This window comes from Wyeomyia smithii, chromosome 1 (assembly GCF_029784165.1).
Source record: "Wyeomyia smithii strain HCP4-BCI-WySm-NY-G18 chromosome 1, ASM2978416v1, whole genome shotgun sequence".
In the NCBI taxonomy this organism is placed as follows: Eukaryota; Metazoa; Arthropoda; class Insecta; order Diptera; family Culicidae; genus Wyeomyia; species Wyeomyia smithii.
The window spans coordinates 117,524,172-117,596,260 of NC_073694.1; the positions used below are offsets into that span (position 1 = coordinate 117,524,172).

The 72,089-nt window shown below is 40.1% G+C and overlaps 2 protein-coding genes across 2 annotated transcripts; both read left to right on the plus strand.

Annotated features, from left to right (window-relative positions):
* The first annotated feature begins 15,577 nt into the window (after positions 1–15,577).
* Positions 15,578–17,815, plus strand: LOC129717127 (uncharacterized). Its single transcript, XM_055666972.1, has one exon. It carries the CDS (start codon positions 15,578–15,580, stop codon positions 17,813–17,815), a length of 2,238 nt encoding a protein of 745 aa, XP_055522947.1.
* A 176-nt stretch (positions 17,816–17,991) lies between these two features.
* Positions 17,992–19,380, plus strand: LOC129717128 (uncharacterized). Its single transcript, XM_055666973.1, has one exon. It carries the CDS (start codon positions 17,992–17,994, stop codon positions 19,378–19,380), a length of 1,389 nt encoding a protein of 462 aa, XP_055522948.1.
* Positions 19,381–72,089: the final 52,709 nt, after the last annotated feature.

The following is a 72,089-nucleotide window of genomic DNA, read 5'->3' on the forward strand; positions in this document are numbered from 1 at the left end:
TCAGGAGATTGTGTCGACCTCCAGAGAGGGGTACGTTATTGCCAAAGTGGATGGAGTATTCTACTGCAGTTGCTATGCTCCGCCAAGTTGGTCTACCGAAACGTTCGCGCAGATGGTCGATCAAGCAACCGTGGAACTGACGGGCCTACGGCCGTTGGTGGTTGCGGGTGACTTCAACGCTTGGGCTGTCGAGTGGGGGAGTCGCTGTACAAACCAGAGGGGCCAGGTCTTGTTGGAAGCTTTGGCAAAGCTCAACTTAGACTTGGCTAACGTTGGTACAAAGTGCACCTACAGCAGAAACGGTGCCGAATCGATTATCGATGTGACGTTCTGCAGCCCGGGACTGATCACGAACTGGAGGGTAGACGACAGCTACACGAATAGCGATCACCAATCGATCCGCTATGAGGTAGGCGTGCGGAAGCAAGCAACGAGTAGGGCCAATATTCCATCCTTCTACGGCTGGAAAACACTGCATTTCGATGCAGATGTTTTTGGGCAGGCAATTAGATGGAAGCACGAAGGGGGTGAACTGCTCCCGGATGTGGACCATCTAAATTCGATGCTGTCATGGGCGTGCGACGCCACGATGCCTAGGTCTCGTCCGCCTAGAGAGGGTAGGCCACCGACATACTGGTGGAGCGATACGATAGCAGGCCTGCGCAATGCATGCCTACGTGCAAGACGGAGGATGCAGCGCGCACGTTCCGACGAGCAAAGAGCGGAACGCGGTGTCGCATTCAGATCCGCTAAGGCAACGCTTAAGAGCGCAATCAGAGCCAGCAAACGAGCCTGTTTCGAACGACTCTGCGCCAGTGCCAATTCGAACCCGTGGGGTGACGCCTACAGGATCGTTATGACCAAGACTAGAGGTGCGCTAGCCCCGGCCGAACAATCACCAGCGATGCTAGAAACGATCATTCAGGGCCTCTTCCCAAGACACGAACCAAGTCCCTGGCCTCCGGCTGACGAGTCACCACCTACCGTGAGTGACGGCAGCCGTGCAGAGGCTGACGATGCGGTAAGGGTGACGGAAGATGAATTGATCGAGATCGCAAACTCCCTGAAGGTAGGCAAGGCTCCGGGACCAGACGGAATCCCGAACTTGGCCATCAAGACGGCCATCAAAGAAGCCCCCGGGTTGTTCAGGGCGGTCATGCAGAAATGCCTTGACGACTGCCTCTTCCCGGACGTGTGGAAGCGCCAGAGGCTGGTGCTGTTGCCGAAGGTTGGGAAACCACCAGGTGACCCATCGGCATACAGACCAATCTGCCTGCTGGACACGGCGGGCAAGGTGCTTGAGAGGGTAATCCTCAATAGACTGGTGAAATATACAGAAAGTGAAAACGGTCTATCAAGCAACCAGTTCGGTTTTCGAAAAGGTAGGTCCACGGTGGATGCGATTCTCTCCGTCACTAGAACGGCTGAGATAGCAATCCAACGCAAGAGGAGGGGCATTCGTTACTGCGCGATCGTCACGCTTGACGTGAAGAACGCGTTTAACAGTGCCAGCTGGGACTCCATAGCCTTAGCGCTACAGAGTCTCAGAGTGCCGACGTCGCTGTACGAAATTCTAGGCAACTACTTTCAGAATCGAGTGCTAGTGTATAACACAAACGAGGGTCAGAAAAGCGTTCCAGTTACCGCAGGTGTACCGCAAGGTTCCATCCTGGGTCCGGTACTGTGGAACGCTATGTATGACGGCGTGTTAAAACTAACACTCCCTCCAGGGGTGGTGATCGTGGGCTTCGCCGATGACATAACTCTTGAGGTCTATGGCGAGTCTATTAGAGAGGTAGAGTTAAAGGCCGCGCTATCAATACGCGTAGTGGAAGACTGGATGCACTCCAGGAAACTGGAGCTAGCGCACCATAAGACTGAAGTTATTGTTGTTAATAACAGAAAGTCTGAGCAGGAGGCATCGATTAGTGCCGGTACATGCACTATCGCCTCAAAACGCTCGTTGAAGCTTCTGGGGGTTATGATCGACGACAAGCTCACGTTCGGGAGCCACGTCGATTACACCTGCAAGAAAGCTTCCATGGCTGTGGCAGCGCTGTCTCGCATGATGGCAAACAGCTCAGCGGTTCGTAGCAGCAGGCGCAAAGTCCTTGCTAGCGTGACCACGTCCATACTCAGGTATGGAGGACCAGTGTGGTCAAAGGTATTGAGTACCTCGTGCCATCGCGGCAAACTCGAGAGTACGTACAGGCTAATGTGCCTAAGGGTCGCGTGCGCATACCGAACAGTGTCGTACGAGGCGGTTTGCGTCCTGGCTGGCATGATGCCCATCAGCATCATCGTCAAAGAGGATGTAGAATGCTTCGACCAACGCGACACGAGGGGTATTCGCAACACCATACGGTCATCCTCAATGGCCAGGTGGCAGCGGGAGTGGTCCAACACTACAAAAGGTAGATGGACACACCGACTCATTCCAGAGTTAGCAGGCTGGATTAATAGGCGCCATGGGGAAGTAACCTTCCATCTGACACAGATCCTGTCAGGCCATGGCTGCTTTAGGCAGTACCTGCATAGGTTCGGGTACGCCGAGTCCCCTATGTGCCCCGCTTGTACGGGTGCGGAAGAAAGTGCAGAGCATGTGTTCTTCACATGTCCGCGCTTCGAGCGGGTACGGTACGAAATGCTGGCAATAAGTGGGATGGACACCACGCCAGAGAATATAGTGCGTAGGATGTGCGAAAATAGGGAAATCTGGGATGCGGTCATCACGGCAGCATCACAGATCGTTAGTATTTTGCAGGGCACCAATCGACGGGAAACCATCGACGTGCCCCAGTTAGTTAACGGTTAACTAACTGGCCTGTATAGGCTGCTCTGCTACCCATGGAGGTAAGTGCGAAAAGCACGACGGGCCCTCTCCCTGAAGTAATGCCTAACGGCGGTCCCGGGGAGACAAAGGGCTTTAGCTGTTCAGCTTAGGTTGCTCAGCATGGGTAAAAGCAGACTACCCTTGCTTGGAGGTTGCGGTGGTTGATTTCCGACGTGCGTGTTTATGCGTGTTCAGCGTGTATATGCGCACGTCGTTGAATCGTGTGCGCTTGCGTGCGTAGATAGCTACATCCATGTACTTGAAACACGTTACAGCACGACGGAGTGTGAAGGCATTATGTGCCGTTACATGAGTGTGGTGTGGTCGGCAAAAGACGCCTGCTGTGCAGCATCGGAAGTTAGGTGTCATACAAATGTATGGAATCGATGAATGCGAATGAACTTAGAGAAGCGGAAAGGCAGAACTTGTAACTGGATAGCGCCCTGTTGTGTGAGTACGCTACCCGAGGCATATACTATCATCCAACCTCTTCCTACAAGGTTTGGTAGGCTGGTGTGATTACCACGTTGGCATCTTATTGCTGCTCTCGTCAGTGTGCGAGCCAGCAGCCGGTCTGTGGTGTATGTCTCGGGTGCGGTGGATGATAATGTCACGTAGCCGGCACGTAGTGTATCATCCCGTATACAGTGCTTGGCATGATCGATCGTCATCATCGCGTGTAGCTGAGAATCCAAACACCCGGACTGTGGTGTATGTCTCGGGTGCGGTGAATGATTATGTCACGTAGCCGGCACGTAGTGTATCATCCCGTATACGGTGCTTGGCATGATCGATCGTCATCATCGCGTGTAGCTGAGAATCCAAACACCCGGACTGTGGTGTGGGTGTGGGGTTACAGCACGACGGAGTGTGAAGGCATTATGTGCCGTTACATGAGTGTGGTGTGGTCGGCAAAAGACGCCTGCTGTGCAGCATCAGAAGTTAGGTGTCATACAAATGTATGGAATCGATGAATGCGAATGAACTTAGAGAAGCGGAAAGGCAGAACTTGTAACTGGATAGCGCCCTGTTGTGTGAGTACGCTACCCGAGGCATATACTATCATCCAACCTCTTCCCACATGGTTTGGTAGGTTAGCTTGGCATGCATAGCTAGAAGATTTTCTGGGGGTCCGAATTAGGATACTCTCCCCGTTATTATATTATATTATTTTATATTATATTATATTATATTATATTATATTATATTATATTATATTATATTATATTATATTATATTATATTATATTATATTATATTATATTATATTATATTATATTATATTATATTATATTATATTATATTATATTATATTATATTATATTATATTATATTATATTATATTATATTATATTATATTATATTATATTATATTATATTATATTATATTATATTATATTATATTATATTATATTATATTATATTATATTATATTATATTATATTATATTATATTATATTATATTATATTATATTATATTATATTATATTATATTATATTATATTATATTATATTATATTATATTATATTATATTATATTATATTATATTATATTATATTATATTATATACGATTCGTTGGTTTGCTTTCGTCTCGATTAGACGCAAATTGTTCATCTCCGTTTGAGTTTGCAAAATAACAATACACGAGTTATCGTACGGGTGTTTTTTTTGTCGATTAGTTCTTGTGCTGCGCGATAACAATAGCCGGTAGTTTATCGGCAGAACCTCTTCTGCACACTGGTAGGGGCAGGCTACCCCGCCAGTGATCCGATACGCAGCTGATATATCAGCAAGAATAATTCTCCCGCACCGCTGTTACCCCGCTAGCAGCACGGACCACCATACGATCGAGCGAGTGGAAGTCAACTACAAGTGGCATCTACAAGGTCGCGTGTAGGATACGGCCACTGTTTCACAACACGAAGCTGGATCGTCATTGTTTGTTCTGCGGAGACGCTCGATTAATCCTACTATCAGCCGTGAGGTCGTGACTTAGACGTTCGGTGAAGTATTCACTTTAGAATTTTTATCATTATTATTAATAGTATTATTATTATTGTTATTATTATAATTATTATTACTATTATTATTATTATTATTATTATTATTATTATTATTATTATTATTATTATTACTATTGTTATTAGTATTAGTATTACTGCCTTTTTTTTATTTTGATCCATTGTAGTTTGAAAAATTGTTTTTAAAATTTAATAGCAACTACTTGACCCCCCCCCCCCCCCCCCCACATTCGAATATTTATCGTTTGTGTGCGGTAGAGCGTAACGCTCCCGCAAAATGGACGACATGCAGGTGCAACTATTCCTGGATGTGGAAACAACTGGGGAAGAGATTGAGATCTCCCCCATCAATTCCCCTCTACCTTCCCCGCTACCTAGCCCCGTACCAAGGGTACCGGCAACACGGGTGAAAGCTTACCCAGATGCTTCGGAAGGTCCGTTCGTAGTTTACTTCAGGCCCATAAAGAAGCCTCTAAATATAATTCAAATCGGCAAGGACCTGGCAAAACAGTTTTCGGACGTAACCGAAATTACAAAGGTTAGACCGAACAAACTGCGAGTTGTTGTGAGTAGCTTGAAGCAAGCAAACGCAATTGCTAGCTACGAGCTCTTCACGAGAGAGTACCGCGTGTACATCCCTGCCAAGGACGTGGAGATCGACGGTGTGGTTACCGAAGGAAGCCTCACGGTCGATGACATTTTGCGTCACGGGGTTGGCTGCTTCAAGAACCCCCTGATTCAAGATGTAAAGATACTGGATGTCAAGCAATTGCATTCAGTATCCATCGAAGAAGGGAAGAAGAAATTCTTCCCTTCGGATTCCTTCCGTGTAACATTCGCCGGATCCGCACTGCCGAACTACATCTCTTTGGACAGGGTTCGTCTGCCTGTACGCCTGTTCGTACCGCGGGTCATGCATTGCCAAAACTGCAAGCAGTTAGGTCATACAGCCACCTACTGCTGCAACAAGGCACGCTGCGGCAAGTGCGGAGGCAATCATGCTGAGACCGCTTGCAGTGAGGATACTGAAAAGTGTCTTTACTGCGAGGGAACTCGGCATGACCTTTCGGCGTGTCCCGCGTACAAACAGCGCGAGGAAAAAATAAAGCGTTCCCTCAAGGAACGATCAAAGCGCTCTTTCGCAGAAATGCCGAAGAGCCACCCTCGACAGGAAACATCTTTTCCTTTTTGCCAACCGATGAGGGTACATCTGACGATCCCGTCGAAGGGTGTTCTTATGCCATGCCAGAAGGATCTAGGAAGAGGAGAATGATCAACTCTCCTAATCTTTCTCGCAAAGGTCGCAAGATAACACCTAGCGGAATGACCAATAAGCCAACACAAAAAGGAAGCGGTGAAGAAAAACCGAAGCAAGTACCTCCCGGTTTTAATTTTAAATCAAACCAGGAGTACCCACCGCTTCCTGGGGCACCAAAAACCCCTCGTGCACCCATTTCTCGATCAGAAGATAAAAATGAAAAAGGGTTCATAAAATTTTCTGATATTGTGGACTGGACATTTAAAACATTCAACATACCAGATCCCCTACAAAATATTCTTCTTGCCCTTCTTCCTACAGTGAAAACCTTTTTGATGCAACTAGCAGCAACTTGGCCCCTCATTTCAGCTATCATATCTTTCGATGACTAATACGGCGAAAGAGGTTAGGAATTTTATCACTGTATTACAGTGGAATTGCAGAAGTATCATCCCCAAATTCGATCTATTTTCTCATTCAATAAATACATACAATTGTGACGCATTTGCGCTCTGTGAAACCTTTCTCAATTCAAACGATCAACTCAATTTCCACGATTTTAACATTATTCGTCGAGATCGAGACTCACACGGTGGAGGGGTACTTTTAGGGATTAAAAAGTGCTATTCCTTCTTCCGAATCGACCTCCCCTCGATCTCGAATATTGAAGTCGTTGCCATTCAAACGAATATGAATGGAAAAGACCTATGCCTTGTTTCGTTATATATGCCTCCATCCGCGCGGATTGAACAGAAGCATCTCACTGATATAGCAGAGTTGCTCCCCGCGCCTTTTTTGATATTGAGAGATTTTAATTCTCACTGTTCGCTATGGGGGTCGCTGTACGACGACAACCGATCTTCTTTAATCTGTAACTTGATCGACGACTTCAATATGACAGTTTTGAATACTGGGGAAGCGACACGTGTACCTAATCCTCCAGCACGTGAAAGCGTGCTTGACCTATCCCTTTGCTCGACATCACTAGCGTTAGATTGCCGGTGGAAAGTAATCAACGATCCCCACGGTAGTGATCATCTTCCAATCGTTATATCAATTGCTAATGGTTCAACTCCCCCGAACCCAATCAATATTTCCTACGACCTTACACGTAATATTGATTGGAAGTGTTATGAGTCTATTATAGCGCAATTTATCGAGACTCACGAGGAACTTCCTCCGGAGGAAGAATACGCGTTCTTAGCTGGCTTGATAATCGACGCCGCGACTCAAGCTCAGACGAAACCGATACCCGGGGTAACGATTAGACAGCGCCCTCCCAACAAATGGTGGGACAAAGAGTGCTCTGAGCTGTACGCGCGAAGGTCCGCGGCGTATAAGGACTACCGGGAGTACGGCACTGTCAACCTGCTTCGAAAGTACGAGGCACTGGGCAGGCAGATGAAGAGCTTAGTAAAGGCGAAAAAACGCGGGTACTGGCGGCGGTTCGTAAACGCGTTGTCCAGGGAAACAGCGATGAGCACTCTTTGGGATACCGCCAGGCGCATGCGGAACCGTGACGTTTCGAATGAGAGTGAGGAGTATTCAGATCGCTGGATACTCGATTTTGCCAAAAAGGTCTGTCCAGACTCTGTACCGGAACAGAAAACCTTTCGCGACGCGTTATTAGTAACTACGGAAGAGCCTCCATTTTCGATGTTGGAATTTTCAATGGCTCTCCTGTCGTGCAACAATAAGGCTCCAGGGTTAGATAGAATAAAATTCAACCTGTTGAAGAATCTACCCGACTCTGCAAAAAGACGCTTGTTGAATTTGTTCAACAAGTTTCTTGAGCTAAATATTGTTCCGCATGACTGGAGGGAGGTAAAAGTCATTGCTATTCGGAAACCCGGGAAACCTGCCTCTGATCACAATTCATATAGGCCGATTGCGATGCTCTCTTGCCTCCGGAAATTAATGGAGAAAATGATCCTCTTACGGTTAGACAAATGGGTCGAAACAAACGGGTTACTTTCAGATACTCAATTTGGCTTTCGCCGGGGCAAAGGGACGAACGATTGCCTAGCGTTGCTTTCTACTGAAATTCAACTAGCCTTTGCTCGAAAAGAGCAAATGGTTTCTGCGTTCATGGATATTAAGGGGGCTTTTGACTCTGTCTCTGTAGAAGTTTTAAGCGCGAAACTTCATTCGCAGGGACTTTCACCAAATTTGAATAACTTTTTGCTCAATTTGTTGTCAGAAAAGCATATGTATTTCTCACATGGCGATTCGACAACTTCCCGAATTAATTACATGGGCCTCCCCCAGGGCTCATGTTTAAGTCCTCTCTTATATAATTTTTACGTCAATGACATCGATGAATGTCTTGCAAATTCATGCACGCTAAGGCAACTTGCAGACGATAGCGTTGTATCCATTACTGGTGGCAAGGCTAGCGATCTGCAAGGACCATTGCAAGATACCTTAGACAATTTGTCTGAATGGGCTCTTAAGCTGGGTATCGAATTCTCTCCGGAGAAAACTGAGCTGGTCGTTTTTTCTAGGAAACATAACCCAGCTCAGCTGCAGCTCCTACTAACGGGTAAAACGATCTCTCAGGTTTTAGTCGCTAAATATCTCGGGGTCTGGTTCGACTCCAAATGCACCTGGGCTTGTCATATTAGGTATCTGACACAAAAATGCCAACAGAGGATTAATTTTCTTCGTACGATTACCGGAACTTGGTGGGGTGCTCACCCAGGAGACCTTCTAAGGTTATACCAAACAACGATATTGTCAGTTCTTGAGTACGGCTGTTTCTGCTTTCGCTCCGCCGCGAACACGCACATTATAAAATTAGAGAGAATACAATATCGTTGTTTGCGTATTGCCTTGGGTTGCATGCAGTCGACCCATACGATGAGTCTTGAAGTGTTAGCGGGTATTCTTCCGTTGAAACATCGTTTTTGGAATCTCTCTTACCGGTTGCTAATTCGATGCACAGTTATGAACCCATTAGTAATTGAAAATTTCGAGAGGTTGGTCGACCTTCAATCTCAATCCAGATTTATGACTTTATATTTTGACTATATGGCTCAAGATATTAATCCTTCTTCATACGATTCCTCCAATGTCGCACTTTTAGCTACTTCTAATAATGCTATATTCTTTGACACCACCATGAAACAAGACATTTCTGGTATCCCGGATCAATTGCGACCCCAAGAGATCCCTAAGATTTTTTCCAATAAGTTAAAACATGTTAGTTATGATAAAAGGTTTTTCACTGACGGATCTAATCTAGATGAGTCCACTGGCTTCGGTGTTTTCCACGAAAATTTTACCGCCTCCTACAAACTCGATGCTCCTGCTTCCGTGTACGTCGCAGAACTTGCTGCTATTCAGTACTCTCTTGGAATCATCGAAACCCTACCCATAGACCACTACTTCATCTTCACAGATAGTCTCAGTGCCATTGAGGCTCTGCGATCAATGAAGCCTGTGAAGCACACCCCATTATATTATATTATATTATATTATATTATATTATATTATATTATATTATATAATATTATATTATATAATATTATATTATATTATATTATATTATATTATATTATATTATATTATATTATATTATATTATATTATATTATATTATATTATATTATATTATATTATATTATATTATATTATATTATATTATATTATATTATATTATATTATATTATATTATATTATATTATATTATATTATATTATATTATATTATATTATATTATATTATATTATATTATATTATATTATATTATTACAATAATTCAATTAAATCATGGTCATATCACTCATCAAAGTGAATCCTGATCGAAAACCCAACCCACTAACAAAAACTCTCTTCCGTAGTCTTTGTAGGGATGCAGAGGTATACTCGGTCTCTAACAAAGCAAAGACTGCATTCTAACATTCCTTCCTTATTGAAGGTTTCGTGCGACACTGACACAACTCGAAATTCGTAGTTTCAAGAGAAACGGGATTGAAAAATAAGCGGGGAAAATTACTTTTATCACATCCACAATAACTATGAACAAGTTAAAATCTCTTTTTTACCTTTTTTGATGCATGTTTTTGATCTTAATTCCAATAACACATCAGCTTATAACTCAGGTTTTTTGTGAATTTTGAAACAAGTCTTTGTGAAATAAAACTCAATCGTATTTGGCATTGTTTGACATCAAAATTTCAGAATGGAAAATTCTTGAGTTGTGCTGGTGTTGCTCGAAACCGACGAAATCCCCACCTGACTGTAAGGACGTGGCCGGCGCCGTTATTGGTCTATAAAAATCGGGTTATTGAATGATGCACAGTGAGAAGGAATTACCACTCCCAGTCGTTCTTTCAGTTGATTCATTGTGCATCTTGAGTGGCTCGGACCCATCACGGAGTAGCAACCATTGATATGTACAGTCAGAACTAAGCTAAGCTAAGAAAATTATTCATTTTTGAATTTAAAACTAACCATTTCCAGAATTCAAAAGTGCTCAGTTCTAGAATTGAAAACCACTCCGTTTTAAATGCGATGTTAGCGTAGAGAGGGAGGTTTGTGCCGGTAACAGTCAAAACAAAACAAAACTTAGGTTACATTCAGATAGACTGAACGGTGTCAAATTATATTTATTTTTTAAATATATTTAGCTTTCTTTTTGACGTAGAATAAGTCTTACGGCAACAATTACAGGGACCCAATTTCAATACAGGGATCCAATTTCAAAACCGAAAACATCGAGAGCGTCACAAAAATTGTCCAATTTCAAACGTTTTGAACCCAGTCAGTTTCCAACCGATTTCTATCATTTTTGCAGCAATCGATTGGAAAATCATTTAAGCATCCGTCCAAATGCAGAAAATTGTAATCCGATTGTTCAAACTATTGTAATATTGAAAATTGTTGAACAATGTCGAAACGCAAATGTCGATTTTTGATTGGTCGCTTGCTGCCTTTTCCTAAATAGGACGACAGAATGGAGTACCTAGTAAGCCGGGAATGTACTCTTTGGGCTATATAAGAGACTGTTTCTCCTCAAGCAAATCAGTTTACTAGCAGCAGGCAGCAGCATCGGACATCAACACCGATGGCAGTAGGCGAAGGCAGCGTGGATCAGCAGCGGGCAACAGCGGCGGTGGTAGTGGTTAGCTGCAGTCCTACCTCTTTCAGTTCGGCTCCCCTTCGATCTGAGTTGGACCCCACCAGCGGTAATCCGATTCAGATATCGTTGGGCAAAAAACAACCCGAAACTGAAAGAGACTCGTACCGACAGGTGGATTGAGAAGCCACCATCATCCAGCGTATGTATATACAGGGTGTATGCACATAACGTGTGTGAATATTTGAAGCGTGTGTCCCTAATATATAAGGTGTGTGGCTAGCGTGTGTGGCTTGCTTTAAAGCGTGTGTTTATGTGTTTGGCGTGTATGCATGCCTGTAGCGCGTGTGTGCATGTTTATAGCGCGTGTGGCTTGCTATATAGCGTGCGTGGTTTGCTATATAACGTGTGAATGTCTAGCGTGTCTGTGCATGTCTATAGAGCGTGTGGCTAGAGTGCGTGGCTTGCTATATAGCGTGCGTAGCTAGCAGTATAGCGGTTGAAATTTTCATATATACACTACCCGTCATAAGTTTGGAATCGCTTTACTGAGTATTGCGACACCCAGTTTGAATATTGCAACACCCCGAAAAGTTTAGCATCACTCAAAATGGGCAAATTTCTGTAACTGTAACTGTAATATGCTTGACCAGAACTTGTGGCACAAGCCGAACACCGCAACTTTGTGGGTAGTAATGATCACGCAATAAGTTGAAGTCTAAATATAAAAAACTGCATGCACCCGAGGCCGTATAGCGGGGTAATTCAGTATTAAATTGTCTACCATGTAGAAGCCTTTAGCCTTCTGAACAAGTTTGCTGAAAACCGCAACTTTCTGGCAGGTCGGAATCGTGAGATTAGTTAAGTTCAAAATACGACTCATTATGTGCCCACTAGCACCACATAGCGGAAAAATTTCACACTGAATTGGCCACCATACAGTAGCCTTTGACCTTCGGAACAAGTTTGCTGAAAACCGCAACTTTCTAGGTTGTCAAAAACACGAGATATCCGCCTATTCCAGGTGATGTTAAACTTTTCGGGAGGCGTTGCAATATTCAAACTGGGTGTTGCAATACTCAGTAAAGCGATTCCAAACTTATGACGGGTAGTGTAATTGCTAACAAATCACCTCATGTAGAATTTGATTATCACTGTGAATAATTCAAAACTAAATAAAAAATTTGCCATGTTGAAAAAATATTCACTTGTCAATAAATGGCATTGACAAAAACAATTAACCTCAAAGTTTATCTGAAGAATTAACCCCAATTCAGTGTATTCCCAAACCTATTCCAAGAAATACATTGGCATTAGAGATGGTCGGGTACGGGTATTTACCCGAAACCCGTACCCGACCCGTACCCGACGGGTTCGGGTCGGGTTTCGGGTAACGCCAAAAAATATTTTACGGGTTCGGGTCGGGTACGGGTAATTTAAAAACCAAGGCTTCGGGTTCGGGTCGGGTACGGGTTTGAAAAATTCTCAATTGGTCGGGTACGGGTCGGGTACAGGTAATTCGATTTTCGTGCATTATAAGAATTTAATTTTTAACATTTCAAACCTAGGTGTTTTCTTAGTGTCGATAATCGGAAAAATCGGAGAAGAAATTGCCCATTCTCACTCAACTAGAGATCGGCCAATACCTATTCTGACAGTTGTCGGCAGTCTTTGCACCAAGGGAATGACATCGTGTTAACTTTTTCTAATGTGAAAGTGAATAGTTCTTCCTGCATCCGTTTTGAGTTATTTGGAATTTTTGCCGGGCTTTTTTCATATCTGTCAGCGAAACCGCGGAGCATTGTACAGTAAGGCAAATTAATACAAAGGCTGGCTAAGCAAAAAAAGTGTGGATAAATGCGACAAAAATATGGTATTTACTTAATTTTGGAGTGCTGAACACCAATCTCCATTCCATTTTTTATTTGAGGCTGACGTTACCTAATTTTTATTGATTTTGGCACTTTTCCCCTTACTTTTTTATTAAATAGAATTTATTCTTCAACCACAAGCAACGCCACAGGGCGTCCTTCTTACAGAAACAAATTACATAGCTTTCGCACAACCCCTCAAATCAACCAAATTTTGCGAAAAAAAAAGGTTTTTTTTAAATTAAAACAAAATAGGTAATACACACTAACTACAAATCAACTTTTTCTTTGACGCCAAAAAAATCCAAGCTGTCATTGAAGCTGCGGAGCGTTTTAAAGTAATGATTTTTTTTTAAACATATGTCAAAAAACGTCAGTATGCCAAACTTCGAAAGTCATATAAAAATCAGATCTCATGGTATTGCACCCAAATTTTGGATTAAAGTCCTTAAATGTTATAGCAACAATGGAAAAATATTATGAAACACCTGACGTAAAAAAAAATTCAGGCGGGTGGCCACCGATTCCCCACTGTGCATTGTGATGTTTGGTACGAAGCAAATATGTATATGAGATATGACAGCGATAGCATAGTCTTGGTTTGCACTGTGAACAGGGATGCCGCATGTACAGAAATATTTGTGTTATACCGATTTTAAGATTGAATCGATGACATCGAATCTGTACTCAAAAATTAAAGGTTTTCGGCAAATGCAAATGCAAATTTCTCAAGTTATAAACAATATTAACTTTGACCTTATTATAATATTTAGATTTCAGTTTGCTGAGATGTTCACATAAAACTCGTCGTTTTTTTTTTAACTCTACCAGACATGCACTTTTAATAGTGGACCCCTTCCGTATAGTGGACCATCCGCCTGGAACTCTGGGTTCATTAACATTCGTTCACATTCACACTCGGTTCTTGTCTAACTTCGGCCATCACCTCGAGAAACCACATATGATAATCAGTGCGTATAACGTGCGAGGTACTCAGGTATTTTTCCAGGACGGGTCGGGTTCAAGCAATTTCGGCGTTTTTTTCATTCGGGTACGGGTCGGGTACGGGTTGTTGTAATAGATATTTTTCGGGTTCGGGTCGGGTACGGGTATTTTAAGCAAACCAGACATCGGGTTCGGGTCGGGTACGGGTTTGAAAATTTTCGATTAGACGGGTACGGGTCGGGTACGGGTAACAAATTTCCCATACCCGACCATCTCTAATTGGCATAAGACAGGCTGTCGTATTCTACGTTACCTCTGCGGTCGTGTCTTATAAACAACCTCTTCAACTTTTTTTATGGTGCATAATCACTTGATATTTTACTCTCCCATAATTTTCCTGATGACACGAACGACCTGAAAACTTTTGGTTTTTTAGAATGCATAATGAAAATGTTTATATGTATACCTTAAAGATTTTTAAAATATCCGTGACCACTTTCCTCCCGCCGGCCACGTCCTTACAGTCAGGTGGGGATTTCGTCGGTTCCGAGCAACACCAGCACAATTCAAGAATTTTCCATTTTGGTATTTTGATGTCAAACAATGCCAAATACGATTGAGTTTTATTTCACAAAGACTTGTTTCAAAATTCACAAAAAACCTGAGTTATAAGCTGATGTGTCTTTGAAATTCAGATCAAAAACATGCATCAAAAAAGGTTAAAAAGAGATTTTAACTTGTTCATAGTTATTGTGGATGTGATAAAAGTAATTTTTCCCGCTAATTTTTCAATCCCGTTTCTCTTGAAACTACGAATTTCGAGTTGTGCCAGTGTCGCACGAAACCTACAATAAGGAAGGAATGTTAGAATGCAGTCTTTGCTTTGTTAGAGACAGAGTATACCTCTGCTTCCGTACAAAGACTACGGAAAGGAGTTTTTGTTAGTGGGTTGGTTTTTCGATCAGGATTCACTTTAATAAGTGATATGACCATGATTTAATTGAATTATTGTAATAATACAATATAATATAATATAACATATTTTAATATAATTGATCGCATACCCGCGATAAGAGTGTATTCTCCAACCGGTTTTCGAATACGACAAATTAGACCACTTGATCTCAGAACAACCTGTCCACTGAACTTGAATCGATCGAGGAGATCGATAAATCAGTATCGATCAATAGGAGATATAAAAGGCCCTTCGAAACGTCATCGCTCTCTCTTTGTGTTTGCTCGCACCATCGCAGTGAAGAACCACAGTCAGCAATTTATATTGGATAAGGAATTTGTAAAATTAAGTTATAAAAAATTAAGTTGATAAGCTCCTGAGTTATCGCTATTGGTCCTTCGAACCGGATAGGACGTCGAACTCCGTTTATTCGCCATCATCGGAATCCTGCCAGTCGGATAGCTGCCGATTTGTTAGCCGTTGGACTTCGCCATTTTGCTGGGATTCATTATTCAAGGCATTAAATTGCCTCAAGAAGGTAATTAGCTTTCCAACCTCCTTATCCTGTCTCGTTTGAGCTACGCGGTCTTTTGTTTGCAGTTCCGGATTTAACAATGTCGACGGAACGGCGAAAAAAAACTCTAAAGCTGCGCCAACGCAGCATACTCACATCTTTCAACCTTATTAAAACCTTCGTGGACAGCTACGATGAAACCAGGGATGTTGCAGAAGTGCCGGTGCGCCTTGAAAATCTTGTTTCATTGTGGACAGATTTCAGCAAAATCCAGTGCGAATTGGAATCGCTGGATGAAGCTAACCTCGACGATCAACTCAAACAACGTGCCGATATAGAATCCCAATATTATAAAGTTAAAGGCTTTCTGCTTGCCGTTAATAAATCGCCATCTACACCGAGCGTAACGCCTTCAAATATTTCAACCGCTCAATACCCTCCATCGAATTCGCACATTCGCCTACCAGATGTAAAGCTACCTATATTTAGCGGCAGTCTCGATAGCTGGCTAAACTTTCACGATTTATACATCTCGCTGGTTCATTCGTCACAGGATTTGTCCAACATTCAAAAGTTTTATCATCTTCGCTCGTCTCTTGCCGGTGATGCCTTGAAGCTAATCCAAACCATTCCGCTCAGTGCAAACAACTATCCGGTCGCATGGAATCTGTTAGTTGAGCACTTTCAGAACACAGCCAGATTGAAACAATCATATGTCGATGCACTTTTCGAATTTTCTCCGCTTAAGCGTGAATCGGCGACTGAGCTCGATTCGTTAGTTGAGAAGTTTGAGGCGAACGTTAAGATACTTCAACAGCTAGGTGAAAAAACAGAATTTTGGGACGTTTTGCTGATACGCATGCTTAGCACACGGCTTGACCCAACGACTAGACGGGATTGGGAAGAGCACTCTTCCACTCGTGACACGGTTTCGTTTCCCGATCTCACAACGTTCATTCAAAGAAGGGTTACAGTCCTGCAAACCATTATCGGAAATACAACCGAGGCTTCTTCAAATGCTTTTCTCAAAAGGCAACCAGCTTCCCGTCCATTTGCGAGCCATGGGGCTACCCAATTCCAGTCTCGAAAGTGTAGCGTTTGTTCGGAACAACATCCCTTATACATGTGCGCTAAATTTGCGAAAATGGATATTCAAGAGAAGGAAAAGGAAGTGCGTCGGCTACAACTTTGTCGAAACTGTCTGCGCACGAGTCATGTCGGAAAGGATTGTTCCTCATTTAGTTCATGTAAAAGATGTCAAGGTAGACATCACACGCAATTATGCCAAAATCAAGCTCGAGTCTTGCCAAGTAAGTCGTCGAATGTGTCTGCTCAAATTCCGTCGTCTTCAAGTCAGCAAGGTGAGCTGCCACCTATATCGTTTTCTGCCATCCAGCCGCAACCGACTACTCATGCTTCGGCTACACGAAAGCGAACGAGTGTTTTGCTTGCCACTGCCGTGGTGATTGTGATCGACGATAATGGAACGCGGCACGCTGCACGTGCACTTTTGGATTCCGGAAGTGAATGCTGTTTCGCAACTGAATCATTTTCGCAACTGATCAAGGTTCAGCGTAAGAAAATTACCATCCCGATTGCTGGTATTGGCCAATCTGCAACTCAGACTAAAGGAAAATTTTCGTCACTAGTCTGCTCTTGTATTACCGATTATTCTGCTACTGTCGAATTTCTCGTACTCCCAAAGGTTACTGTCGATCTTCCAGCAACTTCTGTTAACATGTCAGCATGTAAAATCCCAGCTGATGTGCAACTAGCGGATCCCGCATTCTTCAAATCAAACCCGATCGATCTGATTCTCGGTGCTGAAATATTCTTTGAACTCTTTAGAGTGCCTGGTAGAATTGCCCTCGGCGACGACCTACCAACATTAGTAAATTCCGTTTTCGGTTGGGTAGTCACAGGAAAAAATCTTCATTGCTCCTCCCAATCTCCAATAATCGCAAATGTCGCCTCTGTCACCGATGTGCATCAGCTAATGGAAAGATTTTGGAAGATTGAGGAAGATAGCACGGAACCGTGTTATTCTCTTGAAGAAGCTGCATGCGAGGAGTACTTTCGACGGACAGTAACTCGTACTACCGAAGGGCGATATAAGGTTCGTTTGCCACTGAAGAAAACCGTACTGGAAACTCTTGGTGATAATCGCAAAACTGCTATCCGCCGATTCCATTTACTTGAAAACCGACTCCAGCGAAACCCAACGCTCTGCAAACAGTATAGTGATTTCATGCGCGAATATGAAGATTTAGACCATATGCAACGTGTTACACACGACGATTCAAGACACTCGACCATCTACCTCATCATGCGGTTATAAAGGAAGAAAGCACCACAACTAAAGTACGGGTAGTATTCGATGCTTCGTGCAAAACGCCCAAAGGCCCATCACTGAACGATGCATTGTTAGTGGGGCCAATCGTACAAGATGATCTTCGTTCCATCATTATGCGCTCTAGAATCCATCCCGTTATGCTAATTGCAGACATTAAACAGATGTATCGACAAATTTTAGTTGATGAGCGTGACACTCCTCTGCAGCGCATAATTTGGAGAAATTCACCGGAAGACCCTCTCGATACTTACGAGTTGAAAACCGTGACTTACGGGACGGCTAGCGCACCATTTTTAGCCACACGAGTTTTGCAGAAACTAGCTGACGATGAACAGAATAACTTTCCCGAAGCAGCAAGCGTGTTACGTAAGGATTTTTACGTGGACGATTTATTTTCCGGCAGCAGCACTGAAACCGACGCGATCACTCTCAGAAATGAGCTTGAGACGATTTTGGCAAGAGGAGGCTTTCAACTCCGCAAATGGGCATCAAACAAGCCTGCAGTGTTGGCGGACATTCCAATTGAAGATAGAGCGATTCAGCAATCAGTTGACTTGGACCGTGACCAATGCATCAAGACACTTGGGATTCACTGGGAACCCACTACTGACATTCTTAAATATAATGTTAAATTACCTAAGCCGGACTCGACGGTTGCACTCACAAAACGCATTGCTCTATCTTATATTGCACAACTTTTCGATCCACTTGGTTTGGTGGGTCCGGTTGTGACAACGGCAAAACTATTTATGCAAGCGCTATGGACGCTAAAGGATGAACACGGAAGTATATGGAGCTGGGACAGGGAACTACCCTCAACGCTACAAAATCGCTGGACTGTTTACCACACACAGCTGCCCCTCCTAAACCAACTCAACATCAATCGGTTTGCCTTATGTCTCAATTGGGCCTCAGTGCAATTGCATTTGTTTTCGGATGCATCTGAGTTAGCATACGGAGCTTGCGCGTATCTTCGATCAGAAAACTCTGCTGGTCACGTAAATGTTGCATTATTGACTGCAAAATCTAGAGTCGCTCCTCTTGAAAAGCGATCAATCCCACGACTGGAACTGTGTGGGGCACTTCTCGCCGCTGAATTATACGAGAAGGTACTAGCATCTCTGCGCCTGAACGCAGAAACCTTTTTCTGGGTTGACTCGACAACTGTGTTAAGCTGGCTCCAGGCTTCTCCGTCCAAATGGAACACCTTCGTAGCGAACCGTGTCTCGAAGATACAGTTGACTACCCAAAAATGCACGTGGAGACACGTAGCAGGTTTGCAAAATCCAGCTGATTATATTTCAAGAGGAACCACAGCTGAAATTATTCTTAGCAGCGAACTCTGGTGCAATGGTCCACAATGGTTGCACCTTGAACAAGACGCATGGCCAATGAATCAGCAAGAAGACGACCTACCACCAGAATGTACGAATGAAATGCGGAAAACGATAACCACTTTCACAGCAGCAACTGCACTTTCGTTTGTCGATTTATATGTTAGCAGATTCTCCAACTGTCAAAGGTTGCTTGAAGCAACGGCATATTTCTAAAGAATGTTAAAGAACTACAAACTCAACCCAAAACTCCGCTCAACTGCGCATATTCTCACCGCCGATGAAATCCGCCAAGCAGAGCACACCCTAATCCCAGCACACCCCACCCCAGAAGTATCAGCTTTACAGCAGCAGAAACCAGTAGCAAACAAGTCTCGACTCAAGTGGTTCTCTCCTTTCTTGAGCCCCGAACAGTTGCTTCGAATAGGAGGACGACTGTCTCACTCGCAACAATCTTACGACAGCAAGCACCAAATTATTCTTCCCTCGTCAAACCCTCTATCGGCACTGCTAGTAGCTACCATGTGAGAAACTTACATGCCGCCCCTCAGTTGCTAATTAGTTTACTTCGCCTGCGCTATTGGATCACAGGGGCCAGGAGGCTGGTCAAGAAAATTGTTCAGAATTGCGATGTTTGTTTCCGCGCTCGTCCTAAACGCGTTGAACAGTTCATGGCTGATCTTCCAGCAGCAAGAATCACTGCGGCTAGACCTTTTTCAACAACCGGTATTGACTATTGGAGACCGATATACGTTCAACCACCGCATAGGAGAGCGAGCCCGAGAAAAACCTATGTCGCGGTGTTTGTATGTTTTTGCACTGAAGCAGTACATCTCGAACTAGTAGCGGACTTAACGACTGCAAAATTTCTACAATCGCCACGCCGTTTTGTGGCCCGCAGGGGTTTGTGTTCGTATATTTACAGCGACAACGGTCGTAACTTTATTGGAGCTGCCAACGAACTGCGTAAATTGATACAGAGCGAACAACATAGAATGGCACTACAGCAAGAATGTGCATCACAAGGCATTAGATGGCACTTCAATCCTCCTTTGGCATCGCATTTCGGTGGCTTGTGGGAGTCGGCAATTAACTCGGCGCAGAAACACTTTCTGCGTGTATTGGGTAATCAAACTCTATCATACGACGACACAGAAACACTTCTTTCTCAAATTGAGTGTTGCCTTAATTCGCGACCTCTTGTACCGCTTAGCGATGACCCAACAGATTTCGAACCTTTAACGCCCGGCCACTTTCTTATTGGTTCTGCACTAAAAGCTGTACCAGATACCGATTTCACCGCAATACCGTTCAGCATATTTGGAACCGATGGCACAGAGAATACCTGTCAACACTTCAACCACGAGCGAGATGGTGCAATCCACCCGTGCAACTTGCTAAGAATCAACTTGTTATTTTGATGAACGACAATCTTCCTCCGATGCAGTGGCCGATGGCTAGAATTGAAGAGCTACATCCGGGAGCTGATGGCATAGTTCGAGTAGTTACGGTCAGGACACCCCGAGGCACCTACACACGTCCAGTGACGAAAATCTGTCTGTTGCCCTCATCGGCATCAGATGAACAACATGGAGAAAACTAAGCAGCAGATCAACACGGTCTTTCGCAGCAGCTGAATTCAACTTTAAGATAAAATACAAGGCCCTTTGTAATAAGGGACAAGGTAAGCACCGGTCCAATAAATTTACCTATCCAAAAACCCGCTACCGGGTCTTCTCTTGCTGCTAGGTCGTTAAACTAACCATGATGCTGGCCACTGGAGTAGAATGATAACATCCACTAGTGTCAACACCAACGTCGAGATCATCAGCATGTCATCACATCGGAGTGTCGGAGTTATCAGAAATGGGATTTCTGAAGGGGCCAGGATGATCGCATACCCGCGATAAGAGTGTATTCTCCAACCGGTTTTCGAATACGACAAATTAGACCACTTGATCTCAGAACAACCTGTCCACTGAACTGGAATCGATCGAGGAGATCGATAAATCAGTATCGATCAATAGGAGATATAAAAGGCCTTTCGAAACGTCATCGCTCTCTCTTTGTGTTTGCTCGCACCATCGCAGTGAAGAACCACAGTCAGCAATTTATATTGGATAAGGAATTTGTAAAATTAAGTTATAAAAAATTAAGTTGATAAGTTAGCAGTCAGTTCGTGTGGTAGATTATCCGAAAGCTCCTGAGTTATCGCTAATAATATAATTAAATATAATATAATATAATACAATACAATACAATACAATACAATACAATACAATACAATACAATATAATATAATATAATATAACATAATATAATATAATATAATATAATACAATACAATACAATACAACACAACACAATATAATATAATATAATATAATATAATATAATATAATATAATATAATATAATATACTATAATATAATATAATATAATATAATATAACATAATATAATATAATATAATATAATATAATATAATATAATATAATATAATACAATATAATATAATATAATATAATATAATATAATATAATATAATATAATATAATATAATATAATATAATATAATATAATATAATATAATATAATATAATATAATATAATATAATATAATATAATATAATATAATATAATATAATATAATATAACATAATATTATATAATATAATATAATAATATAATTGGATTAATGTGATAATAATATAGATATGATTCATATCTAGTGACATTATTAAAATTGAATTATAAAATTTAGAAGTATAGAAGAAGATCTCGGTTGGCTGCTTTCCATAGCTAAAATTTTTAGCGTATAAGAGACAAGAATAATAATAATAATATTTGAAAAACATATGGACATTGTCCGTTGTTGTGCTAAAATAAAATGTAAATTCATCATTCATTTGTTAGTCTGATTCACGACATATCAATAGCTGTTATTGTGCTGAAATAAGTTATTGCAGCAACATTGCAGCGTAACCATTCACCGTGTCAAGTCTCCAAACAATTTAGATATGATTATTATTAGATATGTAGTCTGAAAAAAAATGCAGAACAAAATGCAAGTCGCAACACTTCACTGAGCAACTCTACCGTTTGCTCCCCTATCCTAAGGTAGATGGCGCTCAAAACCTCTTCAATCAACCCAAGACACAATCCCAAAAACGATCTTTTTCGATCTTTTTGTCTTCAATCTTTCGGAAGTGCGACTTGAAAACAAACAAAACACAACGAATAAAAATGCTACTTATCTGTTTCACGAAGGTACGCTGCACATTTCTTCACTTTTCCGGGTAGTAGTAGAACCTAAACTTAACACTTCGACCAATTACACTATTTTTTATTGCGAAAAAACACATCATCCAGTTGGCCTTGTTGCCAGTCTCCTCTATCCGTGACCACCTTCCCAGCGATTTTCTATTTTGGAATCACTCAAACAGCTACAAGAACAGATAACACGACCGCTAAATAATGGCGCACAAATGTTGATGGCAAATCATGGTGCCGCTTTATCACTCGTGTCAAATAATGGTGTCGTTTTTTTAGTTGTTCTAGAATAATCCAAAATCAGTATAAAAATTACACAGAATCACGAAGTGCGGTATTCATTTTTTGACGTTTCCATGCAACTTATGAAATTGAATTAAAATCAATTCATTCGTAGTGTTAGCGTGTATTGCAAATTTCCGCTGAAATGCGAAAAACAGACAACTTGCAAGCAGAATGCAAACAACTTGTACGTCAGGTTTATCGTATACCAGCATACGAGAGTGAACGCGATAGACTGTATAGATATGATTAACGAAGGCTTTCTGTCAAGTTAACTGGTATACGATCAATCTGGCGTGCACGTTATCTGCGTTTTGCTTGCAAGTTGTCTGTAATTCGCGTGTCAGATGCAATCAGCAATATGTTATTCACGTCGATGCATTAGTATCACCACATACATAAGACATACGTAACACTGGCGTTTGTTTCTGGTACACGTTGCCCCATAGTACTCCGTACCTCGCCCTGTCAAACTGCTCGATAAATAATGAACAAATTGAATTTTCTTTTTCTCGGCCTTATCGAGCCCCAAAGAAAATCCCATAAGGAACTGTCAAACAGTTATTTACAAAATCAATGCAGCATTTTTCGAGTAGGAACGAGACAAATGCAGGGCTGCGCAGGTACACTGCCTTCAAAAACAACTCAAACAGAGGTTTTTTTTACAGAGGTTGGTACTTTCGAGTAGTTCATTTTGTACCAACTTTTTTGGAAGATTTCTTCCTGAGTGTTACGTATGTCTTATGTATGTGGTATCACTGTAAATAAAAATCACGTCGAAGTAAAGTGATTTGCTATTGAATTCGCGCTACTTGCCTAACATTTCAGAGTTGAATGAAAATCTTTCGATATATATTAAGGACCATCCATTAATGATGTCACGCGTTTAGGGGAGGGAGGGGGTTTCAATTATTGTGACATTTTGTGGCATACGGGGGAGGGGGGTTAGCTTGAGTGTGACATCATATTTATACTCAAAAAAAAAATAATAAATAAAAAAGTCACATACCTAACCACAGAGTTGAAAGGATGTCTGCAAGGAGGAGTTCTTTCGCCACTTATGTGGTCTTTAGTGGTGGACGATCTTCTCAAAAGCTTAGAAGCAAAAGGTTTCGAAGTTGTGGGCTTTGCAGATGACATAGTCATCTTGGTAAGAGAAAAGTTTGACAACATAGTTTCGGAAAGAATGCAGGAGGCTCTGGAGTATACCCAGTGTTGGTGTATAATGGAGGGTTTAAGCATTAATCCGTCAAAAGCTATAATCGTACCTTTCACTAGAAAGAGGAAATTCAATCTTAAAACTCTCAAGCTTGGAGGAGTAGAAATTCCATTCAGTGAACAGGTTAAATACTTAGGAGTTATCCTTGATACCAAGCTAAACTGGAATGCACATCTTGACTATGCAATCAACAAGGCGGTCAGTGCATTATGGTTGTGCTCCAAAACCGTTGGAAGAAAGTGGGGCTTGAGACCAAAAATGGTGATGTTGATATTCACATCGATTATACGTCCAAAACTGACCTACGCTTCGTTAGTATGGTGGCCGAAAACCAAAGAATCCACCGCCAAAACAAAGCTAGATAAAGTTCAACGACTTGCGTGCATTGCTATAACAGAAATCTTTGGCCCTGGAATTAATATATCAGTGGCAATGGGACACTGGCCAACAGTGTTTCAAGCAGAGATTTTTGCAATCCTTGAATGTGCGTATGTTTGTTTGACTAGAAATTACAAACATGCAAATATTTGTATTTTATCTGACAGTCAAGCAGCGCTGAAAGCATGGGCGCAACTACGGGGGGGCTAGGGGGGGCTGAAGCCCCCCCTAGAACGTGTTTAGCCCCCCCTAGAATTTCCCAGAGAATGATTGTATTCAATATATATACATTCCATACTACTTATCAGAGCATCAAAATCAACACAAATTGAGATGTCGTCATTCATTGGCTAAGAACTAGTTCTGCACCCAGGATCGATTCTCAACCCTTGCTCTCTTACTCACTTTACCAGTCAGACGAGAGCTGTAGTAACTCGTGCTGTATCAAGAAGTCGCCAGTTTACTCGGTTTTGGGCTGTGTTTCACCAGTTCCCCAGACGTCTCATCACTCGCAAGTCTCTTTTGATCTGGTCGAGCCATCATGCACGCTGCGCCCCTTAATTTCTTGTGCCAGTAGGGTTGCTGAAAAGAAGTGATTTCACATGGTTGTCGTCCGGCATTCTTAATATGTGACCGGCCCACCGCAACCTATTGTCTTTCGCCAGGTGTGCAATGGGGTTCTCTCCAAGCAGCGATTGTAACTCATGGTTCATGCGCTGTAGCCATTGTCCGTCGTCCGCTTGTGCTCCTCTGTAGATAGTCACCTTCTGTTCGCCGATAGGCACCTTCTGTTCGAAAATATCAAAAGGACTTCCATAGAGGACTACCGGTTATCAGGGTTTTGTAGTTTTTTGTATCGAAGTGGTCATGTCCGATCATCACCGTGATTGGTGCGTACGTTTGTAATGTCTGAGAAGAACGGGCCGTCGTTGAGAACGTGGTCAATTTGTTTTGCTGTACGTTGGTCGAGGAAAGAAGTGACTTTGGCTGTGCGGGCCGATAACCGGCTTATATAAGGCTATCCTTCCGTTCATGTCCCCAACGACGATCTTGATATCTCTACGCGAGCAGCTATCGTAGAGTTTCTCCAGCTGTGCGTAGAACGCTTCTTTCCCTGCATCAGGTCTTCCTTCGTGAGGGCAGTGCACATCGGGAATAGTGTGGTTGTGGAACCGGCTCTTAATTCTCAACAAACACAACCTGTCGCTGATTGCCTGCCGCTTTGGTGGTACTGTGCCTTGCGGCGTCAAATCCACCGTTCCTTCTCTCCTTTCAGGCAAAGCTCCTGGAGCGCGACGATGTCGAAGTGGCGGGGTTCTTGCTGATCCAGCAGAATTCGGTCGACATCCGGGTCGTTAAGCGATCTACTGTTACATGTACTGAGCTTCTAATCGTCGTCCTTATTTCGTCGGCTGGGTCATTGCCGATTGTTCCGGTTCGTTTTGAATTCTTGATTCTCCGTAGTATGTTTATTTTAGAGCTGCCGCCATGGATGTAGCTGGCGAGACACCGCATTTCATAGTTCAACCATCCGGTCCGAATCAGTCGCTGTTTGAGCCGCCCCTAGCCTGTGGGGTAGACGCGCAGACAAGCTGCTCCCCAAGTAGCAAAATTTGTTTCGATAATGAACTTTGTGCATCACAGCAACAAATTCTTATGCGAAATTAAGTTGCAGTTACATCTCAGTTTCATATACAATGACAAAAAAAGCGCAGGAGATGGAGCCAATTGCAACATTTTCGTTGTTTCAACACAAGTTTCAAGAATGAAACCGCAATGTGTATGAACTTATGCATGGAATTCGATAACAACATGGTAAATGCTGCATTGCAAGTTCATGGCTCAGTTTTAAATATTGCTTCCCTTATCATGCCAATGCAATGGTCTTTAACAGTTTTTAATTTGGCTTCTTCAATTCATCAGTACCTTAGCGTGATAATGAAATTCAAAGCAATTTATCATATTTCGTTTAGAGACCCACACTTTTTGGACGACTTCTAGTCCAAGCACCCAAAAGTTACAACGCAGTAAATAAGCTCATCTCAAAAACAAATATAAGGCGAACGATCGAGCAAAAGTTGCTGTTACATGGCTTCTGAACATGACAGCAACTTTTAGAAGTATTTTTGTGTGTTTGTTTTTTGTATCTCGCAAGCATCACGTTGGCAACCTATATGCTCCACCCACTAGATCTATTCAGTGATGGTTAGGTTTTCAAATGCCGTTTATACGTTTCAACAACAAATCTATCCTCGCGAATTACGTTGTTGGTGTGAAGATTTTTGAAGCAGCGATGCAACTTCAGTTGTTGCTTGTTTCTTTACAATTGCATCGTAGTAACAAAAAATGTTTCTTAAAACCTCGGAATTTCATTAGTGCAACAAATGATCACAATTTATTTTTTTATTATGTTTCAATTGTTGCTTGGGTCTCTAGGAGAACAACTACCCCACCGGTTTACCGGTTTTTACTTGGTTGCTCGTATCCCAGTTGGTACCACGTGGAGGTAGGAATAGGGCAATATGCCTTGAACCACACTGGGGTCTATTTTCTTCTAACTAGTACGGGTGAACTGTTAAAAAGCACTGCCCAGCCGTTTACCAAATCTAGCTCTCCTCAATATCGAATCATTGTTGCTGAAAGAGCTTGGCGTTGACGATGTGTTCAAGATATTCAGTACATCTTCGGAGATTGTAACCCGAAGTGATTTTTTTCTGCTTTTACGATACTATTTTAAGCGTTATTAAATAAGCATATTCAAACTCTTTTCTCTCTTTTTTAAGTGTCATACATGAAAACTAGCCCCCCCTAGAAATTTTCCTTAGTTGCGCCCATGGCTGAAAGCACTTGATGCCTATAAATACACATCCAAGATTGTCTGGGAATGTATTCTCACATTGCAAATTGCACATTGCATTGTCAAACAAACTCAGTAAATTTGTATTGGGTTCCAGGACATTGTGGCATTGGTGGGAATGAAAGGGCAGACGAACTCGCAAAACAAGGATCTAACTCACAGTTTATCGACCCAGAACCTTTCTGTGGTATATCAAACTGTGCAGTGAAAATGGAGCTTAAACGCTGGGAGAAACAAAAAGTGACATCCAATTGGTTGGATGTCAAAAAGAGTTTCCAATCTAAAAGATTTATAACACCAAACGAAAACCATTCGAAAAAGCTCCTAGAGCTCAACAAAAGAGCTCTTTGTACATATGTCGGCCTAGTAACGGGGCACTGTCCGAGTAGATATCATTTAAAGAACATTGGCCGGGTTCAGAATGATATCTGTCGCTTTTGTAATACGGAACGCGAGACATCGGAACATCTGCTTTGCAGTTGTGGTGCATTATTTAAACGCAGATCAAGGCTTCTTGGCAGTGGCTTCTTACAGCCCAAAGAGATTTGGTCTTTGAATCCTGGAAAGGTGATTGGCTCCATAAACCATATTTAACCTGACTGGGAGCGTGTCGGTGCAGGTACCTGATCACTCACAACAATAGTGGTCATTGTATTTTGCAAAGGGACACGTATAGCAATTGACTGGGATATATTACAAAAGTTCACATCAATGGACAACGTAGTCCTAATTTTCTAACAAAAAAAAACCACAGAGTTCAACTCAGAACTATTTATGATATTTCCATCATTCATTTATAGTTCTACGATCCCTTTTTTGCTTAAGATTTGCTTTAGATAAAATAAATGACAATTTTTTTTTCATGTTAAAAAGCATAATGTTCGTTAATTATGTTTTACCGTGGATGTTCGTTTATGAATGACAGCGCAATTTCATTAATTTTTAGTGTCTCTCAATCCAATCAATAAATACAAAACTTGTGACACAACGTAAATAAAAATGCTTGACTGTTGTAACATGTGGAGAAGATTTGGATTGCGAATTGATTGAAGAAGAGGAACTAAATATTGATGGTCTTTAAAAAATCAGCAATGATACTGCAGTTACTGTCTCGGCTTTCTATGTCGTCGGTATGCGACTCCATTAACAGCAGCCTTGGACTTAGAACTAAACGCTTTCTAGTTATCTTCTATAATCTTCTTTTCCTTTAAGTTTTAGTTTTTCTTTCAGTAAAATCGTTCTTATTAAGAAAAATTGCACTTCTAACAAATTTCTCGATTTTCAATCAATTATTACCAAAAAAGAGGGTGGAGGGGGGGGGGGTTTAGAAACGTGACGTAATTAAGGGGGGGATCAAGGAAGTTGTTACAGTTTGTGACAAGGGGGAGTGGGGGAGTTATTTTTTTTTTCAAATTTTGCGTGACATCATTAATGGATCGTCCCTTAATGCAAAGAACGATGAAATCAACAGCAAATCACTTTATTTTCTGTTGTTGAACATAACTTTGTTGATATGCTTAAGTTTGAGATACGGAATGTCGGTCAGCTGGATAATTATATAAATTTACAATAAATTCAAGAGACTTCTTTTTATTTTAGATTTCTAATTTTATTTTATTTTAGATTTTCAATTTAATAACAAAATGATCCTAGAGATGTTCCCTGTTACTGTATCGATGCAATCGATTTCAGGATCTGTAAAAGAGTCGTTTAATTGTTATTTTAATTCAAAACATTCAATAAAACTTACGCTCAAATAAATTTCCGATCTCTGGGTAAATGAGCTGCTTGCACCGTTCGCCATTGTCACTATTTTTGTTTCGCTTTATGGTTTTGACGTTTGTCAATTGGAATTGCAGCTGTAATTCAATTGATTTAAACAGTAGTGATAATACAAGAGATACAAGAGATATTAGAATACGATGGTGATTTCCATTAACCAGTTTTCAACGCAAGATCATTTCATTGGAAAGTGTTAATCATCGAGAAATCAATACTAAATCACTTCAACTTGGAACTGAACTGATTCAACTGAACACGGTGTCTCTGGTTGAAGAACTTATCCAAAAAAAATTAGTATCGCTCGAAATACTCGTCATTCGAAAGCTTTAGCTGTCTCCTATAATATCCTACCAAAATTGAAATGTTCTATCGGGGGGTCTTGTGATAGATTTAGCGCTCAATCAAACACTCGACTGCTTTACTTCCAAACCATCTTTATTCTCCCTACTCAAAGCTTTCCCATAGATTCAGTGCAGACCTATCACCACATCTCCCCTTGTTTCAGAGACTAAGATTCGAATGTTACAATGGTATGTTTGTAATGTAATTCGATGTATTGAATGTGAAATATTTCGAAATATATGATTCCCTTCTACTGCAAGAATCGATTCGGACGTTTGATTACACGCTGGGGACGGAGTTGTCCTGCAACCGTTTCTGCTCCAATGGACTTCGGTGGTGAGACGTGATTTCCCTCCTGATTTCTGCCGGATTCGACTGGATCCGTCTGGTTCTGCTCTTGTGGTTCATCAGTCTTCGTTGCTGTGACTTCGTCGAGCGGTGTATTTTCCGCAGCGTCGTTGAGTCTCTTCAGATGGCTCGAGTTTCTGTCATATACCTTTCCAGACTCTTCATTCTGTACAGTTACTCGTGGGCCTTGCTTGCTAATAACTGTCATTACGGTGGGGTTGAACGTAGTGGTGAGCTTATTACCAGGAATGACATTTTTCATCAACACTTTATCACCCTCAACGATTTCCGATGATTTAGCTTTCCGTCTTTGGTCCTCCGATATCCTTCCCTTCTCCTTCAGCTGCAAATCCTGATATCTATAGTCCGAAGAAACTAGCGCTGTTGTACATGTACTGACGTCCTGAAGAGAGTGTATTTTAGTCCGTATGGTTCGACCGAACATCAACTCACTTGGCGTTTTTCCTGTAGTACTGTGAGGCGTTGCATAATACATCGAGAGGTACGCACTCATATCAGCCTTCCAATCGGAGTTTAGAGCTTGACTAATCTTAAACCTTTTAACGGGTGATCTGTTCTGGCGCTCAACGAGGCCATTTTCCTGCGGCCAACATGGAGTAGTCTTGTTGAGCACAATTCCCTTCTGTATACAATAATGATCAAAAAACGTGCTCAGGAACTGACGCCCGTTGTCGAGAGTAATTGTTCTTGGATACCCAAGTCTCACGAAAATCCTTTCTAGACGCTCAGCTGTCTCCCTTGCAGTGATCTTCTTGAGAATCTCGACCTCTTTGTATCGACTGAAATAATCGATAATCACCAGCAAATAATCACCCGATGGAAAAGGCCCAAGAAAATCGATTGCCACATCAACCCACGGTTTTTCAGGCAAAGCTCTCCTCATCATAGGCTCTGGACAGTCGACATCCTGCGCAGCTTTCGACCATTCGAACAATTGAGTCGTCTATTCCCGGCCACCAACAATTACATCTCAAGCGCTGCTGCATCTTCGTTCTTTCGGGATGTCCTTCATGGCCAAGCTCAAGTAGTCTTTGCCTGAGACTTCTAGGTATAACCGATCTGCTGCCTCTAACAATCAAATCTCCAACGGTCCCGAACTCAGCACGGAAGGCATGATAGGGCTTCAGTATATCATTTATGTTATTCCACACTCCCTTTTCTAAACATTCTCTCAAGGCTTGCATTTCTGGGTCATTAGCAGAAGCCATTTCAACTTCATCTACGTCAACAGCTGTGTGTTCTATAACGTTTCGGATGTAAAAATCGGAATCTGGGTCGAACTCCTCAATTTTAGAAGGGCGTGACAACTGGGACAGTGGATCGGCGATATTTGACTTTACGATACACGTTCTCGTAGTTGAATGCCTGTAGTCTCAGGACCCAACGCTCAATCCTCAAACACGGTGATGACGTAGACGTCGAGAGGCTTATGATCTGTTTCCAACTCAAAACGTATTCCAAACAAATAAACTTGGAAACGTTCCACGGCCCAGACTAGCGCCAAAGCTTCCTTCTCTGTCTGTGCGTACCGGCACTCTGTGTTTGTTAAACTTTTACTGGCGTACGCAACGACCCTTGGACGATCTCCTTGGAACTGTAAAAGGACTGCCCCTAACCCCACCGGAGAAGCGTCTGCCACGACTCTAGTTTTTAGTTTCGGGTCGAAGTGAACAAGTGTGTGGATGTTCCCTACCAGACGAATTAGCTCTTTGAAGGCTTGTTGTTGATCTCTTTCCCAGACGAAAGATGAATTGTTCTTGGTAAGCTCGCGGAGTGGAGACGAAATCGTCGCTAAGTTCGGAATAAACGATCCTCCGTAGTTTACAAGTCCTAAGAAACTACGGACTTCTTCGCAAATTTTTGGTGGACGGAAACTTTGGATAGCCTCAATTTTACCTTGAGAAGGTATCATTCCTTCTTGATTGAACCGCTGACCGATGAACTCGATCTCGGTAAGTTGGAAAGCACACTTCGATTGATTTAGAAGCACCCCGTAGTCACTAAGCTTCTTGAGGACCTTCTCCAATGCAAAATCATGTTCAACCTCCGACCTACCCGTCACCACAATATCGTCAATGAAATTCATCGTGTTCTCACAATCCCCCAAAATCTGCTCCAGAGTCTTCTGAAAAATCTCCGGTGCGCATGAGATTCCGAGAACTAAACGCTTATACCGGAAAAGTCCGCGGTGGGTAATAAAAGTAGTTAGATGTTTACTCCCATCGTCGAGCTGAAGCTGATGAAAGGCATCTTTAATATCAAGCCGAGAGAAAAACTTGGCCCCATTCAATTTCCAACGTACCTCCTCTATCGTAGGTAGTGGATGTGTCTCTCGGAGTATTGCTTTGTCAAGCCGCCGCATATCGATACAAAGTCTTATGTCTCCGTTGTCCTTGACCACTATAACCATTGGTGACACCCAACGGCTCGGTTCAGACACCCTCTCAATTATATCTTTGGACAGCAAATCGTTCAGTTTTTCATCTACCTTCCCCAACATCGGTAATGGCAAACGGAGGAGACGCACAGTGCGTTGAGCCATAGACAAAAATCGTTTTTCTTTCTTTTTTATTTAACTACCCATTAGTGTTCACAGATGTCTCCTGGGTTGTGAACAAGTATTGGTGAGCTTTGGGAAGCATCACAAATACTAATACACGCATAGCAAGCGTAAGCGTCCAGAGCAATCATTAGTTTCACATTTCGTGCTAAATTGTCGCGCGTTTTCTAAAAGTTGGTAAAACTTAATTACTTCGTGTATTCCAATAAAATAAAATGGAAAATAACAATCAAGGTTAGTGCAATATATTTCATTGGTAGAGAGACTTGGTTTCGATTGCGTGTATGACTAATCGGTATGATGAGTTGGTGAAAGTATTAATCTTTGAAAAAACGCGAACTCAAACTTTCGTTAGCGTTTTAAAAAAAGTTCCACCGAGTTCCTCTCTAAAACATATATCAAAAGTTTGCTTGAAGTGTCCTCTACAAAATATATAAAAATTAGCTGCAACTTCCTGCAACTTTGCGAGATTTTTTATTTTTCGTATGCCAATGCCGATCGCTCGTGAACCGGCAGATTTTTGAGAAGTGGTTTAACTGCAATGCAAGCAAAAGTACATCATGTGTATTTCGATATTTGACATCGTCTCTACCAGAAGACACATTTGAGCATGTTAATAAAAAAATGCACAAGTTTTCTGCTGTATATTGTTCGAAATTGAACTCGAAATGGAAGAAATGTAATAGGATAAAAAAGTATTTCATGAAAAAGCATGAAATTTGTTTGGAATCACCGCTTGCTCTTCCTCGATTCGGTGAGAATAATAATTATGAATAAAACAACATTTTTTCTAGTGAGCGTCCTTAGAAACTTTTTGAAAGCTGCTCACCAGAATTAAAAAACGGCGAATTGCGGAGCTCGTTGAAAATAACTCCCAAGTAGAACTAGTATTTGCTGCTACCTTTTCGAACAACTATTCCAATTCGTCTGAAGATGACCTAAAACTTGACTTGATAATATAATATGCATCATGAAGAATTTTAAAATTGTTCATTACTCTGGTAATTAAATATATAAAAAATAATAAAATACATATAAAATATATATAAGAGAATGCCTAAAATAATCTTTTTTTTTCGTTATAATTGCACTTAAGTCACTTTTGCAATTATGTAAAAGTAAGTAAAACATAGAAACCGCAGTTTTCGTTAAAATGTACATTTACAAAGAGATTAACGGTTTCTGGTACAGGATGAGTGCGTTGGCGTTTGGGACAGTTTTGTGATTTAGTGAATCACATAAGACCCTTATGCATTTAGTAACTCTGAAGGTAACGAATAACTTTCCTTGTTGCATCAACATGTTTTATCGACAAAATCGTGTAGTTTTGATTTTTGTCCCGTCTTACTCTACATACAACGCACTGGGAGACGCCGAGCAACTGGTTCGATCGACTTATCTACAGGAATTACTATTTTCACCCCTCGGATACAAGGGAATATCCGACAGGCATCGACTTGATGGACCAGTTCCCGCTGACTGGGCAATCCGACCACTAACACCCCTAATTGCTTCGCCGTCTGCTTTCCCAACAGAGGCTGAGGTCCGTTTCTCACAACATAAAAACGTGACACAGCATTGAGCTGCTTGTGTCCATCCGGAATGACGATTTTTGCATCAAACATAGCAATTACTTCTAAGCAATCTGCTTGAGCATACGCCTTGAACCTATTTAGAAAATAAAATACACGCATATAATGTATGATTACAACAAAATTAATCTAAACCTATACCTTCGGTCAGACCCACGAATCTCTCCAATCACGTCAATTCCATTCCGGTTCATCGAGTCCCATGTCCGATCGTCAATGATGTTCGATTGAACCCCCGAGTCTATTTGCATCTCGATAAGAACGCCACCTACTTTGGCCCAGACCAACTCATCGGAATTGTTACCAGAAGAAACCATCTCCACAAGTTCAACTTGTTCTTCTTCGTCTTGATCCTCAATAGCATGTACTTTCCGAGTAAATTGCGTTACTTTTCTCTTCGCTATTGGACCCGAAATTTGACCTGAACCAGAAGGAGACGATTGCTCGTAAGGTCTTTTGAAAGAAGTTTGTCTGTTCAAGTTATTACTGCTAAATGGTTTGCTCGATGACACCTGTCCCGGCGATGAGTAGCAAGCCGTAGCATAATGACCACGTTTTTGGCAGTTCGCACATGTTTTATCTCGTGCCGGACAAAGCTGTTTTCCGTGGAAACGAGCACAGAATCTACAGGGCGTCGCAACATACTGAATATTATCAGCAAGTCTGTTTGCTTGCATCGGACTACTTTGACCAGCCATCTGATCGCTAGCCACACGTGAGGTCTCAAATGAGTTTACTTGTTTAATCACTTCCTCTAGCGTCAGATCTTTCTCCTGAAGCAACTTTGCCCGCAGCTGATTGGGCACAAACTGGAGCATCTTGTCCACAATCGCTATACCGGCACTTTCCGAAGCGGATTTTCCAAAATTACATTGAGCTTGCGCACGCATTAAGAATTTTTCCAGTGTTTCCTCCGGCTCTGGCTTCATAGCCCAAAACAGAAAGCGTTCGTGAGCCTCATGTCTTTGAGGTGCGAAATAATCATCCAGTTTCCCAATCGCCACGACATATGGATCGATTCCTTCTTTTTCATTAGCAGCCACGTCAGCTCCAGGGATATTGAAGAAAATGTCTTGAAGTTCAAACGAGCCGCACGCCAGAAGCATATCCTTCTTCTCTGTTCCATCTTTTACTTTCGTTGCTCTTAAACTGATTTCGAACCCTCTTTTCCAAGTGTTCCATCTATTCCTGCGATCCGTTAGAGGAATTCCGGCGATTGTAAATGCCGGCAGCTTAGAAAATAATTCGTTTTCATCCATTGCTTAACGAATGCAGCACCGTAATAATCACTATTCTATAAACAAATACAATGCAATGAACAAAACTCCCTCAAATAATTTGTTTTCTGCTTACCAGACGCAGTATAACAAACTCCACCTAGCCAAAAGTTTTCCTTTCGACACAGAGCTTCCAATTTGCAACCAACAAATTTCTACCGCTATCTAGATGCGGGCTCTTCTGTCAAGTTTTCCACCAACTCGTAGACTTTGCAATTTTCCGCCGCTTACTAGACGCGGACTGTTCTGTTTACTAGGCACAGAGCTTGTTCAGTCGTTTCTCCCTGTTAACTAGACACAGACTATGACACAACTCACTGGTGAGCTGTTTTATGCAAAAATTCTCTCCTGCTCTCCAGACGCAGTGCCACCGCTTTCACGCACACACCTGCAACCAAACGATGAGCTTTTTTTTCAACCAACGCGTTTCAGAGTTCAATATTTTATATTGATTTTTCTTTTCTTATGCATCACATTTATGATATAAAAACTAAACCACCGATTCCCCCCGAAAATACGAATTGACAGCTATCCTCGTCGCCAATTTGTGATAGATTAAGCGCTCAATCAAACACTCGACTGCTTTACAAACCATCTTTATTCTCCCTACTCAAAGCTTTCCCATAGATTCAGTGCAGACCTATCACCACAGGTCTAAAACAACTTGTTTTCGAACATATATTTGTAACTGAAAAGCTAGTGAAATGGAAATAAATAATATGTTTCAGAAATATAAAAAGTTATCAGGGTTCTCTGATCGTACTGAAATATTTAGGGTTGTTTTTATTTATACAACAAAACAAAGCTTTACATAATATCAGGTTTTTTGAAAAGGGTTAGATGGGGTAAAAAAGATCCTCGAAAATTTGGAGTCAGAAATCAGCTGAAAACAAATAAAATGTTGTTGCTTTGATTACATTGATTTTGATTGATGATTGATTTCTTCAAAAATTGACATGGTAATTCCATCCTATAAAAAATATAAAATTCCGGTTGTTAAGTTGTTAAGCTTAAATTTCCAGGGTTTGTTCATCCATGAAATAATTTGTACATATAAGTTTTTTTGGGAAAGGAGTCAGTGGGGTGCAATGCAGAGCGGGATTCAGGTGCTGAGGGCCCGGGACAGAAATTTTCGTGGGGCCTCTTTTCTCAAATAAATTAGTTAAAATGATTTAACGCTTCGCTGGAAGGTGCCGAGCAAAACAAAAAAAGGCCTCAAATTTGTATTCACGTCTGGCCTAGGACTACGGATCTTCGTGTCGAAAGGCCCGGGGCATTTGCCCCCCTTAAATCCGGGCTTGGTGGAATGGTTTGCTGTGGTAAAGCAAACATAAAATAGAATTTTCATAGGGAACGTAATGAGTATTTCCGTGTCGTGTGCTTTTGAAAATTCGAAGGGGTAACTCGAAGTCGGCCATTTTTGGATTCAATGAGGCTTCACCTTAAGAATGTTTGAAGTACTGGCTACTGGCCTTGTTCAAACCCGTACCCGACCCGTACCTGAATTTTTTTTCGGTTGCAGGGCTAGTAGCGAACTTGGAGCAAAATAATAGTGACTTTAGTGACTTTTTTCATTAAAATAGTGACCAAATAGAGACTAAATAGTGACCAAATAGTGACCAAATATATACAAGAGGGTTTTAAAATTTATTGTTGAACCATAAATGAATTAAATGTTATCTGAAATTTATGTCTTTAGAACATAGGATGTGCAATGATTTGTGTGCATAGAAAAGAAGTCTAACTAAAATTTGTATCATAATTTCACATTGAAATGGTTATTTTAACACCTTGTTCAATATATTCGAATACAAGTTTTGGAGTTATAAGTGTTGATGAAAGTACGTGAACGAATGTATGCACTCTCGAATACGCATTAATGTATTGGTGGTCTGTCAGTTGTATTTAGTTCTTGATGTGCGATTTAACAAATCGTGGTAAAACGATTTTTGGTCAGTGACTGCCCTTACACAATATTCAAACATCTCAAATCATGTGAAGCTAGGCGAGATTTCGTTTATTAAACCATCGGAAAATACAAGGAAACATTCTCTTTGGCTATCGTTGAAAATTCTGTCTGCCACGATCAGCAAGGATGCCACAAGTCGTAAAATTGTGACTGTTATGAAGAAGCGTGTCCGGCGAAATGATAACGTTTAGTTTGTAATTCCCACCCATCTGAGTATATCTATTGAATCGGTCCACAATATTTTTACCGATTCTTTTAGAAAAAGAGGCTCGATAGAGTGAAAATGATACTTTCACAACTCGCTGTTCGCGAGTTCATTGTTTCTGATGAGAAATTATTTGGCCTGGAGTGTGACTGGTTACACAAAACAATCGATTGTGGGCAGCAGCAAGAGACAACATTTCAGAGTTCTAAAGGAGTGTTCCTCGATTGCAGAGTACAGCTTTAGTGATGGTCTCGGGAGCAATTTGCAAGCGTGTAAACTTCCTCTGATTTTCATTTACAAAGACGCCGAATTTATTGCTGTTTATTATAAAACGGTAGTTTTGGAAAAAACGTTACCCCATGTCTTGGAAAACTCTTCAGAGCTAATAACTATATGTTCTAGCAAGACGGTGCATCAGCGCATATTGCGAACTTGACTCAAGGTTAGTATAGGAACAATTCGAGGGACTTTTTGAATAGAAAGAAATTGCCGTTAAGTTCACCTGATCTCAACTCAATAAACTTTTTTTACAAAATCTCCAACTTGTAAAGCGGTTATCCAGAAAATCTGGGAATTCGTGCCACCTGTGACAGCTTCGAAAAGCGTTCGAAGTTGGTTAAGCTAACTAAGGGAGGGGTTTTTCAAAATATATTAAAAATAGCATTGTTCGTTCCGAAAATCTGCAAAAACAATACTAAGCCTGTTTGTCCCATCAATGATTTTCCGCGCATATTTAACCCACTTGACATTTTCTAATCAAATTCGTCCCACTAAACACTCGTTTGTTTGATCTGGAGCATGGGACAAATATGCGTAGAACGGGTTCCGAATTCCAAAATGAAATTTCGAAATGGTATCTGGTAAACACCGGTAGGTTCGGATGATTGAAAGCAAAATCCTACGAATTGAGACCTCAACACGACTATGCAAAATATAAGCTTGAAATTTTTGAATCCACTTCAGCCAGGAGGAACAGTTGATTTGAGACAAGCAAATCGAACTACAAACGGAATTTCACGCACAACACTGGTTTAAGACGCGAATAGCTTGCACAATAAACCTTTACATTCCTTTGCAGCTCTTAGACAATTCGTTCGTAACTATTCTGGACTGTTCACTTCGATGAGAAATTTGAAAACATTGCCTGGCATGAAACTTCTATGATGGAAAAGTTAACAAAAATGCCTTACAAACCGAACTGTCCAAATATTCTGTAAATGAGAAGCAAGCTTTCTAAAGTATGTTGCTATACAACAATTGTTAATTTATATATTTAAAGCTAAAAAAGTGACTTTAGTGACCATTTTGTCGTAAAATAGTGACTTTAGTGACTTTTTAGCATAAATAGTGACTTTTTTGTGACTAGGCTCAAAATAGTGACAAAGTCACTAAAAAGTGACTCGCTACTAGCCCTTCGGTTGAAATTTTTTTTCCGATCAAACCCGAACCCGAAAATTTTATTTTTGGGAAACCCGAACCCGACCCGAGCTCAAAGTTATGAAACCCGAGCCCGACCCGAACCCAGCACTTTTTTTGGAGGTCAATCTTTTAAACCAATTTCAGGCGGCCTTGGAGCTTTGAATCTCGAATGGTATTAAAATGTTAGTGATTTTTACAATTGCATGAAATTAGACATCATTATTTTATGAATATGCTTATTTGATATAGTCGGGTTTCGGGTTTTCAAACCCAAACCCGACATTTTTAAACTCGAACCCGAAATTTTTTTACCACCCAACCCGGACCCGACCCGTACCCGACACTTTCAAAATTTTTCAAACCCGAAACCCGACCATCTATACTAGCTACACAAGGCTTTGTGACCTATGTTAAGTCACTTTCAGGCTGGATCCATACAACAAAAATTAATAGGTTACTTTGAAGATAACTTGATAAAAAAATTGGCTTCTGATATTGTGTGAAAAAAATGCAAAGCGAGTAAAAAAAATTAAGATGTGATTGATTTTAACGGTCTTTCCCAACCGAAATTGGAACATACGAGGACTGACTTGTAAGACAAGCATGCTTGTCATTCTCCTCAGTATGTGAAAGGAGAGGAGAAAAAATTCACCGCGCACTTCCCTTCCAGTATGTGCCTGCGTGTAGCAAATGCTTTCACCACACTGCTCCTTTCTCACTCCAAAGTGTCTCAACCAGCTTACAGAGAGACAAACACACTTCCAGCTCACCCCACATCTGATAAAAACAAGAGGGGTGAATCACTCTACAGAGAAAACGCAGAAGTGCACAACAGTGTCCACTGGCGAGTAGTCCGGAAGGTGAGAAAAAACCTACCGGGAGAAATGTAGTCCTCGTGAAGCTACGAACGAATTCCACCAGAGTAAATTCGACCGGCACGAGCGGAACGAGCAACGCAGTCAATTTTTTTCTCCCAATCTCTTTTCCTCTTCTGCCATGCTCAAGAAACCAACTGTGAAACGCACCGCAGATAGCTCTGCAGTGTAATTATTGTGCGTGAAGTCCACACGTGTGAGGAAGTACACCATAGTTCATTGTCTCGCAAGAGAGAGAGAGATTTCAGATTTCACCGCAGTGCGTTCAGGTAGCTCAACAGAAAAAATCGTTTTGTCGCTCTCTTCCAACATGAGCGTATTGATTTGCTCTTTAGTGTGACGGCAGTTGTCTCCGCAGTGCAAGATGTTCTCCTGCACTCTTGAAGTTTACTGAGGAGAAAAGACAAGCATGAAGACAAGAATCGTACCTCTAAACCAGCTGGGATGTTATAGAGCTATAGCCTGCTATAGCCAGCATTTTAAATGTAGGTACAAAATGGAGTTGCGTTCCTTGTGCAACAAGTTCAAATGATGGCCTAAACCTTGTTATGAAAAAAAAACGATTTTTTTTAACGGTGCCCTTTTTGAATACGTCTAATAAAAGCTCTTGAGTTGAGTTGTTGTTCAAATTTAAAACCTAGCTCTGATGACAAAAGAAAAAAACTTAAAAAATCATCATGTTTATGAAGAAAAATGTAATTTTTTTCTAATTATATAACCTCGACAGCAACTTTCAATAACCGACATTGTATATTTTTATAGGATAGAAATACCATATTAATTTTCAGAGAAATCGATTAAGCGTACAAAAAGTTACAGCTTTTTGTGTCTCTTCAGCAGTTTTCGGACTCAAAATTTTCGAGTCCTTTTTACCCCACTTTACCCTTTTCGAAAAATCTAAGATCATGCCAAATATTGTTTTATTATATGAAAAACAAAACTTGAAGGTTTTAACACTATCTGATCGGGCCCCCAGCACCTAAATCCCTTGATAAGTATACATAGTAGGGTGGGGAATCGTTGTATGGAAAAAACGAAACTTGATAGCAGAAAGCCAGAACCAATTTTTTTTCTATTTGGAGCCCCAAACAATCCGAAATTTATTGGAAGTCGATTGGTTTAGTCTCCGCTTGGCGCATTGCATTTCAAATTTATATGGAGATTTGTATGGAAAAACCAACGTTTTGGCATTTTCCTTTATAAAGAGCTCAAAGTGGCTCAAACCATAGGTTTTATGACTTCAAATGGTAGGTTTTTCGATGCCTAACAACTTGGCCGAAGACATCAAAGAGTTAGGGTGTCCCAAAAAAATACTGGAGCTGTTTAAAGTTGAGTATGTCGAAATTTATGTTGCAAATCATTTTTTCTGCCAACACTGCCAGTGTACCGGCGTTAGTCATATTTCCATCAGAAGTAACCTCTGAAACACGTTGTAGATTCTACCTACGCCTAGAATATTGACCTGAATTTGTTTGTTTGATCCAGCTGAGTGTATAAACTCGTTACGACAGGTTATTTCTGATGGGAATCCTACTGGTGCCGGTACATTGGTAATGTTGGCAGCAAACAAGATTTTCTGCATTTAAATCGACATACTTAACTTTGAACAGTTATAGCTCTTCTTAGGGACATCCTAGCTCTTCAGTGTCTTCTGCTTCTGCGTTGTTAGGCATCTAAAATACTATACTTTTACATAATGTAGTGCATTATAAGATCATTATTGAGCTCTCTAGAAAGGTAAATCCAAAAAATAGGTTCTCTCATATAACTTTTCATACAAATTTGAAATGCAATGCGCCAAGCGGAGACAAAACCAATCGACTTCCGGTAAGTTTAGAGTTGTTTGGGGCCCCAAAAGGAACAAAAAAACTTGGTTCTGGAAAATCGATCAATTTTCCCCACCCTAATACTAACTACCCTAATACTGTCCAAATATTCTGTAAATGAGAAGCAAGCTTTCTAAAGTATGTTGCTATACAACAATTGTTAATTTATATATTTAAAGCTAAAAAAGTGACTTCAGTGACTATTTTGTCGTAAAATAGTGACTTTAGTGACTTTTTAGCATAAATAGTGACTTTTTAGTGACTAGGCTCAAAATAGTGACAAAGTCACTGAAAAGTGACTCGCTACTAGCCCTTCGGTTGAAATTTTTTTTCCGATCAAACCCGAACCCGAAAATTTTATTTTTGGGAAACCCGAACCCGACCCGAACCCAAAGCTATGAAACCCGAGCCCGACCCGAACCCAGCACTTTTTTTGGAGGTCAATCTTTAAAACCAATTTCAGGCGGCCCTGGAGCTTTGAATCTCGAATGGTATTAAAATGTTAGTGATTTTTACAATTGCATGAAATTAGACATCATTATTTTATAAATATGCTTATTTGATATAGTCGGGTTTCGGGTTTTCAAACCCAAACCCGACATTTTCAAACTCGAACCCGAAATTTTTTTACCACCCAACCCGGACCCGACCCGTACCCGACACTTTCAAAATTTTTCAAACCTGAAACCCGACCATCTATACTAGCTACACAAGGCTTTGTGACCTATGTTAAGTCACTTTCAGGCTGGATCCATACAACAAAAATTTATAGGTTACTTTGAAGGTAACTTGATAAAAAAATTGGCTTCTGATATTGTGTGAAAAAAATGCAAAGCGAGTAAAAAATATTAAGATGTGATTGATTTTAACGGTCTTTCCCAACCGAAATTGGAACATACGAGGACTGACTTGTAAGACAAGCATGCTTGTCATTCTCCTCAGTATGTGAAAGGAGAGGAGAAAAAATTCACCGCGCACTTCCCTTCCAGTATGTGCCTGCGTGTAGCAAATGCTTTCACCACACTGCTCCTTTCTCACTCCAAAGTGTCTCAACCAGCTTACAGAGCGACAAACACACTTCCAGCTCACCCCACATCTGATAAAAACAAGAGGGGTGAATCACTCTACAGAGAAAACGCAGAAGTGCACAACAGTGTCCACTGGCGAGTAGTCCGGAAGGTGAGAAAAAACCTACCGGGAGAAATGTAGTCCTCGTGAAGCTACGAACGAATTCCACCAGAGAAAATTCGACCGGCACGAGCGGCACGAGCAACGCAGTCAATTTTTTTCTCCCAATCTCTTTTCCTCTTCTGCCATGCTCAAGAAACCAACTGTGAAACGCACCGCAGATAGCTCTGCAGTGTAATTATTGTGCGTGAAGTCCACACGTGTGAGGAAGTACACCATAGTTCATTGTCTCGCAAGAGAGAGATTTCAGATTTCACCGCAGTGCGTTCAGGTAGCTCAACAGAAAAAATCGTTTTGTCGCTCTCTTCCAACATGAGCGTATTGATTTGCTCTTTAGTGTGACGGCAGTTGTCTCCGCAGTGCAAGATGTTCTCCTGCACTCTAGAAGTTTACTGAGGAGAAAAGACAAGCATGAAGACAAGAATCGTACCTCTAAACCAGCTGGGATGTTATAGAGCTATAGCCTGCTATAGCCAGCATTTTAAATGTAGGTACAAAATGGAGTTGCGTTCCTTGTGCAACAAGTTCAAATGATGGCCTAAACCTTGTTATGAAAAAAAAACGATTTTTTTTAACGGTGCCCTTTTTGAATACGTCTAATAAAAGCTCTTGAGTTGAGTTGTTGTTCAAATTTAAAACCTAGCTCTGATGACAAAAGAAAAAAACTTAAAAAATCATCATGTTTATGAAGAAAAATGTAATGTTTTTCTAATTATATAACCTCGACAGCAACTTTCAATAACCGACATTGTATATTTTTATAGGATAGAAATACCATATTAATTTTCAGAGAAATCGATTAAGCGTACAAAAAGTTACAGCTTTTTTTGTCTCTTCAGCAGTTTTCGGACTCAAAATTTTCGAGTCCTTTTTACCCCACTTTACCCTTTTCGAAAAATCTAAGATCATGCCAAATATTGTTTTATTATATGAAAAACAAAACTTGAAGGTTTTAACACTATCTGATCGGGCCCCCAGCACCTAAATCCCTTGATAAGTATACATAGTAGGGTGGGGAATCGTTGTATGGAAAAAACGAAACTTGATAGCAGAAAGCCAGAACCAATTTTTTTTCTATTTGGAGCCCCAAACAATCCGAAATTTATTGGAAGTCGATTGGTTTAGTCTCCGCTTGGCGCATTGCATTTCAAATTTATATGGAGATTTGTATGGAAAAACCAACGTTTTGGCATTTTCCTTTATAAAGAGCTCAAAGTGGCTCAAACCATAGGTTTTATGACTTCAAATGGTAGGTTTTTCGATGCCTAACAACTTGGCCGAAGACATCAAAGAGTTAGGGTGTCCCAAAAAAATACTGGAGCTGTTTAAAGTTGAGTATGTCGAAATTTATGTTGCAAATCATTTTTTCTGCCAACACTGCCAGTGTACCGGCGTTAGTCATATTTCCATCAGAAGTAACCTCTGAAACACGTTGTAGATTCTACCTACGCCTAGAATATTGACCTGAATTTGTTTGTTTGATCCAGCTGAGTGTATAAACTCGTTACGACAGGTTATTTCTGATGGGAATCCTACTGGTGCCGGTACATTGGTAATGTTGGCAGCAAACAAGATTTTCTGCATTTAAATCGACATACTTAACTTTGAACAGTTATAGCTCTTCTTAGGGACATCCTAGCTCTTCAGTGTCTTCTGCTTCTGCGTTGTTAGGCATCTAAAATACTATACTTTTACATAATGTAGTGCATTATAAGATCATTATTGAGCTCTCTAGAAAGGTAAATCCAAAAAATAGGTTTTCCCATATAACTTTTCATACAAATTTGAAATGCAATGCGCCAAGCGGAGACAAAACCAATCGACTTCCGGTAAGTTTAGAGTTGTTTGGGGCCCCAAAAGGAACAAAAAAACTTGGTTCTGGAAAATCGATCAATTTTCCCCACCCTAATACTAACTACCCTAATACTGTCCAAATATTCTGTAAATGAGAAGCAAGCTTTCTAAAGTATGTTGCTATACAACAATTGTTAATTTATATATTTAAAGCTAAAAAAGTGACTTCAGTGACTATTTTGTCGTAAAATAGTGACTTTAGTGACTTTTTAGCATAAATAGTGACTTTTTAGTGACTAGGCTCAAAATAGTGACAAAGTCACTAAAAAGTGACTCGCTACTAGCCCTTCGGTTGAAATTTTTTTTCCGATCAAACCCGAACCCGAAAATTTTATTTTTGGGAAACCCGAACCCGACCCGAACCCAAAGTTATGAAACCCGAGCCCGACCCGAACCCAGCACTTTTTTTGGCGGTCAATCTTTAAAACCAATTTCAGGCGGCCCTGGAGCTTTGAATCTCGAATGGTATTAAAATGTTAGTGATTTTTACAATTGCATGAAATTAGACATCATTATTTTATAAATATGCTTATTTGATATAGTCGGGTTGCGGGTTTTCAAACCCAAACCCGACATTTTCAAACTCGAACCCGAAATTTTTTTACCACCCAACCCGGACCCGACCCGTACCCGACACTTTCAAAATTTTTCAAACCTGAAACCCGACCATCTATACTAGCTACACAAGGCTTTGTGACCTATGTTAAGTCACTTTCAGGCTGGATCCATACAACAAAAATTTATAGGTTACTTTGAAGGTAACTTGATAAAAAAATTGGCTTCTGATATTGTGTGAAAAAAATGCAAAGCGAGTAAAAAAAAATTAAGATGTGATTGTTTTTAACGGTTTTTAACGGACAAGCATGCTTGTCATTCTCCTCAGTATGTGAAAGGAGAGGAGAAAAAATTCACCGCGCACTTCCCTTCCAGTATGTGCCTGCGTGTAGCAAATGCTTTCACCACACTGCTTCTTTCTCACTCCAAAGTGTCTCAACCAGCTTACAGAGAGACAAACACACTTCCAGCTCACCCCAAATCTGATAAAAACAAGAGGGGTGAATCACTCTACAGAGAAAACGCAGAAGTGCACAACACTGTCCACTGGCGAGTAGTCCGGAAGGTGAAAAAAAACCTACCGGGAGAAATGTAGTCCTCGTGAAGCTACGAACGAATTCCACCAGAGTAAATTCGACCGGCACGAGCGGCACGAGCAACGCAGTCTATTTTTTTCTTCCAATCACTTTTCCTCTTCTGCCATGCTCAAGAAACCAACTGTGAAACGCACCGCAGATAGCTCTGCAGTGTAGTTATTGTGCGTGAAGTCCACACGTGTGAGGAAGTACACCATAGTTCATTGTCTCGCAAGAGAGAGATTTCAGATTTCACCGCAGTGCGTTCAGGTAGCTCAACAGAAAAAATCGTTTTGTCGCTCTCTTCCAGCATGAGCGTATAGTTTTGCTCTTTAGTGTGACGGCAGTTGTCTCCGCAGTGCAAGATGTTCTCCTGCACTCTAGAAGTTTACTGAGGAGAAAAGACAAGCATCGTACCTCTAAACCAGCTGGGATGTTATAGAGCTATAGCCTGCTATAGCCAGCATTTTAAATGTAGGTACAAAATGGAGTTGCGTTCCTTGTGCAACAAGTTCAAATGATGGCCTAAACCTTGTTATGAAAAAAAACGATTTTTTTTAACGGTGCCCTTTTTGAATACGTCTAATAAAAGCTTTTGAGTTGAGTTGTTGTTCAAATTTAAAACTTAGCTCTGATGACAAAAGAAAAAAACTTAAAAAATCATCATGTTTATGAAGAAAAATGTAATTTTTTTCTAATTATATAACCTCGACAGCAACTTTCAATAACCGACATTGTATATTTTTATAGGATAGAAATACCATATTAATTTTCAGAGAAATCGATTAAGCGTACAAAAAGTTACAGCTTTTTTTGTCTCTTCAGCAGTTTTCGGACTCAAAATTTTCGAGTCCTTTTTACCCCACTTTACCCTTTTCGAAAAATCTAAGATCATGCAAAATATTGTTTTATTATATGAAAAACAAAACTTGAAGGTTTTAACACTATCTGATCGGGCCCCCAGCACCTAAATCCCTTGATAAGTATACATAGTAGGGTGGGGAATCGTTGTATGGAAAAAACCAAACTTGATAGCAGAAAGCCAGAACCAATTTTTTTTTCTATTTGGAGCCCCAAACAATCCGAAATTTATTGGAAGTCGATTGGTTTAGTCTCCGCTTGGCGCATTGCATTTCAAATTTATATGGAGATTTGTATGGAAAAACCAACGTTTTGGCATTTTCCTTTATAAAGAGCTCAAAGTGGCTCAAACCATAGGTTTTATGACTTCAAATGGTAGGTTTTTCGATGCCTAACAACTTGGCCGAAGACATCAAAGAGTTAGGGTGTCCCAAAAAAATACTGGAGCTGTTTAAAGTTGAGTATGTCGAAATTTATGTTGCAAATCATTTTTTCTGCCAACACTGCCAGTGTACCGGCGTTAGTCATATTTCCATCAGAAGTAACCTCTGAAACACGTTGTAGATTCTACCTACGCCTAGAATATTGACCTGAATTTGTTTGTTTGATCCAGCTGAGTGTATAAACTCGTTACGACAGGTTATTTCTGATGGGAATCCTACTGGTGCCGGTACATTGGTAATGTTGGCAGCAAACAAGATTTTCTGCATTTAAATCGACATACTTAACTTTGAACAGTTATAGCTCTTCTTAGGGACATCCTAGCTCTTCAGTGTCTTCTGCTTCTGCGTTGTTAGGCATCTAAAATACTATACTTTTACATAATGTAGTGCATTATAAGATCATTATTGAGCTCTCTAGAAAGGTAAATCCAAAAAATAGGTTTTCCCATATAACTTTTCATACAAATTTGAAATGCAATGCGCCAAGCGGAGACAAAACCAATCGACTTCCGGTAAGTTTAGAGTTGTTTGGGGCCCCAAAAGGAACCAAAAAACTTGGTTCTGGAAAATCGATCAATTTTCCCCACCCTAATACATAGTTCTCATTCCCACAGCTTTTCAATTACAAAAAATATCTGAAAAAAAAATTGTTCTGGACCCGCCGATAGAACATTTCAATTTTAGTAGCATATTAATGGGGACACCTTGAGCTTTCGAATGATGAGTATAAGGGCGATACTATTTTTTTTGGATAAGTTTCTTCTACCAGAGACATCGTGTGATGTGACGAATTGAGTAAAGTGCAAAAACACTTGAAGTAATCGTGACATTTTTTTATGGTGTACATATTAGCTTAGAGCAAGCGCACCGGTGAGTTGCCATTTGAGTTGCTATTTTCACAACGCTAGCCGTTGCTATTTTGGATAGCAACCAAAGTTCGCGCCGGTCATTGCTATTGAGGATTACCAATTCATGTATTGCTTTTTAACGCCGGCAGTTGCTAATTTCTAAAGACCGTCACTAGCTAGCATTAGCAAAATGTTTGTGTGTGTCGTATTTCCCAAAAATTCTGCGCATCTAGTAATAACCAATTTATCTGTCCGTCAATAGTTTCCGGAATGATCTGCGTTCTTTCTGCTTCATAAAATATCCCGTTTATTTCAAGCAACTCTGTTTTAACTTTGTTTCCGTTCTCCCAAATTATCAATAACACAATTCTGTTGCAGGTTTCTCCGTTTGTGCGTGCATGGATTTTTTTTATCCTTGTATGTTTAATTAAAGTAATTGCGTTAGACCGTGGAAAGTTTCGCAACGTTGCCTTCAATAACTATTATACTCAAAATTGGCGAACTGTCATTAATTATATTTTATACTTTTTGCTTTCTCGATTCCTACAATTTGCTATTAATATTTGCAAATTTGCAGCCAAACAAAATTCAAATGTAGAACGCGGAAATTGCTCTCGAGTATTTGGTTGATTCTAGTGACAAAGAAAACGATTTCGCGAAACAAATCTTTTTATACGCGGGTATGAAAAGGATTTTTGGAAAACGGTAAAATATTGACCGCTATGCTGAGGAAGTTTGCCATCCAGCGTTTTAACAATGTTTTTTTTTGACGTAGGACTACGTCTAACCGCACTATATCGAGATACATTCTGTGAAAACTAAAACCAAGGTGTAACGTCGGAATGAAAGATTTCAAACGTCAATACTGATGTAACCACACGATGGATCACATTAATCAATGTGACGTTGGATTGATAAAATGATGGACAATTTTGTGATTCTTTAGTTATCATTATCATTTTATTGTTAAACAGTGAAATTTTAAAAGTTTCAAGGTCGAATTTTCACGAAAAATGTACCAATCACATCCGAGCACGCCTGACACAGACTTCATGCGTAGACACCAACTGCCTGCTATGATATACTGTATAGCAGTGGCAAAAAATTTTTGACAGAATCTCCCCGTCCCAATAGGTCAACTAATGTTTGCTTCCATGAGCCTAGACTATTTTGATGTCTTGAAGGTGAAGCTTTTTCGGAAAGTTCGTAACCACCTCTACTATCGGGCAATTTTACGTTCTGCTGTAAGAATGTTATTAATACTGATGTCTTGAAGGGAAACATGCTGGCACAGGCAACAGTACTGCACCGAGCAATGTATGAATAGAGCGCTAATCACTCGTTGTCTGTCAGTGCAGAAGAACTCGTTATTCATTTGTGTGCAGCCAAGCCAACCAGATCAGAAAGAAAAAACAAAAATGTAACAGAAGCTGTTAGTTTGTTACGAGAAAAACCTTACAGGCTGTGTTTCCAATTTGATCCCGTTAGGTGTTGAAATAACAAAAATTATAGCAGAAATGATTCTACTAGCATCAAACACATCCAAATTTGTTACTAATGTATCAGCTTTCTAACAAAATAAGATAGTATATAGAACAATATAATAACGAACATTGTTAGGAACAACAGGTTTTGATAAAAACGAAAAATTAGTTAGACTTGTTTCAGAACTAGTTTCAGAACTAGTTAGACTTTTCAGAACTTCATCTCAGGTTTTGTTATTATAACTCATTCAGATTCAATTTTGTTATCAAAATTATATGGAAAAATACAAAGTTGTATCAATATATGTTATTTGTATCTCGCGTTGATAGAATTTTGTAATTTTTAGTTCTGCTCTTCTGATCGGGAAGTGAAGACTACTTTGCCGCTGTCGACGCACAGTGAGGTGTGTTGGGTTAATGCGTAGGCATCGTTTTGCGATCTGGAACATAATCGAATTGTTGTTTAAATTGTCATCTTTTTTTTTGTTTCGTATAGTAGCAAATATCAGAATTTAATATGATTATTTATATGATAATATGGGTGTCGCAAAATACGTTGCGCCGCCGGGGACAACAAAATTCTGTACGTGTCGGTAGAGGCAGATAGCAGGGTATATAAATTTGGTGCATTGTACAGATAAAATGCGTTTATTTAAGAACTCTACACTCTGTTTTACTCATCAATGTTAAAGAGAATAATTTTTCTTCTAAAGGAGAGTGCTAAAAGTGCCAAAAGTAAAACGAATTCAAATCAAACAGAGCTTCATAAGCAAATATAAAACTATTGTAGTCCTACGTCATTTATGCGGTCGTGTCTTGGATACCACCCTCCTACTATTTCGGAAACACTGGTCTATACCGATGACCATTTCCGACGCCGCTTTCGAATTCGTCTTACGTTGTTTCCGAAGATTAAAACAGCTGTAGATGCGAAAAATGTTTTGTTATTCAACAACCGGACGCAACAGGAAACTGAGACTAACATGCCTTCGAAAGAGTCAGCAGCAATAGTCGGTAATACTCCCGAGCAATTCGCTCAAACCTTCCAGGTTTATTGAAATAATGACATGGTTGACCAATCTTGTGAGGATTTGAGCTTTATGCTTCGTGTAGATTAGAGTGCCAACCAAAATGGCGTTCGAATTTCAAAAAAAAAACTATAAATGTTTAGTATATTATACTGGTTCACGCCGATACTTGCGTCCTACGACGTGGCTAACCAAGGCAAAGCGTTTCGTCTTCCGGGGTCGACCAATTATGTTCGAAACACTCATTATTTTCATAATATTGTTACAAACATTTACTATCAAGCACAACAAAACAAACAACAGTTTGACATTATTCATCAAATAGCAACGATGCGGCACGTTGCCAAGTTTAATAACTCGCTTCTACCCGAGATGGGGATTGCTATTTCCCAAACCAATATAGCAACGCCCGGTGCGGTTGCCGCGTTATGGTGGGAGCAGAGTTGCCAATGTTCCAGTTTAAACTGGATTACTCCAGTTTTTTTCAAGTGATCCAGTCAAACAGTTTATCCCCAAAATCTTCTAGTTTTTTCAGATATTTGCCAGTTTTATCCAGTTTTTTATTCACTCAAGCTCCGATTGGTTTTCGGAAATATTTTTAAAACGTAAATTTTGTAGATTGATAAATTATTTTGATAATTCTTGAGAGCATTTTCAATATTCTATCTTCTCGCACGAAACACGGTCAAATAAAAGACTGCATGACATGGTTGAGATAAAACCAAGCAAAAAAATTTTACCAGATCATGAAAAAAATCTTCTATTTATTTTCTGTTACGAAGCAGTTGAAAAATTGTTAGAGGAATTAGGTACCAAAAGATAGCGACGTCAGAGATAATTGAAATTTAAACGTCACTGATGTACCGAAAAAAATATGTTGCGTCAATACTTTCGTTAAAGATAAAACTAAATGAAAAAGCTCTACTCTATAAATTTTGAGATATATCGATTGCATAAATTTGAATTTTACTGCTGTTAGAGGAAATTTTTCAGTTTATAATTTTAACATAATGTAAGCCCGAAACAAAACAGTTCTGATTAAAATGAGTAATAGTTGCTGTATTCAAAGCTGACACTGGATTCTTCCCCCCAGAAAAAAGAAAAGCACTCTCACAATATTTTTTCGCTTTTTCAAATTTATTTGGATTCCAGTTTTTTCCAGTTTTTCTTCAGCCTTTTTCCAGTTAAATCGAAAATTTTATTGGTAACTCTGGGTGGGAGTTGCCAAACTTGCTTTAGAAACTTCAATTTAGCCACAGGACGGAAGGTCAACTTCAGGTATATGATCAAACAATAGCAATATATATTTGTCTTGTACGTTTATGCCACTGCGACAGTGGTATAAAAAGACAAAATTTATTCGTTGTTTTGAATTGACGGTTATTTCAACAGTTTAACCTGTTCAATTCGAATTTTTACGTGCAATGCAAAAACGTTTTGCGAAAACAGCAAAGTTTCACATTTGTGCAATTTTTTATATTCGAAAATCTATAATGTGGCATAGTGGAAGTAAGTGAAAATATCAACACAAGCTATCTGATGTCCCGTACATGTTGGTTTGGAACACGAACCATAATCAATGCTATTTAAAATCGGGTGTTCGGAACTGATGCAATTATTGCGAAGGTCTTCCTCTCACGATTGTATCATGTGTTAGCGACAGTTATTTATAAAAATTAGTTTGAAACTTTATCGTTGTCATAAATCAAATATGGTGTTTTTTTGTTTTTGTTTAAAGGAAGTGCTACTTTGTGTTCTAAGAAGATGTTGTACAGATAAACTTTGTTACGCAAATATCTAGATATTTCATAATATTGAATCAATACCTTAGTCGACCATGAAATTTCTAAACAGGTTTCATCCTGTTATTTCATTATATCACATGTTTTATCGATCACCCGAGATCCAAACTCCGAAGGTATATCGGTTTTGGACTCATTGATGCTAGATGCATCCGATGGAATAAAAATAAGGAGGATGAGATTAGATAAACTTGGACAAGCTTCTGGAGCAACGGATAATGTGGTTGTGGCATATTATTTTGCGAACGATATTTCGATATTAACTATTCACGGATTTCTGGTATTTATATATCAGCTAAAAGAGTGTAATTTTCAGAACAAACGTGATTTTATATCATTGTCTTTCAATTTTTCAATGAAGAATAAAAATCGCACTAAATCGTATAAATAACAGTTGGTACATGGACGAACTGTTATTGTAGCGATTTCGAGCAGATTTCGAACTGTTTTAAATCGGAATTTTAAAACCGGAAGGATAACGATAGAAAATTTTTAAAAATCATAATTTCATTTGAATGTGTGAATGAACCGGTTCTTAGAAAAGAGCGAAAGAATGAACGACTCAAGAAAAAGAGCCACGGTTTTTCGAGCGCACCAAAACTGATGGAGTCGCGCGAACCCGAAGTTTACCGAGAAAATACGAACTTTCAACGCTCGTGAATCATTGTGAACTATGAGCCGTTCATATGAGTCTTTTCGGAACGGTGAGTGAGCGGTTCAGAGCCGCTTTTGCAAAAGAGCCGTTTGGCACACCCCTATGTGAAGTATTGCTCTTCGGCCTAAATAACACAGTTATACATTTTGCCAAAGCCCGTCGACATGTTGAGCAGGAGTGCAGGAGAGCAGGTCGTTTCACACCTCCTGTTTTACTGGTCTTATTTCGAAAAAATGCACACGAAAAAGCAGGTCTTCTTCACACAGAGTTCTATTCCACAAAATCAGCGAAACTAATTTAAAACACTTTTATATTAAATTGAAATAAGTCTTAGAATGATCTTTCACATTATGTGGATGTAACCAATATCTTCTTTTCAATGGTAGTACAAAGGATTTAGCAAAATGGATATGCAATCTCTCTGGTGCAACGATACTATGTAAATCGGAGATTCTAAAGCAAAGCAAAGCCTTGCTACTACATTCTAAATCGGAACTCGACATTCTGTTATACACCGACTTCGCATCCAACTGTTTGAGTGTACAGGACAATTGCGGGGCTAGCACTACGATCCTACTGACAGTGTCAGTCTGACACTAACAGTCTCTTCCGAGCCGAGACTCGAACCTACGACAACTGGCTTGGTAGGCTAGCATCGTACCTCGAGACCATCTGGGACGGTTCGAGATCGCAGATTCTATAACCATTCGAATCCTAATCACTTTTCGTGACGGACGCAATTTAAATATTCCTTTCATCCCCGTACCTTTCAGTAGTAAAAATTTGCAAATTTCTAGATCGATTATATTATTCGTACTCGTACGTCAAAAGTGTAATATAAAACATCTTTCAAATGCTTGTGATAACCATTATTGCTGGGAAACTTGATAGAATTTAAAAGTAATAATATACAATAAACACATAACCGTATTAAAAAAGTGCACCTGTAGTGTTTTCGCATGGCAGATTTATACCAGTGTGTATGACAGATTTCAATAAAAGAAGTATAAATTCTATTTATTTCCCGTGTAAAATGCGTTCTTTCCACCACAAGTGAGCGCTGCAAATTTCACTGAGCACTCAGCAGTTTTCGAATCACAGATGACCTTCCCAGGGCTAGTAGCGAACTTGGAGCAAAACATTAGTGACTTTAGAGACTTTTTTCATTAAAATAGTGACCAAATAGAGACTAAATAGTGACCAAATAGTGACCAAAAATATACAAGAGGGGTTTGAAATTTATTGTTGAACCATAAATGAATTAAATTTTATCTGAAATTTATGTCTTTAGAACATAGGATGTGCAGTGATTTGTTTGCATAGAAAAAAAAGTCTAACTAAAATCTGTATCATAATTTCACATTGAAATGGTTGTAATAACACCTTGTTCAATATATTCGAATACAAGTTTTCGAGTTATAAGTGTTAATGAAAGTACGTGAACGTATGTATGCACTCTCGAATACGCATTGATGTGTTGGTGGTCTGTCTAATTTGTGTTTTTCACCATTATACGATAAATTTTTCAATTGGGGATAGTGTAACTTTAATTACAGATAGTTAGTTCAAGTTTTGCACTGAAGACAGCTTAAATTTTTTGTCGTTTTCCATGCTTAAATCAGCAACCAAGTTAGGGTGCTCATTATGCCCCTATTCCTCCTATGTAAATAAATACTTACGAGGGGATGCTTACTTAGATTTTATTGCCGAGAACTCAACAGCTGATAAATTCAGCGAAATGTTCTACAAGTTTTCGGCAGAATTTTCAAGAACTTCGGCAAACGAAATTTAATACCTGCTGGTTTACGGTAGATCGATATATTTGCTGAATGTTCGTCGAAATATATTGCTGACATCATAAGCGTTTGCATACTGTATGATGGGGAAAAATGATGCTTGGCAGCTTGACCGCATGTCACAAGTGGGACGGTTTCAGCGAGAATTGCTCATGTGCAACATGTGCCACAGTATGTGTTGTTTCTTGACTGGAGATGGAAGGGGAGAATTTTTCGTACAAGTGTGGTTGTAACCTAGGACAGGACGTGACAAAAGAAACCAAAAATCACCCAAAGTTCTGTCAAAGTGAACGCCCTCTCTGATTGGTTGATTTTATTTAGCGCTGTAGTGGAAGACCGTGAAATGTCAATTCGACGCCGTTCGCAGCAATTGGGCTTGTGCCTACATGGAAGATGTTACGAAAGGATCTTAATCAAAATACAGCTCGTACAAGAATTGAAGCCGAACGACTTGCCGCAGCGTCGAATTTTTGATGAATGGGCCTTAGAACAACCACTTTTTTACCGAAAAATTGTGTTCAGTGCCAAAGCTCATTTCTGGTTAAATGGGTATGTTAATAAGCAAAATTGCCGCATTTGGATCGAAGAGCAACCAGAGGCAATACAAGAATCGCCAATGCACCCAGAAAAATGCACGGTTTGGTGCGGTTTACACGCTGGAGGCATCATTGGTCCGTACTTCTTCAAAGATGATCAAAATCGCAACGTTACGGTCAATGGCGCTCGCTATCGCGCGATGATTTCTGATTTTTTTGCCGGAAATGGGAGAGCTGGGTCTTGTTGACATGTGGTTTCAGCAAGACGGAGCAACGTGCCACACATCGCGCGAATCAATGGACATATTACGGAATGAGTTCGGTGGGCAATTCATCTCACGAAATGCACCGGGTTATTGGCCGCCTAGACCATGCGATTTAACACCGCTAGATTATTTTTTGTGGGGCTAAGTTAAGTCTCTCGTCTATGCGGATAAGGCAACAACAATTCCAGCCTTGGAAGACAACATTACACGCGTTATTCGCGAGATACCAGCCGAAATGCTCGAAAAAGTGACCCAAAATTGGAGTTTTCGTATGGACCATTTAAAACGTAGCCGTGGCCAACATTTGAATGAAATTATCTTTAAAAAGTAAATGCATAAACCAATTTATCGGCTCAAACAAAGATTTCATACAGTTTTGTAATTTTTATGCGTTTTTTTTTTTTTAAGAAAAACCAAATTTTTAAAAAATCACCCTTTACATACGTACGATGAACGATGATTGAGGATTTATTTTATGAAAAGCAAGAGGAATCCGGAATAAGGTAAAATTATGACTAGTTCAAAGAAATCCAAAATATATGTTTAAATTTATTCATGTTTCATTGAGCAACCATTATCAAATAAATAAATTATTATAGAAATCCAGGACTTGAAAAACTCTAGACATTGAAATTTCCTTTACTAAATATTTTTGGCGACACTGGCAGGCGTCGTGTCGAAAAATTAAAATGTATCATGAGGGCAATTTTGAACGAAAAGAAGAATAACTAGAAGCCACATGTCACGTCCTGTCCTAGATTGTAACGATTAGTGCTAAGACTATCCGGATTAAGATATCCGGATATCCGGCCTCGGATATCCGACAAATATCCAAAATCCGGATCAACCGGATATCCGCATATTATCCGACAGGATATCCGGATTTTCGGATAGTCGGATATCCGGATATCCGGATTCTATATCCGAACATAGTTCAATGGAACTAATTTACATAAATAGTTACGAGAGGGTGGGGGGTTGAGGAAAAAGCCATTTTTCGCGTTACATTTTATTTAAATGGCCTTTAAAAGACTGAACAAAAATTTCGCATATCCAGATAGTAAATATCCGGATATCCGGGTATCCGACTATTCGGTTATCCGTATCCGAATATACGGATATCCGGATAGTATTCGTTTAACCATCCATTTTATTGCCCTTTAAGTAACAGATTTTTATTGCTTTTTAAGTAACAGATTTGTTACCAAGGAAAGCATTTTGCGTTATTGCTTTTAAAGTAATAAGGAAAAATTTTGCGTGTACTAGTATCAAACCAACATTAAACTTTGTTACCAACGTATCAGCTTTCTAACAAAATTAGATAGCTTTTGATAGAGACGAAAAATTTATTAGACCGGTTTCAGAACGACTTCAATTCAGGATTTGTTATCATAACTCATTCAGATTTAATTTTGTTACCAAAAGCATATGGAAAAATACAAAATTGTATCAAAATATGTTCTTTATATCTCCTGTTGGCAGTTCTTGATGTGCGATTTAACAGTAAAACGATTTTTGGTCAGTGACTGCCCTTGCACAATATTCAAACATCTCAAATCATGTGAAGCTAGGCGAGATTTCGTTTATTAAACCATCGAAAAATACAAGGAAACATTCTCTTTGGCTATCGTTGAAAATTCTGTCGGCCACGATCAGCAAGGATGCCACAAGTCGTAAAATTGTGACTGTTATGAAGAAGCGTGTCCGGCGAAATGATAACGTTTAGTTTGTAATTCCCACCCATCTGAGTATATCTATTGAATCGGTCCACAATATTTTGGCCGATTCTTTTAGAAAAAGAGGCTCGATAGAGTGAAAATGATACTTTCACAACTCGCTGTTCGCGAGTTCATTGTTTCTGATGAGAAACTATTTGGCCTGGAGTGTGACTGGTTACAAAAAAAAAAGGAAGGTGGGCAGCAGCAAGAGACAACATTTCAGATTTCTAAAGGAGTGTTCCTCGATTGCAGAGTACAGCTTTAGTGATGGTCTCGGGAGCAATTTGCAAGCGAGTAAACTTCCTCTGATTTTCATTTACAAAGACGCCGAATTTAATGCTGTTTATTATGAAACGGTAGTTTTGGAAAAAAACGTTACCCCGTGTCTTGGAAAACTCTTCAGAGCTAATAACTATATGTTCTAGCAAGACGGTGCATCAGCGCATACTGCGAGCTTGACTCAAGGTTGGTATAGGGACAATTCGAGGGACTTTTTGAATAGAAAGAAATTGCCGTTAAGTTCACCTGATCTCAACTCAATAAACTTTTTTTACAAAATCTCCAACTTGTAAAGCGGTTATCCAGAAAATCTGGGAATCCGTGCCGCCTGTGACAGCTTCGAAAAGCGTTTGAAGTTGGTTAAGCTAACTAAGGGAGGGGTTTTTCAAAATATATTAAAAATAGCATTGTTCGTTCCGAAAATCGGCAAAAACAATACTAAGCCTGTTTGATCTGGGGCATGGGACAAATATGCGTAGAACGGGCTATCATTATGGAATTTCGAAATGGTATCTGCTAAACACCGGTAGGTTCGGATGATTCAAAGCAAAATCCTACGAATTGAGACCTCAACACGACTATGCACAATATAAGCTTGAAATTTTTGAATCCACTTCAACCAGGAGGAACAGTTGATTTGAGACAAGCAAATCGAACTACAAACGGAATTTCACGCACAACACTGGTTTAAGACGCGAGTAGCTTGTAGAATAAACCTTTACATTCCTTTGCAGCTCTTAGACAATTCGTTCGTAACTATTCTGCACTGTTCACTTCGATGAGAAATTTGAAAACATTGCCTGGCATGAAACTTCTATGATGGAAAAGTTAACAAAAATGCCTTACAAACCGAACTGTCCAAATATTCTGCAAGCTTTCAACCAAGCAAGCAAGCTTTCTAAAGTATGTTGCTATACAACAATTGTTAATTTGTACATTTAAAGCTAAAAAAGAGACTTTAGTGACCATTTTGTCGTAAAATTGTGACTTTAGTGACTTTTTAGCGTAAATAGTGACTTTTTAGTGACTAGGCTCAAAATAGTGACAAAGTCACTGAAAAGTGACTCGTTACTAGCCCTGCCTTCCATTCTGTGATTTAGCCACTGGTTTGCTCTTAGATTATTGAAAAGATATCCAACTCAACCAACAATACGGGCAACAAAAATGTGGCGCCCCTCCGAGTATGATGGCGGTTGGGTGAACTACATTCAATGAGCACAGCACACACAGAAAAATATTAAGGTTATTGCTATCTTTTTAGGCTTGGTCAGATTTGTGCGGTGTTTTTAACACACTAATCTATATGGTCTAGATAATAACAATAATTTATTACAACAAGACTAAAATAAATGTCAATGTGTGAGATGACCATGATATAAATTATTGTTTTGATGATAGTATGACTAATCGTTCATTGTCGTTTCAACAATATGTTTTTAAGCATAACCAAAGATGACTAGTACACAATACGTTACTCTTGCAGTATGCAGCGGAAACGAGTTTCGCTACGCGTGAACGAAAGTTGAACTAATTTGTATACTGTTAATTTGGTGATGACGACAAGGTGGTGAAAGGTGAAGGTGTTTTTCAATATCATTGTATGGTCCTATCATCTAATTTTTAATGTCCTTATACGGTATTGCCATCTTGTTTTCGTTTCCATCTAGCGGATTGAGCATGATAAATCGATTTTGTTAATAATGACAGTTTTAAGGTCATCAGATGGCACCGTTGTAAAGGTGTTACGAGCAAAATGTATAAAGTCAGGTATCTTGCTCGAGTCATCATTAGCATAACTCATTTGTTGTTTGTACCAATTTTAATAGTCGATTGAGAACCACTATACAGCTTTAATCCCTCTGCGAAATTGGTTGGGTTAATAATTTTGCCTCAGCCGTCAAATAATGCTGTAGAATGTTCTCCTATTCGGTTTGTAGCTTCCGTTGCAGATTATTGTTTGTGATCTCATTCATTATCAATTTCACTATTCTTCGCTTGAATGTATAAATTGATTTATTAATATTTGCAAAGAACTGAGAAAATCAAATTTGAAAATTTTCACTCATCCTTTTTAGTTCTACTTTAAAACGATACAAAATTTATTTTGGTGAATACCGCTAAACGCTATTTTTAACTAAGGTTTTACATTACTGCGTTGAAAATCGTTTTTATATACGTCTCCTAATATCCTCAAAATTCACTTACTACGAGTAGCAAAGCATAGCATAACTTATTTCGTCAAAATTCACGAACGTCGAGTACAACATAAACAATGTTAAAAATAATTAAGTGAATGTGAAGCTTTCGTCACCTTCGACAATTCGATGAGAGTATCTATGAGATGTTTACATTTTGTGACTTATGCTAATTTGTAAAATTACGCGAGGTTTCTTTGCAGTGTTGTTGTAATAAATTGAAAATGCATATCATCTAGATTATATTGTAAAGTCGATTGAAAACCGCCGTACAAATCTGATTGAAAGTAACATGATATTTTTCTGGGTGTGAGAATCTGGTCAAGCTCACTACTGAAATGATAAGGAATACCATGATATTTTTCCGAGTGGATATGCTTTAGTTCACCCAACGGCCTACAGATGGCAAGTTCAGAGTGTTGCCTTGAGATTATTACAGACGGTGTTATAAACAGATACGCAAAGAGTGAGGTCGAAAACTCCAAGTGAACCGTCAAATCGAAGGCTCCAAGTGTGCAAAGTAAACAAACTCATGCGTGTTACTTTTCGTACAGAATGGGTGTTGCCATCAGTAGAAATTCTGTGAATCACGTGCAATTATGGTTTCAACGAAAAATGTGTTCGTCATGCTCATATTATGAGTGATGCATGGAAAATTATATAACTGTATGAACAAGCATTGAAACTCAGTAATATATCCTTACAAAGTTTCGAAGTTTCATTACACTTTCTAGTGCGTATGAAAAGTCATGCGAAAATAAATGTGGTTGCCAGAATAGTTTAAAATAGAATACTAACAAAGGGTTGCCATATTTACTGCTTTCCTCTTTGCGTATCTCTTTATAACACAGTCTCTAGTATTAGTGAGCGTTATGAACTTTTTCCAATTTGTATGAGATTTATAGCGAATTTAATCATTCCATCAGCTCACCTCGTTTTGACCTGGATGCGCACTAACTGCTGTCAAAACCCTTATTTATTCCTAAGGGGCGACATCTGGCTTCTTACTCTTCTTCCTCATCCACCTCGATGATCCCTGTTGTATTTTTCTTAAGTGATGCCATTCACTTGGAGAATACTTGAATGTTTTTAATGCTTTTTATCAACATTTTGCACAATTCCTCCTGCAGTCGATAGTTTTACCGTCTGAGGGTTACCGGAGATTCTGCATCTTTAATATACTTAAAATCGAACGTGTCATCCATCATTGATTAGGGTTAATTCATTGACCCATCTGAATTGTACTTTCTGCACAATCAATATGCCTCAACAGGTATGTTCCAAACTCAATCCAGAACGGATTCAAAAGTAGAAATAAGCTCACACTACACTATTTACTCCCGACATTGAGCAGCGGTATGCTGTTCTTATGCAAAACCGCAATAACTCCTTGCTAAAACCGTAATAACTTCTTGCGCACCATAATAACTCCTTGCGCACTTTTGGATCTTTTGGTAATTGATATTAGTGATGATCCAAGTGGGATCTCGTACTACGCCCACATTTGTACTTTTTTTTTAATGTCCACTTGAAATTATTTTAGATTATAACAGGTGACATCAAAAAACATAAATCAAAACAACAAAACATGTTGTTCAGCAACACTGCCAGCAAGCCTGATGATAAATTTTAACGCACTCGGGGTTTTCAATTTCAACCAATCAGCGAGTGGTTCCCAAAGTGGATGCAAATCTATACCCAGTTGTCTCCCCTTAGATTTATTCGCTCGATTTTGACCAAGTTTTGGCCTGGAAGCCAGTGATGCCACATTTTCATTTGTATTTTGGAGCTCAGAAAATCTTATCACCTTGGTAAAATTTCTGCATATGTACTGGACTCGAAAAAAAAATGCAATATAGCTTGTTTAACATTTTTTCCGCGAATTCATTCATGCACACGTTTATGCGTAGCATATAGAGTTCTCCAAGCGAAAACACACAAACACTACGACACGGCCCGTTTTACACTGTATATTAAAATTTGTGAGTGTGAATCAAACTCGGTAGTTTTTTATGCTCTCTTTCAGATGACAGTTCTCACAGGTGACAAAAAATTCTCACAGCTAACAAAAAATAAATCGTAAACATCGCACTAATACAAACGCACCTGGAGAACTCTATGAATATAATAAAACCTCCGACACGTTCCACCGCATTTGAGTTAATTTAGATTTTTCAACTATATAAAGAAGTTTAATTTACGACCCCAAAACCAAAAAAGAACCATATATATCTGTATTATTTCCAGAAAATCTGTAAACTGTATATGCAGATTTCTGTATGAAAAATACGCAAAAAATCTGTATAAATGCAGATAAATCTGTATATGTGGCATCACTGCTGGAAGCGCCTGCAAAACGACCAGGCAGTGATGCCACATTTTCATCTGTATTTTGGAGCTCAAAAAATCTTGTCACCTTGGTAAAATTTCAAAAAATCTGTATAAAAATCTGCATATGTACTGGTAATATCCTTCTCGAAAAAAAAATGCAATACAGCTTGTTTAACATTTTTCCCGTGACTCATTCATGCACACGTGCATGCGTAGCAATCCGGAAAAAAACCGCATAAATTCCGGAATCCGCGTAAAAATTTACGACCCCATGAAAACCAAAAAAATCTGTATGAATCTGTATTGTTTCCAGAAAATCTGTATTCTGTATATGCAGATATCTGTATAAAAAATACGCAAAAAATCTGTATAAATGCAGATAAATCTGTATATGTGGCATCGCTGCTCGCCAGAGATGTCCCATTACTTTGTTGGCTGAAATCACATCTACATTTTACTAACTTGAGAGTTTTAGATAATCGTAAAATACTTACAATGTTTTCGAATTTCTTTATCCTTGCGGCTGCATTTCCTACCGCGGGTGGGATTGAGGTTTATCACACAGCTTTTTCAAGGTATTTGTTTATTTTACCTAGTTGAGATTATTTACATCGAAAACAGCTGCCAGAAAACCGATGTAAACATTATTCAATGAGATATACATGAAGGTGCGGAAAAAAAGTTAGTCAGCATAAAACAGTAAATCCTAAACAACGTCATGGTTGAAAAACAACGTGATTTGAACAACACGGTTCGTGTTTCGAGTGTGGGCTCTCGCCTAATTAAGTTGAGTTTATTATTGTCTTCATAATCACTGTAATGGTATACTTGAAGCATAAGCATTCTTCTCCCGCTATCTCCCCACCTTTATTTGCCTCATTGAATGAAATTCACCCGCACTAATCTCAGAGGAAAAGGGGTAAAACGCAAAAAAAAGTGTTCGGTAGGATGGGGTAGAATGTACATTTTTCGGTTTTTTTACAACCCCCAAAGAAAAGAAAATTTAAATGAGGAATGGTTTTAAAAATTAAAAGACATCGTTTGAGCGAATAAAAATTTTCGACGGGAAACCTCTATTGCATATGAGAGTTCGCGTTGGTGCGAGCCAACTCGCTGACATCTCTATCCTAATCCCATTGCTCTTGTTGTCTGGTTTTAGCTCTGACCTGTTTTTGTTTTCTTCTCTTTTCAATTACCAAAGCAAATGTCAAAATCGTTAAAAATCTGTCCACGTTGCATGTGGATGGCCCCTAATTCCTCTAAAAATATTTGAATTACAGAAGTGGGAAACTTTCACTCAGTTTCGTTGATTTGTGATTAAAAGCAACAGAGTAAAATTCGCTCAGCTTCTGACAGATAGATATGTTACTCAAAAGTGAGTAATAGCACTGAAACTTCCTTATCTAGAAGTTGTTGTTATATTTGCCAAAGTCGATTTTTCGACTTATGTCGTACTTTGAAATTGGCTTTTTGAAGGAGAACACTTTGTTGTACTGGAAAAAACTTAACTTTATTTAACAAAAATTTACAAAAGTCATCTTAACACTACAAGTTACACACGCGATTTATAACTATTCGGAAAAATCCTTATCTATAACTATCCCTTAAGATGCCAGAGTTTTCATTAAAATTAGAGAAAATTTATGTATTTTCCTTCTGGCTCTAACGGGTCCTTCCATTGAACACATTACAAATGTTGTTCATTCTTCTATTAAGTCCTAACGTTAGAAAGAGAAAATAAACTTCTAATGCGCCTTGGTCCCTTCACATGGGAGTGGCTTATCCTAAAGTCCCAACTAAACAAAACGTTTAAAATACACAATCTACACGTGAGACCGTTTTCGCGTTCCTTATCATAACTCCATTCTAGAGGTCTCGCGCGGATCTAGCATGCTCCTAGTCAGCTCGATCGTGTCTTATGGTCTGTTACTATGCGATCTTATATTGGTGCTTATTACGGGAGTCACTTCACGGTGGAATATATTTCACTTTCACGCTCACTTCACTTTTTGAGACCTATTCCCGATTCCACCTCAAGTGAGGTGACAAAAATCACCTCCGTGAAGTGAGATTGGCAGTGAAGTGAAAATGAGAATAGGACAAGTGAAATGAGCGAGTTTCCCAGCTCAAAAATTTCAAGTCCCGGAATGTCGATTGAGCTGAAATTTTGTATGAGGACATTTTTCGACAAGAGGAAACTTTTGAACCCTACCACTAAACGAAGTTCGAAGGTAAATTTTGCCCTTACGTTCCACCGGCCGCAGCTCAAAAATTTGTAAGTCCTAGAACATCGATTTTTTTCAAGGAAAAAAAAAAAAGATTAACCTTGTTACTGGAAAGTAAATCCCATATATATTATCACTAGATTATAAATCAATCGATTTTTGAACTTACCTATCTTCGTGAAATCATTTCACCGTTCAAAATGGTCGTGAAATAATTCCACGCAAAACATCGCTTTTTCCGTTTCCACTCCACTCATATGACACTCATAATAACCCAGATTTCACGGCAGATGTCACCTTGCGACGTTTTTCTCACTTACGTGAGTCCCGTAATAGGACTTCATTCACTTTGCTCTGATTTCACCGTAAAGTGACTCCCGTAATAAGCACCATTTTCTCTCGCTTCTAAGCGACACTAAATTATTCAATTGTAAAAATATCGCTTACGGAGCGACATCCCGGACCCCTTAAATCGTCCTAGGTTTACTCATTTAACTGTTGTACCTTTGGATACAAATATCTCCTGGAAGCACTCTCCGTTTTTGTCTTTTCTTGTGGTTCCTTAATACTCAATCCCTTTTCTAGTGTACCATCTTTCTGAGCTGAGCTGTTCTTTTCATAGAATTTCGGTGAGATAGAAAGTTTGTGAGAGAGTCCCAAAATGATGTGATCAACTGCCATCCAAGACCGTATATATATCATTCGTTGTTTTGCTCTCGTCTCGATTAGACGCAAATTGTTTATCTCCGTTTGAGTTCGCAAAATAACAATACACGAGTTATCGTACGGGTGTTTTTTGTCGATTAGTTCTTGTGCTGCGCGATAACAATAGCCTGTTATATATCGGCAGAAACATCTGCACACTGGTAGGGGCAGGCTACCCCGCCAGTGATTCGATACGCAGCTGATATATCAGCAAGAATAATTCTCCCGCACCGCTGTTACCCCGCTAGCAGCACGGACCATCATACGATCGAGCGAGTGGAAGTCAACTACAAGTGGCATCTACAAGGTCGCGTGTAGGACACGGCCACTGTGTCACAACACGAAGCTGGATCGTCATTGTTTGTTCTGCGGAGACGCTCGATTAATCCTACTATCAGCCGTGAGGTCGTGACTTAGACGTTCGGTGAAGTATTACCTTTAGAATTTTTACTATTATTATCAATATTATTACTATGTTATAACATTATTATTAATATTATTATTGATATTATTATTGTTATTATTATTATTATTACTATAATTATTATTATTATTATTATTATTACTATTGTTATTAGTATTAGTATTACTGTCTCTTTTTATTTGATCCATTGTAGATTGAAAAATTGTTTTTAAAATTTAATATCAACTACTTGAACCCCCCCCCCCCATATTCGAATATTTATCGTTTGTGTGCGGTAGAGCGTAACGCTCCCGCAAAATGGACGACATGCAGGTGCAACTTTTCCTGGAAGTGGAAACAAACGGGGAAGAAATTGAAATTTCTCCCATCAGCTCACCCCTACCTACCCCTGTGCCCTCCCCTTTGCCAAGTCCTGTACCAAGAGTACCGGAAGTACGGGTAAAAGCTTACCCAGATGCCGCTGGCGGTCCCTACGTTATTTATTTCCGGCCCATAAAGAAGCCATTGAATATTATTCAAATTGGCAAGGACCTGGCAAAACATTTTTCGGCCGTAACCGAGATTACGAAGGTGAGGCCGAACAAACTGCGAGTTGTCGTGAGTAGCTTGAAGCAAGCAAACGAAATTGCTGGCTACGAGCTCTTCACGAGAGAGTATCGCGTGTACATCCCTGCCAAGGATGTAGAAATCGACGGTGTGGTTACCGAGGGGAATCTCACTGTCGATGACATTTTGCGTCATGGAGTTGGCTGTTTTAAAAACCCCTTGATGCAAAGTGTAAAGATACTGGATTGCAAGCAATTGCACTCAGTATCCATAGAAGAAGGGAAGAAGAAATTCCTCCCTTCGGATTCTTTCCGAGTAACATTCGCCGGATCCGCGCTGCCGAACTACGTCCGCTTGGACAGGGTTCGTCTACCTGTACGCCTGTTCGTACCGCGGATCATGCATTGCCAAAACTGTAAGCAGTTAGGTCACACAGCCACCTACTGCTGCAACAAGGCACGCTGTAGCAAGTGCGGAGGCAATCATGCTGAGAACGCTTGCGAGGGAACTCGGCATGACCTTCCGGCATGTCCCGCGTACAAACAGCGCGAGGAAAAAATTAAGCGTTCCCTTAAGGAACGATCAAAGCGCTCTTTTGCAGAAATGCTTAAGAGGGCTGAGCCACCCTCGACAGGAAACATCTTTTCCTTTTTGCCAACCGATGAGGGTACATCTGACGATCCCGTCGAAGGGTGTTCTTATGCCTTGCCAGAGGGATCTAGGAAGAGGAGAATGCTCAACTCTCCTAATCTTTCTCGTAAAGGTCGTAAGATAACCCCTAGCGGAATGACCAATAAGACAACACAAAAAGGAAGCGGTGAAGAAAAACCGAAGCAAGTACCCCCCGGTTTTAATTTCAAATCAAACCAGGAGTACCCACCGCTTCCTGGGGCACCAAAAACCCCTCGTGCACCCATTTCTCGATCAGAAGACATAAAAGAAACAGGGTTCATAAAATTCTCTGATATTGTGGACTGGATATTTAAAACATTCAACATACCAGATCCCCTTCAAAACATTCTTCTTGCCCTTCTCCCTACAGTGAAAACCTTTTTGAAGCAACTCACAGCAACTTGGCCCCTCATTTCAGCTATCGTATCTTTCGATGACTAATACGTCGAAAGAGGTTAGGAATTTTGTCACTGTGTTACAGTGGAACTGCAAAAGTATCATCCCCAAATTTGATTTATTTTCACATTTGATAAACACATACAATTGTGATGCGTTCGCGCTTTGTGAAACTTTTCTCAATTCAAATGACCAACTTAATTTCCACAATTTTAACATCATTCGTCGAGATCGAGACTCACACGGTGGAGGGGTACTTTTAGGGATCAAAAAGTGCTATTCTTTTTTCAGAATCGACCTCCCCTCGATCTCGAATATTGAAGTTGTTGCCATTCAAACGAATATGAATGGAAAAGACCTTTGCCTTGTTTCGTTATATATTCCCCCATCCGCGCGGATTAAACAGAAGCAACTCCTTGATATAGCAGAGTTGCTTCCCGCACCTTTTTTGATTTTGGGAGATTTTAACTCTCACTGTTCGCTATGGGGGTCGCTGTACGACGACAACCGATCTTCTTTAATTTGTAACTTGATCGACGACTTCAATATGACACTTTTGAATACTGGGGAAGGGACACGTGTACCTAATCCTCCAGCACGTGAAAGCGTGCTTGACCTATCCCTCTGCTCGACATCACTAGCGTTAGATTGCCAGTGGAAAGTAATCAACGACCCCCACGGTAGTGATAATCTTCCAATCGTTATATCAATTGCTAATGGTTCAACTCCCCCGAACCCAATCAATATTTCCTACGACCTTACACGTAATATTGATTGGAAGCGTTATGAGTCTATTATAGCGGAATCTATCGAGACTCACGAGGAACTTCCTCCGGAGGAAGAATACACGTTCTTAGCTGGCTTGATAATCGACGCCGCGACGCAAGCTCAGACGAAACCGATACCCGGGGTAACGATTAGACAACGCCCTCCCAACAAATGGTGGGACAAAGAGTGCTCTGAGCTGTACGCGCGAAGGTCCGCGGCGTATAAGGACTACCGGGAGTACGGCACTGTCAACCTACTACGAAAGTACGAGGCACTGGGCAGGCAGATGAAGAGCTTAGTAAAGGCGAAAAAACGCGGGTACTGGCGGCGGTTCGTAAACGCGTTGTCGAGGGAAACAGCGATGAGCACTCTTTGGGATACCGCCAGGCGCATGCGGAACCGTGACGTTTCGAATGAGAGTGAGGAGTATTCAGATCGCTGGATACTTGATTTTGCCAAAAAGGTCTGTCCGGATTCTGTACCGGAACAGAAAACCTTTCGCGACGCGTTTATAGTAACTACGGAAGAGCCTCCATTTTCGATGTTGGAATTTTCAATGGCTCTCCTGTCGTGCAACAATAAGGCTCCAGGGTTAGATAGAATAAAATTCAACCTGTTGAAGAATCTACCCGACTCTGCAAAAAGACGCTTGTTGGACTTGTTCAACAAGTTTCTTGAGCTAAATATTGTTCCGCATGACTGGAGGGAGGTAAAAGTCATTGCTATTCGGAAACCCGGGAAACCTGCCTCTGATCACAATTCATATAGGCCGATTGCGATGCTCTCTTGCCTCCGGAAATTAATGGAGAAAATGATCCTCTTACGGTTAGACAAATGGGTCGAAACAAACGGTTTACTTTCAGATACTCAAATTGGCTTTTGCCGGGGCAAAGGGACGAACGATTGCCTAGCGTTGCTTTCTACTGAAATTCAACTCGCATTTGCTCGAAAAGAGCAAATGGCTTCTGCGTTCTTGGATATTAAGGGGGCTTTTGACTCTGTCTCTGTAGAAGTTTTAAGCGCGAAACTTCATTCGCAGGGACTTTCACCAAATTTGAATAACGTTTTGCTCAATTTGTTGTCAGAAAAGCATATGTATTTCTCACATGGCGATTCGACAACTTCCCGAATTAGTTACATGGGCCTTCCCCAGGGCTCATGTTTAAGTCCTCTCTTATATAATTTTTACGTCAATGACATCGATGAATGTCTTGAAAATTCATGCACGCTAAGGCAACTTGCAGACGATAGCGTTGTATCCATTACTGGTAGCGAGCCTAGCGATCTGCAAGGACCATTGCAAGATACCTTAGACAATTTGTCTGATTGGGCTCTTAAGCTGGGTATCGAATTCTCTCCGGAGAAAACTGAGTTGGTCGTTTTTTCTAGGAAGCATAACCCAGCTCAGCTGCAGCTCCTACTAACGGGTAAAACGATCTCTCAGGTTTTAGTCGCTAAATATCTCGGGGTCTGGTTCGACTCCAAATGCACCTGGGCTTGTCATATTAGGTATCTGACACAAAAATGCCAACAGAGGATTAATTTTCTTCGTACGATTACCGGAACTTGGTGGGGTGCTCACCCAGGAGACCTTCTAAGGTTATACCAAACAACGATATTGTCAGTTCTTGAGTACGGCTGTTTCTGCTTTCGCTCCGCCGCGAACACGCACATTATAAAATTAGAGAGAATACAATATCGTTGTTTGCGTATTGCCTTGGGTTGCATGCAGTCGACCCATACGATGAGTCTTGAAGTGTTAGCGGGTATTTTTCCGTTGAAACATCGTTTTTGGAATCTCTCTTACCGGTTGCTAATTCGATGCACAGTTAGGAACCCATTAGTAATTGAAAATTTCGAGAGGTTGGTCGACCTTCAATCTCAATCCAGATTTATGACTTTATATTTTGACTATATGGCTCAAGATATTAATCCTTCTTCATACGATTCCTCCAATGTCGCACTTTTAGATACTTCTAATAATGCTATATTCTTCGACACCACCATGAAACAAGACATTTCTGGTATCCCGGATCAATTGCGACCCCAAGAGATCCCTAAGATTTTTTCCAATAAGTTTAAACATGTTAGTTATGATAAAAGGTTTTACACTGACGGATCTAATCTAGATGAGTCCACTGGCTTCGGTGTTTTCCACGAAAATTTTACCGCCTCCTACAAACTCGATGCTCCTGCTTCCGTGTACGTCGCAGAACTTGCTGCTATTCAGTACTCTCTTGGAATCATCGAAACCCTACCCACAGACCACTACTTCATCTTCACAGATAGTCTCAGTGCCATTCAGGCTCTGCGATCAATGAAGCCTGTGAAGCACACCCCGTATTTCCTGGGGAAAATACGGCGGTTTTTAAGTACTTTAACAGATAAAAATTACCGGGTTACCTTAGCGTGGGTCCCTTCTCATTGCTCGATTCCGGGTAATGAAAAGGCTGACTCTTTAGCTAAGGTGGGTGCTATTGATGGCGATATTTATGAAAGACCAATTGCTTATGATGAATTTTATAGCATTTTGCGTCAGAGAACACTCAACAGTTGGCAATCATCATGGAACTCAGATGAACTGGGACGGTGGCTACATTCCATTTTTCCTAAGGTATCGACGAAAGCATGGTTCAAGGGGTTGGATGTCGGTCGGGACTTCATTCGCGTGATGTCCAGACTTATGTCCAATCACTACACGTTAAACACGCATCTCTTTCGTATAGGGCTTGTAGACAGTAATCACTGCGTTTGTGGCGATGGCTACCATGACATCGAGCATGTTGTTTGGTCGTGTACCGAATACTGTGGTGTTAGGTCCGAGCTTATAGATTCCCTTCGGGCCCGAGGAAAACAACCGAACGTACCCGTTAGAGACATTCTGGGAAGCGGTGATCTCCAGTACATGACACAGCTATACTGCTTTCTGAAAAACGCTGACATTAAAATTTAAAATTTTCTTTGTCTATTTGTCAGATTAAGGATACAAATATGCTATACTGAAGACACGGAAACGAAGAGCCCGCATCTATGCTTACACAAATATTTTGAACCCACAACAAACAAGAATACAATTGCTCTACCAGTTGAAAAACAAAGTTCCAAAATAGTTTTAAGTCAAAATTGTATCTCCCCTCCTCTCACCTGCTAACGTAGAATTAATACGAATTGTACTTGGCTCAGTAAAACAGAAAATGTATCGTGCCGTGTCAAATAAACTAATTTAAACCTAAACCGTATATTACATACAATATACGTCCATGCATTATTGTGTCAACTGTAAACTTAAGTATCCTTCCAATCATGTATATTCCAATGAATGTGGAAGTTATACTACCCAGCCAGGTCGACCAGGACATCAGTTTACTCCAATATTTTTCAATAACATTTTCAACTATTTTATTCGATACGAGTGCATCGAAACGAAATTCTTGTACATCAGGCTGCTGCCCAACTAGAATCTTATGAAGTACATTTGACGCTATACGTCTGTCCCCCTGTTCATAAATCATATTCCTCATTTTTTCCACGCTTTCCGCATCGTACACCCCACTTTTCATCAGATTAGGTAACGGTGTATACAACCAAGTAGTTAAAATATCAGTAGTAAGTTGTAATGGAGCGGTAGTCTCACGTATGCGACTGTCCGTGGTATACCATCTGCCTCCAATTCGAAATTTCGCAGGAAGTAGAGGTTATTCTATTCTGCAAGATCCTTGTTACAGGGGATATGAACATTGTATTATTATTATAATTCACTGGTATCTCCTTATAACAATTGTCTTCTGATCTCGGCGTAACGTATACCGGTTTACATTCTAAGATATGTAAAACTTCTTTCGCTACAACGGCGGTAAAACCCGATCGTTTGATTATGCTCGAAACAAACTCTGTCGGATTCAAACGTGCTAACGTTAACCTTGTTTCCATTAGCGTCCTATCTACTTTGCATATTTCCGTCATAACTGTGTTGTAAAGCTCAGTCATACTCTGTCCAATATAATTTTCAACAATCGTTATCTTGGAGTTGAAATACGTAAACAAGTCAAAATTTTTCCCTGATGTAGATCAACTTACAAAAGGAGAATTGAAGCCAACTACCTCCACTACTGATATGGTCCGTTCGAAACCCAACGTGACCGCAAATCTTTGTTTGCTCCTTGGCTCGAATTGAAAATAAGTTTGTATTAGAAATCGTACTGTAAATAACATTTGGCTTTTTCCGAGTTTCTTCTTCATCTCCATTCTTGATTTTGTTTACTAGCATGCTTTGTTTTGCTTATCTTCATCTTAAAGAGAAAGAGTTTTCTTCCCTCTTAACAACTGCGAGCTTACATTCAATGTGCATCACACCATCTGCTGTAGAGAGAGCGCAGAGTAATAGTTTCTCTGATGAAAAAAACGCTCCTAATTTGACAGAGCAAAAATCCAGTGGAACTCTTGTAAATTGCTCATCCACGCACGCAAGAAAAATGGAATAAATTGCTCGGCGACCAACTGAGCATTGCGTTACCGTTCTCATCGCTCTGGGGTGCGAAAAAAACAGTATTA

Coding starts and splice junctions, on each gene's coding strand:
- LOC129717127 (XM_055666972.1), top strand. CDS start 15,578: ATGTCGACGGAACGGCGAAAAAAAACTCTAAAGCTGCGCCAACGCAGC.
- LOC129717128 (XM_055666973.1), top strand. CDS start 17,992: ATGTATCGACAAATTTTAGTTGATGAGCGTGACACTCCTCTGCAGCGC.